The sequence below is a fragment of the Rhinolophus sinicus genome, chromosome 5 (genome assembly GCF_057876585.1).
Source record: "Rhinolophus sinicus isolate RSI-liver-muscle chromosome 5, RSI-T2T, whole genome shotgun sequence".
Taxonomy (NCBI): Eukaryota; Metazoa; Chordata; class Mammalia; order Chiroptera; family Rhinolophidae; genus Rhinolophus; species Rhinolophus sinicus.
The window spans coordinates 67,082,714-67,154,070 of NC_142505.1; the positions used below are offsets into that span (position 1 = coordinate 67,082,714).

General features: G+C 46.2%; 2 protein-coding genes, 1 long non-coding RNA gene and 1 other non-coding gene across 22 annotated transcripts; 2 read left to right on the forward strand and 2 right to left on the reverse strand.

The window, feature by feature from the left end:
- Nucleotides 1-9,117: 9,117 nt before the first annotated feature.
- TRNAE-CUC (transfer RNA glutamic acid (anticodon CUC)) lies at nucleotides 9,118-9,189 on the reverse strand. The gene has a single exon. It is a non-coding gene; the product is annotated as a tRNA-Glu (tRNA).
- A 90-nt stretch (nucleotides 9,190-9,279) lies between these two features.
- On the forward strand, nucleotides 9,280-24,936 carry LOC141567251 (uncharacterized). The gene is made up of 3 exons (XR_012489743.2): nucleotides 9,280-10,906; nucleotides 21,163-21,228; nucleotides 21,664-24,936. It is a non-coding gene; the product is annotated as an uncharacterized LOC141567251 (long non-coding RNA).
- Nucleotides 24,937-30,645: 5,709 nt separating this feature from the next.
- ZNF692 (zinc finger protein 692) lies at nucleotides 30,646-48,357 on the forward strand. 19 transcript variants are annotated; one of them, XM_019719733.2, is made up of 12 exons: nucleotides 30,646-30,748; nucleotides 31,176-31,361; nucleotides 31,628-31,656; nucleotides 31,987-32,250; nucleotides 32,644-32,782; nucleotides 32,875-32,997; nucleotides 33,263-33,481; nucleotides 33,568-33,642; nucleotides 33,737-33,815; nucleotides 34,875-34,989; nucleotides 37,253-37,352; nucleotides 37,438-37,896. In XM_019719733.2, the coding sequence occupies exons 1-12, from the start codon at nucleotides 30,696-30,698 to the stop codon at nucleotides 37,739-37,741; spliced, it is 1,686 nt and encodes a 561-aa protein (XP_019575292.2). In that variant the 5' UTR covers nucleotides 30,646-30,695; the 3' UTR covers nucleotides 37,742-37,896. The 19 variants fall into 19 exon arrangements, with proteins under 19 accessions (XP_019575292.2, XP_019575294.2, XP_074169409.1 ...); XM_019719735.2 differs by having other exon boundaries at nucleotides 32,734-32,782; XM_074313308.1 differs by having other exon boundaries at nucleotides 32,155-32,250; nucleotides 32,734-32,782.
- Nucleotides 35,716-54,075, reverse strand: ZNF672 (zinc finger protein 672). Its single transcript, XM_019719745.3, is given in 4 exon segments — nucleotides 35,716-39,576; nucleotides 39,578-40,771; nucleotides 41,943-42,018; nucleotides 53,860-54,075. Coding segments are annotated over 2 exon segments (1,263 nt in total). The 5' UTR covers nucleotides 40,535-40,771; nucleotides 41,943-42,018; nucleotides 53,860-54,075; the 3' UTR covers nucleotides 35,716-39,270.
- Nucleotides 54,076-71,357: the final 17,282 nt, after the last annotated feature.

The window sequence follows — 71,357 nt, forward strand, 5'->3', positions numbered from 1 at the left end:
GCAGAACATGAAAGAATTCATAAGCCTCTACAAGAGTAAGAAAAGATTTATTGAAAGTCAAAAAGAGAGAGTTCTGTTTGGAACTGGCAAAAAGAGTTTTGCCAGGGCAGTCTAATAGAAAGAACTGCAGCCGGTTTCTGTTTAGCTCAGGTTTTATATTTTTCTAAGCAGGATGTAGGGTGCTTGTCAGCTTGCAGGGCGCTGCTATTACACTTGCCTTTTCCTGAGAACTGTCCTATTCCCATCTATGATGGATATCAGCTTGCACAGGGTTGCGGTTGCAGTTGGGGACTGTTCTGTTTTCATCTATGATGGGTGTTTGTTAGTTTGCAGTGGGTTGCCATTGCAATTGGGAACTGTTTTGGTCAAACTTCTGATGGATGTAAGGTGCTTGTCAGCTTGCAGGTGCAGTGCTAGCCAGGGGATTCAAAGCCAAGCAATTAATGTTTAGCTCATTCCTGTTAGCCCACAAGCCTGCTCCTGTTAACTCTTTACTTGTCTCATCAACACCCATCATAGTGGGAATAGAACAGTTCCCAAAAGAAGACAATTGTAACAGCAACCTTCTGCAAGCTAGCAAGCACCTGACATCCTGCAAAGAAAAATATAAAACCCCGGCTAAACAGAAACCCATGGCAGCTGTTTTATTCTTGACTCTGCCCCTGGCAACTCCTCTGCTGGTGGGTGCTTCTCTCTTTTCTAAACAGAAACATGTGCCAGCTGTCTTCTCTAGACACTACCACATGCATCCTCCTGCCAGACTTTCAATAAACCTTTTAAGAGTCTCGTGAATTCTTTCACTATCTTCAAACAACCAGAGATATCCAAAAAAAAAAATTAAAAATACAGTTCTTAATTTCAACAAAGTACAAGATATTTCATTTCATTAACAGATCCAAATTTATCTTTTAGTTTCTCTGTAATTAGAGGCCAAAAGTATGTAAACCTACGTCTAGTAATTAATGTTTCAGTATTTTATCTTATTTGGAAATGATCTAGATATTCAATAATTTCTATCTTTTAACTTAACTTAGTAAAACTCTAAGGTTTCAAGTTACCAAAAGTTTTTGGGAATCCGATTTTAAGTACACATACTATAAAGCAGCTTTCACTGAAAAGTTTCACACACACACACACACACACCTTGTATCCTACTTATAGCTATTTAATTTATTAATCCTTAATAATTATATTTAGATTACCCATGAAAACTCTATAAGACATCAAAGTCAATTATTACCCCAAGTTATTTTCCTGATGACAAATTTTGTAACAGAGATAACATGAACTTATTTTTGTAAACCCATGTAAAATACAAATATTTTATTTAATATCAATAACTCGAAAGACATGTCTGTCCCACTTAAACCAATAAACTTAAACTAAGTTTTATATACTAAAGATTAATCTTAGATCATGTGAACTTGAAAAGCATTTGGGTTAGTTTCTGTGTTTCTGAGAATTTTAGAATACCCAGTCCTTCCTTACATGTGATTGCCTTCAAATCAATTAATTTTAATTTACTGAATTAACTTGAACAGTAACATCCAGAGGTAGAAAATTATCTCACATTTACAACATGCTATCAACTGAACAATAACATTGACTATGTAGTCTGTCACTAAAAGGATTTATTCGGGAGAAAGAAAAAGTACTGCAGCAGTAGAGAGCCATGCAGACCAGTCAAGCCACGTGCATTCTGCCGTATGCAAAGATGGTAGATATACACACACACACACACACACACACACACACACATATATACATATATATACGTGTATATATGTGTATATATGTGTATATATATATATATATATGTGTATATATATATATATATATATATATATATATATATATATTTCAGGGAGACAGGAAGTTAGACTTGCCAACGAGAAAACATTCAGCTAAAGAAAATGCTTATAAGAGTTTATTTGAGCCAAACTGATGACAATTGCCAGGAAGAAAAGTCTCAACAGATTGAGAAAATGCTCTGGAAAATGGCAGTTTTGCAACTTATTTTATATATTAGAATCAAAGGAGGAGTGTTACATGAAATCCATTGGCTGTAGATTAAGGGGGTGGGAGAAAACAAAGTGGAAAAATCCTGAGATTGGATAAAAAATAAAATGGAGAGACACACACTTCTTTTACATTGGTGGGTACAAGATAGTTAACAGCATTTTACAGCACAGAGAGATGGTATTCTGGGAGCAAGATAACAATGAAGAATTCTGTAGTTTCCTGCTCTGGTGTGGTGGGTTGTGCCCCCTGGGGGGTACAAAAAAAGGGATTACTCTGACATTCTGTTAGGTAGAAGTTAGAAAATGTAGGAGGAGGAAGGGTGGGAGGGGGTCCATAGCCTTCAGAAAAAAACTCATAATTAGCTTTGATTAACTTCCTCCAGCCATGTATCTGTTTTTAAAATAACATGAGAAGAGCTGATCTGGAGCAAGGAAAGGATCTAAGTCAACAGACCTCCACCCATCTTAGGATGTCACGCCCTCCCATGGAAGAGCACGCACCACTTTTCCCACCAAATCAATATGTAACTCCCTCACCCCACCCAGCAAACTATAAGTCCTCAGGACAAGAGCACTCTTTCTCTCTCTCTCTCTGGCCCTCGAGCTCTGGCCCTTGCTCTATCCCCCTTTCTCTCTCCCCCTTTCTCTCTCTTTTCTTCTCTCCCTCTTCCCCTCTCCTCCACCTCTCCCTCTTCCCCTCTCCACCATTCTCTTCCCTAAGAATGTATCACTAATAAACCCTGCTTGCATATTAATCTGCTTGCTGACCTTTGATTCTTCACTGTGGCAGCAAGAAGAACTGAGACTCCCGTAATATTTTGGTGCAGTGACTCAGATTTCACCCTTTGTCTCAAACCATTTGGAAGGCACTGAGTATGGATCGGCAAGCTTTTCTTGCCTTTCCCATCTTCAGAAGCGATTCTTGGCCTTTTCAGGCCTCTTTCTCCTACCTCTCAAATTTGCCTCTCCAATCCCTGAAGGCTATGCTGTTTTTGAACACTGTTGCCTAACTAGGGGTGATGCTAATACCAACAGACCAATAGGTAGAGGAATAAAGGGACAACTGCTTGCATGAGGGCTTGAGTACTTCCTTTTGGGTGAAATAATCAAAATCATACCCTGGAGTTTCCCCATTAGTCCTCTATAATTTCCCTCTCCTGACCAAGCCTTTTTTGACTCCCAGAAGAACACGGGAACTACCAGAAATCTTTCTCAACCCCCAGAAATCCTGAAAAGGGGCAGGACAGTCTCGCCACTGTCTCAAGGGGCAGTCTTGCTACTGCCCAACACCCCAGTGGACAGTCTTGCCTCAGCAAATTATATGGTGTTTTCCCTTTTCTAGATGGGAAATCAAGAGTCTATTCCCACTGGTACCCGCTTGAGATGTATCCTTCCTAATTCGTTGCAATTTGATTCTCAAAAAAAAAAAAAAAAAAAAAGCCAACTAATCTTTTTTTTGTAACACAGCTCGGCCCCAATACCAACTAGGGAAAGGGGATGTTTGGCCCCTTAATTGGACCTTAAACTATAACACAATTCTACAACTCAGCCTCTTTTGTAAACATCTTGGAAAATGGTCAGAGATTCCTTATATATAGTATGTTTCTATTTGAAGGGCCATAGAGATTTATGTAAAAAGTGTGACTTAGCCCTACTAATGATCCCTAAATGCTCACTGAACCACTCCCAGCCCCAGGGACGCCAAAGAAGGCCCTTTCACTGCCTTCTTCACTACCCCTGTACCCAGAGTCCCCAACACAACCACTCGTCCCTGCTTCTCCTGCCCCTAAAGATGTGATGACAACTATGCTCTTGCCCCTGATAGAAACAGCAGGAGAATTCGGCCCCATCTAATACAAAGACCCATCTCCCTCATTGAGCTCAGGCAAATTAAAGCTCATCTTGGGAACTATTCGGACAATCAAGACAAATATGTGGATGCTTTCCAACACCTTATTTTGGCATGTAGATTGACCTGGAAGGATGTGATGATAGTTCTGGGGACAAACTTTATCAGACATTAAACAGGAAAAGATAATTAAGAGACCAGAAAATATGCTAACAATTTACTCCTGTCTGACAACAAATACCCTATAGGAGAAACAACAGTCCCACCCATGCACCCTGAATGGGGTTACAATGGTAATTTCCAAAAGTGGGAGAGAAACCATTTCTTACTCTGTATTAAGGCAGGACTCAGGGAGGGCAGTCTGTGGGGGCAGAGTCCCAGAGAGCAGTTTCCAGGCTCTCGGCCTCACGTGGAAAGGTGCTGGCTCGGGTAGTTGATGGCCATCAGCTGTGGTTAGTTGGCTATCAGCAGTAATCAGTTAGCCAATCAGCCACTAATATAACTGCCGTGGCTGCATTGGTTGGTTGGTTGGTTGGTTGGTTGGCAGGCAGAGAACTGGGCGGCAGATTGCGGGTCATATGGATCCTACTTCGTGTTTCTCGTCTGGCTGCCAGCAAGACTGGGTTGCAGGAAGACTGTGGGGACAGAGCCCCAGAGAGTAGTTTACAGGCTCTCGGCCTCACGTGAAGGGGTGCTGGCTTGGGTGGTGAATGGCCGTCGGCTGTGGCTGATTGGCCGTCGGCTGTGGCCGGTTAGCCAATTGGCCGCTGGTATAACTGCTGCAACTATGGAGGGCCGAGGAGAGCAGAAGAGGAGGGCCGAGAGAGAGGAACAGAGTCGAGAGAGTGGAGAAGAGTCGTCGGTCGGTCGGTTGGCGGAAAAGCGGACAGCAGGTCGGCGTCCGGTGGGCCCAGCCTCCAGTGAGACCGTGGTGGTATGGCTCCCCTACCTATGGCTCCGTGGGTGTTCCTTTTCGGCCTCACCATATCCTGCGTTCTTGTGTGGGGAGCGGGAGCAGAGACCCCGCAGGCCGCCCCGCCTGAAAGATGGCGCGGCGGGAAGGCCTCCACGCACGACAAAGACCCCTTGTTGGGGTACTGGTGGATGTTTGCTCCCTGTGTCTCCAACCCAGCCACCAGCAAGAATATAGTGGTATGACTCCCCTATTTATGGTTCCATGGGTGTTCCTTTTTGGCCTCACCATATCCTGCATTCTTATGCAGGAGAGGGACCAGAGCCCTTGCATGACACCATCAAAAGGCCATTTATTATTCTAAGGTGTCTGCCATTAGCCCGAGCCCAGATGAAACTCCTATTACCTTCTTGGAAAGGCTGAGGGAAGCTCTCATTAAACATACTAATCTAGATCTAGAGTCTTATGAGAAACAAGTAATATTAAAGGACACATCAGTGGCAATGGGTGTTCAGCTCTGGAGGGTGATGGGAGGGTGGAGGGCACAGGACTGTGGTAGGTGTCTACTTGGCTTTGCAAATAATGAATACCTGTGGCACCAGGGCCAACTGGGACCCCCAGTTCGCTTCCTTCAGCGTGACATCAAGGGCATAACTACGACTGCTCCTGCAGCCCAGAGGCACTTGTACTTTCATCCTTAGCCTAGGGTCACTGTCAAGCAGGGACTCAGCTCCTACTCCCAGCACAAGAGTGCAGGATATGGTGAGGCCAAAGAGGAACAATAATGGAGCCATAGGTAGGGGAGTAGGATCGACATGATCTGCAATCCGCCGTCCACTTCTCTGCCAACCAACCAACCCCCTGGTGTAGCCATGGCAGTTATATTAGTGGCTAGTGGCTAACCGGTAACAGCTGATGGCCACCCAGCCACAGCGGATGGCCATCTGATTATAGCTGATGGTCATCTAATAACTGAGCCAGCACCTTTCCATGTGAGGCTGAGAGCCTGGAAACTGCTCTCTGGGACTCTGTCCCCCCAAGCGCCTTCTGCCATAAGGGCTTACTGCAGGTCTGGGCAGCGCACCCCTCCAGCCAAGCATTTGTGTTTCTGAGAAGGCTCAGCCCTGCATCTTCTTGTTTCTTTAAGCACTGAGTGAGAGGCTGGAACTGCTCAAGATTTCAGTTTCCCAGCAATAGAGCTCTGAGGTTAGGATACCAACATCACAAGGTGGCAAAGACTTCTGACTTCAAATGGGTCCGATTGCACTTTCCCACTTTAAGGAAGGGGAGCAGGTGCGGGGACAGAGCCAGGAGAGCAGTTTCCAGGGTCTCGGCCTCATGTGGAAAGGTGCTGGCTCGGGTGGTAGATGCCCATCAGCTGTGACTAGTTGGCCATCAGCTATTACCAGTTAACCATTAGCCACTGATATAACTGCCGTGGCTGAGCCAGCAAGTGTGGATTGCAGTTCGCAAGGGGTTCATTGGTTACCAGAAAAGTGGACAGAAATTGCAGCTAGCAAGTGGGGTCAGCTAGTATGGATGGCAGATTGTGGATCGTGTGGATCCTACTTTCTGTGTCTCCCCTTTCCACCAGTGAGACTGATGTGCAGGAAGACCCCTTGTTGGGGTACTGGCGGATGTTTGCTTTTGTGTCTTGACCAGCTGCCAGTGAGAATATAGTGGTATGACTCCCCTATCGATGGCTCTGTTGGTGTTCCTTTTTGGCCTCTCCATCTCCTGCATTTTTATGCGGGGAGCAGGAGCTGAGATCCCACATGACACCCTGCATGACAGCAGGAATAAAGCCTACTACTGGTCCTTGAAGAAAGAGGTGGGTGAATTCAGAGGGTGAAGAAAGGCTGGATTTGAAGTGTACCAGGTGTGACAATTAAGTTCGCAAAATTGTTGCTAATCTTTTTTAATATCAGAGGGATTATTCATTATGAATTTGTACCAACTTGAAGAACAGTTAACCAAAGTTACTATTTGGAAGTACTGAAAAGGCTGAGTGTAAAAGACAGAAACAACCTGAACGTTTTGCCAACAATTCATGGTTCTTGCACCAGCTCACATGGCACTGTCTGTGAGGGAGTTTTTAGCCAGTAAAGAAATAACTGTACTGGAACACCCTCCCTACTCACCTGATCTGGCCCCCAATGACTTCTTTCTTTACCCAAATGTAAAGGAAATATTGAAAGGAAGACATTTTTGTGACCTTCAGGACATCATGGTTAATACGACAACAGCTCTGATGGTCATTTCAGAAAAAGAGTTCCAAAATTGCTTTGAAGGGTGGACTAGGCACTGGCATCGGTGCATAGCTTCCCAAGGGGAGTACTTTGAAGGTGACCATAGTGATATTCAGCAATGAGGGATGTAGCGCTTTTTCTAGGATGAGTTCATGAACTTAATTGTCCGACCTCATATGTGCGTGTAGTAAAAGGACTTAGAGAGCCAGACACATGTTCTCAGAAGGAGGCTAGAGAAGCATGGGAGGACCTCAGAGAGTGGCCAGAGTCAGAGCAAAGCAGGGTGCAAGGACTGAGAGGAACTGTCCAGGCTGGGCACTGCCCTCACTCCTGGACCCTGCATGAGATGCAGACACTGAGACACCGTGGGAGACTCTGCACATCTGTTTCTGCATCTTTCCTTACCTCTTCCCATACACCTAAGTATTTATCCACCCATCTTTCCATCCATTTGTCTGTCCATCAGTCTGTTCCTCCACCAATGTGCTTGTGATGAGCTAGGCTTTGTGCAGAGGGATTGACTTCTGGTTCAAAATAAAGAAGACAGGGCATTGAGCTACTGTCTTACATATTACTGTAAGACTTAAAGGGGTCACAACAAACTATTTCTGGTGATGAGAAATGGAGAGGGAAGGTGAGGCAGGAGGCGTACAAATGATTCTTCCCTCTGTGTTTTCTTACACCATCTCAGTCATAACGAAGGGGGAAATTGGCCCAAATTAAACATAAATCCTAAGACTGGAATCAAGGGTACATTTATGTATTGCCTGTGTGGATACACATAAAAAGTGAATACACAGTTTTTAAAAGGTGTGTAGGGGTGAGGCTGACCCAAGAGCATAAGGCCACAGCCAGACCCTCTGTCCTCCACTGGGGGAAAAGTGCAGAAGACAATGCAGTGACAGACTGCATTAGTCAGCTCAGGCCACCACAACAAAATACCACAGACTGAGTGGCTTAAGTAACAGAAATTTATTTCTCACAGTATTGGAGGCAGGAAGTCCAAGATTCAGGTGTCGCCAGGCTGCTTCTTCCTGAGGCCTCCCTCTTGGGCTCGCGTGTGGCCACCTTCTTCCTGTCCTCACATGGCCTTTCCTCTGGGCCCACATCCCCTTCTGCAATCTGACATCAGTCAGATTGCACAGGACCCAGCCTAATGACCTAATTTTAGTTTTATCACCCCCTTAAAGGCCCTATCTCCAAATACAGTCACATTCTGAGGTCCTACAGGTTAGAATTTTTAACACACACATTTTGGGGAGATACAACTCAGCCCAAAACACAGACAATAACTTCAACAACAATAAGAAAATGACCCTCAAGAAGCTCACACTTTCCATAGGCTCCTACAGAGAAGGGAGCTGAGCCACAATGAATGGAACCCTGTCCTGGGCAGCTGTGGAAATGCAGGATCAGAATCTGGGGAACTCTTTAACCTCGATAAGCCTTGGCCATCTCAGAAATGACATCTCGATGTCTGTGTGAGGCTTGGGAAGCTGGTAGATTGCCATGCACATCTTGGAGACTGCTGGCATTATAAACAGTGCCCTCATCTATCTACCTATCTATGTATCTATCAATCATCTATCTACCTACCTACTTATCTGTCATCTACCTACCTATCTACCTACCAGTTGAGAAAAAGCAGGAGAGGAAATGAGGCAAAATAGTAACCAATGTTGTATCTCTAGTAGAGAAAACACCTGTGCTGCTGTATCGTTGTTTTTATTATTTTAATCTATTTTCAAAGTGAAAAGGTAGGCATAGAGGTGGAGAACTACCTAACTTCTTTCCACAGCGACAGTTGCCTGAGCCATCCTTAGGAGATAAGAGCCTCCCAGGCTGCCCTTTAGGTGACTGGTGCCATCCTAATGGTATTTTGCATGGGAAATTTCTTGACCCCAGGACTAGAAAACCAGACCCCTAACCAGATCTAGGGTTATCTTTTTGACCATTTAGTGCTGCCGTTTCATTCTTTCCTTCCTAATTAAGACTGTAGAAATAGGACAATGCCTGACACAGCTGGCGCTTGTTAAGCATTATGCTCCCCTCTAAAAGCTTTTTGCAGTGGAAAAAAACCCCAACTTCCCTGACCGGGAATCGAACCCGGGCCGCGGCGGTGAGAGCGCCGAATCCTAACCACTAGACCACCAGGGAAACAACTGGCTGTGTCTTTTGTAATGTGCTAGACTAAATTTCTGACGCTACGTAAGCTGGGCGAGTGAGTATAATTGGAGGAATTTCCAGCACTACCTCCCCCTGCTCCAGACAACCACTTAGCCGCCACATACCCAGAAGAAAGGGCCACAGATGGAGAACGGACGCCTCTGGAGAAGAAAAGAAAGCAGGGGCACGGCAGGGTAGGGTCTGTAAAAGGTTACCCTTAGGGGAAGGGAAGAAAGAGGTGTGTCAGAAGTGGGATTCACCACACGTCTCTTTGGAGAGACCAGAACGCCCACAGGCAAGGGGACACCTGGAGCATGGCGCCGTAGGCCACTGGGCCATCCTGACATCAGGAGCCCCCCTCTGATGCTAGCCTGCTGTGTGCACCTGTGCCGCCCTCCCGCCGGCAGGTTGTGGGGCCGCGGGGCAGGCGGCGCAGCGCCGTCGGGGACAGGGTCTGCAGGGCGCGGGACCGCCCGCTTGCTCTCCCGCGGAACCGAGCCGGACAGAGTTGGGGAGAGGCCTGCGCAATCGGTTAGGAAACCCGAGGGGTCAGTGTCCGCCCAAGGGCGCCCGACCCCGAAAGGCAGGGACCTGGCAGCAGAAGCCGCGGCACACGGTGATTTCCTCCATTTGTCCTCACGTTGGACCCTGACTCCAAGGCAGGTCGTGGGCACTGGGACAGCCGAGGGGGCGCAAGTCCTCTGCGGACCAGCCGGATGTCACCCGTGAGGTGCCGTGCGCCCCGCGCGCCCGCTTCTCCCTGCCCTGCTCCACCTGTGCCCGGGAGGGCTGGACCGTGCGGCGCGGCTCACAGACCCCGCGCAGAACCGCCCACTGCCACACAGACTAGACCGCGCTGCGGTGATGAGCACTGCGGACAGAAGCAGCAGGCGACGGCGTAGGGAGACGGGCGACTCGCAGCCTTTCGGGAGCGACCGGAGAAAACACCGGGGAAGAGGGCTCCGGGGACCAGGAAGAGCAGGTGCAGAGTCCAGCAGAGCACGCGGCTGGGACGGAGTGACAGGGCCCGGGTCGCCTGCAGACCGCGCGGAGCGGGGAGCGTTGTAGCTGAGTTGAGAGGCGGCCCCTTTGTGCAGAGCAGACCATGGAGAGCGGGAGGGACGCGGGAACAGGACAGCAGCTGAGAGCCTGCTGCAGGCCCTGACTTGGCGTGATGGCAGCAGACCAGGTGTTGACAGATTCTGGACAGATTTTGAAGGTGGTGCCAACAGGAACTGACCAGCGAAGGGATGGCGCGCAACTCGACCTTTTCGGCTGAGCTGTGGAGGAAGGCAGTCGCTCTTTGCTGAGACCCGTCGCTGCGGAGACGCAATTTTCCACCTTCGGGTTCAGATGCCATTATAGGAATCAAATAAGCAGAGGCACAGGAGCGTCTATTCCGGCGAGAGACGTAAACTAGAAGATTGTTGGCCAATGGCTTGTATATAAAGCCATGAAACGGGATGAGCTCACCATGAAAGTGGGTGTCGAGGACTGAGCCCTGGGACATGCCAAGAAGTCGAGGGAGAAGAGGAAGCGGTGTAGCAAGCTGGGGAAGAAGGGCTACGTGAGGATCACGGGGGAAAAAGTGCAGTTGTGGAAACCATGCGGAGAAGGATGGACAAAGCAGTGAGTCACCATCCAATGCTGCACAGAGGGGACCCAGGGGACCAGGGTTCTGGTGAGGATGGAGGACAGATTGGAGGAGGTAACCGCACATATTAATGCCCAGTGGGAGGCGTCAGGTTATAACGGGGACCAGTAAAATGGAATGTTAGTAGCTACAGGAGACCTCAGGAAGGATTCGGGTTGGTTCGAAAAAAAGTTACAGGATGTGCAGTACTGATGGGAATGATGCAATGTTGTTGGGCTTCTCAACATTCTTGGACCCCTCTGACCATGTAGTGAAAGCCACAGAAAACTTTTCATGTTTTTTTTTAAACTGAGGTGGAAATGACATAACATTAAATTAACATTCAAAGTAGCATTTAGTACATTCACAATGCTGTGGTACCACCATCTTTATTTAAATTCCAAAATATTTTCATAATCCCAAAAGGACACATTACAACTGTTAAGCTGTTATTCCCTGTCTCAGTCAGCTTGGGCTGCTGTAACAAAATACCATAGACTGGGTATCTTAACTCACAGAAATTTATTTTCTCACAGTTCTGAGGGCCCGGTCCTCATGACCTCATCAAATTATTTTCCAAAGACCTGATTTTAAAATACTGTCACACACTGGGAGTTAGGGCTTCAACGTGTATATTGGGGGCGGGGGGACGCACAATGAAGTCCATAGTACTCCCTATTCCTCCTTTCTTTTAGCCCCCAGCAATCACAGATTTCCTTCCTATATCTATGAATTTACCTATCCTGGGTATTTCATATAAACGGGGTTATGCAATATATGACCTTCTGTGTGTGGTTTCTTTCACTTGGCACACACCCTAACCCTAAGTGTGCATCCATAGTGCAACATTTATCAGTATTTCATTCCTTTTTATGGATGAATAATATTCCATTGTGTGGACAGACCACGATTTGTCCATTGAGAGACAATGTAAGTTACTGTGAATAGAGCTCCTATGAGCATGAGTGTTCATGTGCTTAAGTCCCTTGTTTTACTTCTTGGGGTCTATACCTAGGAATAGAATTGTCTCTGTCATTAGTAATTCTATGTTTAACTTTTTGATGAACCAGCAATCTACAGCAGTTTCTCAAATAACGTTGTTTCATTATAACATTGATGAGATGCCATAGTAACTTAACTCTTTATATCAATTAGCCTGTAGTAAAACTGGTTTCACTATACATCTTTTTCTGAAAGTCACAGACCTATTGCTAATATTAAGTGAGGACTTTCTGTATTTTCCTCAGTGGCTGCACCACTTTACATCCCACCAGCAATGTATGAAGGTTTCAATTTCTCATATTCTATTCTTATTATTGCCACCCTAGTGGGTGTGAAGTGCTGACTCATTGTGGTTTTGATTTGCATTTCCCTAAAAACTAATATGCTTGTTGGCCATTTGTATAACTTAAGAGAAATGTCTGTCCATTTGTCAATTTTTAAAATTGGTTTGTTTGTCTTTGTTATTGAGTTGTAAGAGTTGTTGATATATTCTGGGAACTAGACCTTCATTAGCTATATGACTTGCAAATATTTTCTCCCATTCTGTAGTTGTCTTTCACTTTTTTCATAATGTCCTTGATGTACAGAAGTTAATTTTGATTAATTAATTTATCTATTTTCCTTTTGTTGTTCATGCTTTTGGTATACCCAAGAATCCACTGCCGAATTCAAATCATGAAGATTTACCCCTACTTTTTCCTAATAGTTTTATGATTTTAGCTCTCATATTTAGGTCACTTATCCATTTTGAGTTAATTTTGTACGTGGTATGAGTTAGGGGCTCAATTTCATTCTTTGCAGGTGGATATCTAGTTGTCCTAACACCATTTGTTGAAGAGACTATTTTTCACCCATTGTTCAAAATCAATTGACCATAGATATATGGACTTATTTCTGGACTCGCAATTCCATTTCAGTGGTCTATATGTCTATCATTATGCCAGTACAACACTGTTCTGATGACTTTTGTTGTAGCTTTGTAGTAAGTTTTGAAATCAGGAAGTGTGAGTCCTCCAGCTTTGTTCTTTTTCTTCAAGATTGTATTGGCTATTTGAGGGCCTTTGCAATTACAGCTGCATTTGAGGATTAGCTCTTCCATTTCTGGAAAAAAGAAATCAATTGGAGTTTTGTTAAAGATTGCACTGACTCTGTACATCACTTTGGGCAGTATTGACTCTTAACAATATTGTGTTCCAGTCCACAAACATGGGATATCTTTCCATTTATTTAGGTCTTTAATTTATTTCAACAATGTTTTATAGTTTTCAATGTACAAGTCTTTCACCTTCTAGGTTAAATTTATGAATAGACATTTTATTCTTTTGGGGCGATTGTAAATTGAATTGTGTTCTATTGTAAATGGAATTGCTGGTGTATAGAAACTCTACTGAATTTTGTGTTTTAGTTATGCCCTGCAACTTTGTTAAACTTGCTTATTAGTTCTATTAGGTGGGTGTTTTTTTTTTTTTTGGTTTTTTTTTTGGATTCTTTGGTATTTTTTTAATATATAGGATGATCATGTCATGTGCAACTAGAGAAAGTTTTACTTCTTCCTTTCCAATTTGGATGCCTTCACTTTTTTGTCTTGCCTAATTGCTTTGGCTAGAACTTCTTAGTACAATATTGGATAACAGTGGTGAAAGTGGACATCTTTGTCTTTTTTTCTGATTTTAGATGGAAAGCTTTTAGTCTTTCCCCATTGACTATGATGTTAGATATGGGTTTTTTCATACATGCTTGTTGTCATGTTGAAGAAATTCCCTCAGTGTTTTTAAATGCATAAGACAAAATAAATAGGATTGCAAAGGAAAATAATTATGTTGAAATTCTGTTATTAAAATACTAAAATAAATGTGATATAGTAATATGTGTGCTTATTTATTAACACATTAAATAATAAGCTATAGTAGCATTTTGAATAAGTGATAAATATAAATGACATTCTGAAATGTTTACAACTCTAATGTGATATGAAAATAGCTAAGATTTTTATTCATGACAGTAGGTCCTGCTAACACTATTATGGTTTGCTGTCTCCATTGTTAATGGAAGGAAATGTTCAATTGCAGCTAGAGTTTAGTGAAGATAAAGACATAAATTTTTTCCCATCCAAATTCATGGACCCCTGAGTTCTATCCACTGGAATCCCAGGTTAAATCTTTAGAATCCCTAAAGTTGAGAGAAAATAGGTGATAGAAAAGATGGACATGGCTGAGGTGGAGGTGTGTGGAGAGGGGATGCTGCTCTGCTCAGGAAATAGTTGGTCATCTGTTGTCACACAGCAGCCTACCCATCTGTCCCCTCATACCTACCCCTAAAGAAAGAAGAGTCTGTGAGACTGATCCTTTCAGGGACTTTGCTTCACCTTTGTGCTTACACCTTATGTCTCCCTGTTTGGCCCCAAAGGATGGCTGGTTAGTCAATGACCGGTAAGATTCCTCAAGGGAGGAACAACCTAAGACAGCACAGTCGCATAGGGGCCATCTGGAGAACTCACAGGATTGATAGAGGTGGGCATAGACCCCTACCTCCCCCCGGCTAAGGAGAGCTTCTGCCTCTGTGGCTATATTCCTTCCCACAACCTGCTTGGGAAGAGATTCAATGATGTGATAACATCAGTTCTCCATCTATTCATATCAGTAAGTTTCAGCATAAAGGTTTTGTCCCTTGGGGAGGTACATACAACAATTACTAAGACATCCTGAGACTTACGGTTCTGCTGTCTGCAGGCAAGGGTGATGGGTTTGAATCAGTTTCCTAATATAATGTATGAAATTTACAGACTGTGGAGAAAACAATGTTACTTCCTTGTGTGTACATCAAAAAAAGTAATAAGGTGGCCCAATTCAGGGCTGTCAGTCCTTTGAGGCTGGGAGACCGTTGGCCCCCAGTGCATAAATCTCTTGACTTCTGTTTCTTTCTTAATCCTTCACCGCCCCTTCTCGTCCTCTCACTGTCCGTGTTGTGCTGGACACGACAGTCATCTGAGTGCTATAGGGACAGTAGCAAAGGCTTCTTGCCAAGTGATTAGGACTCAGGGAAAGGATAAGGACATAAGGGTGTGTGCCAGGGGAGTAACTACTATGGTAGAACCTAGACTGGAAGGTGGGTAAGGTGGTGAGGGAGGACAGAGGTGGAGTGGGTCAGTGATAAGGAGTCAGGCTGGAGCTCGAGTAGGGTCAAGAGTGGACCAGAAGGAGTGAACTAGAAAGACAGGTGGTATTAGAGAGGAAGATGCTTGAAATACCTAGAATACTATGTGAGACGTGACGAAATGTTTTCAGGTAGCAAGAAGACACAGCTTTTAGGGCTGCCTGGGAAGGACTGAGGAAAGCTTTAAAGATGACATTGGACTAAATTGTATTGCTGATGGAATGCTTTATTTCCTAGAGTCATTTCCTCTAGAATTTTCAGTGCTAAAAAAAAAAAAATGTTTGAATTCAGTAAAACATTTCATGCATAAACTAAAATGTGTACTTACCAAACAAGTATATTGCACTTTGCAGTTCACACTTTGTTTTGTTGTTTGGCTTCCAAGCAAGTGGCTATGTAGAATGACAGAATTGTTAAACCCAAGTTGATTTTCCATCTTCACAACCTATGGTTTATTTTGAATCCACTTAAATGCAGGTATACATGTTACCTTCAGCCATGGAGACACCATCTGTGCTCAAAGTGAGTTCAGATGGTTCCAAACCAAACTGCTACAAATTTACTTTGGAAGTGAAGATGTGTAGCTGAGTTGGTCTGTGTCCAGAGCTGACTCAATAATGGGAATTCTCCAAATTAACTTCCATGTAGAATAACTTTATTAAAGAATAAATGATGAGAATGTGCTAATTGAAGAATAAGGATCTTGAGATAGACAAACTAAACTGTTATTCTACAATTGTTTACAACTTAGACCACCAGACAATTTTATGTGGAAGAAGTGTTTTATCACAGACGTCATTTATGACTAAAGGGTATGGTGATAATAAACAGCACACTGACTTATTTGGTATTTAAATTCTTCACAGGCTCTGTCCCTGGCTCTGGTTTGAGCTCTGCTGCCTCCTTGCTGTTCACCTCCTGGGAGTAGTTGCACATTTTGAGATAAAAATGCCCTTGGACTTGTGTTAAGGGGTCTTTTTACCCTGTAGAGAGTTGGGGTGAGGGAAGAGGATGGACAGGGCAGGATGTGGGGGTGGGCTGAAGAAGTGATGCCAGGCAGGGTAGGGTAGGAGTTGTGGGGTAAAGGATGGAATAATAATGACAAGGAAGAGTTTGAACAGGGTCATCTGATTTGGATTTAGAGAGGTCCTTTCTTCCTGCTCTCAGACCTCTTTTGCCCCATGTGTTTTTGGTACCTTGGGGGTGCTTCCCTCAAGCTTCCTAGTTGTTTCTCTGCTCTCCTTTTATCTTCCTCCTTCCCAGTCCTACCCTCCCCCAAGGTAAGAATCCCACAAGATAAACTGAGCTTTGATAAGTCAGAAAGGCCCAAACACTCAGTTAGTAGCAGCCTTGGCAATACTCACACAGCATCACACCAACCATCTCCTAGGCCTCAACATATGATGTTGGCAGGGGACTCAGGAAGACTAGATGTTCAGGTTACAAAATAAGGATCTTACAGTCTGCCTTGAAAAGCCTTCCACAGAACTCTGCCTTCCTTCTTCCTCTCTCCATGCTGGACTGCAGTGGTGCATGGGGCAGGGGAGAAGGTTTCCTCCAAGCCATTCTCTGTGATCACCCCCACGTCACTGTTCTATCCTTCTCGCCATAAAGCCCTCCGAGGAAATACAGCCTTATTTTTGTCACAATGGAGATGTGAACCACCTCACTTCTCTCCAACAGTTTTTCTTTTTTGTCTGCCCCTTGAACAGCACCCACTTCTTGCCACTGAGTAACTATCAGATCCCATCTCCTCCCAGTGTCCATCCAGATCTCAGTTCATTCTAGTCTGATATTATTGCCTTCAAATATCAAGACTTCAGTTAATAAAGTTAAAATACTGGGTGTCGTAGTCATCTCAGTAGATGCAGTAGCCAGTCTTGGATTTTCCTGGCAAAGAAGGCTGAGAGGCAGGCATTTCTCTTGGGCATCATGCTGGGTGTCTTTACAGCCCAGGGAAAGGGTCGGCATAACCAGAGGCAGACCTTACAACAAAAGTTCTTCCAAACACATGTCCTCACCAAACACTTTTCCTCACCTTATTTTACTCCTGGGGCTGTTAGCATGTTACCTCCTTTCCCCTTTTCTAAATAGGGCTATGGAAGGGACATTGACGGGGACCATTTTTACACACATCTATGGCAAGCTTCCGGGATTCTTAGAGATGCTTTTGCAATCAAGTCCTGTCCATTTGGCTCTTAAGGTAGAGCATCTTTCATTAGAGTTCGGGTCTAGGAGAAAAGGGATGGTGTGGCTAGCCTCTGTATGAGTTTAGGAGAAAGCCTAAAAGGTGTCAAGGTTGATGAGGTATGAAGCCCAACACTCTGATCCAGCAGACTGCAGTCTCTGCTCAGGGCTCCAAATGGGAAGCTTAGCTACAAGTTGTAGGTGCTACTGGAGACAGTAAACTGAAGACGGACAGTGAGGAAATATCAATGTTTCCCAGAACTTACTGGTGGAAGGGGCTTCAGTTCTCACCAGCTGAATGGCAGTCTCCCAAGGGCAAGATTCACCAGCTTCTGGGAGGTACAAGCAAAAGGAGATGGTCATTTTGGGAACCACCCAGTTATGGCCTGCTGAGTGGCCTGAGCAGACCAGGAGGGGCATGCAATGAGAACAGAATCAGGAGAAAGAACTTAGACTCTTGGTAGTTCACAAGTTCTGTATTAGAAGCCTGATGTTGGAAGATGACAGTAACAGATAGGGTGAATCCATTTTGGGTCGAACTGTAAAACTTTCTAAGTACAGAGATGAAAGAATGAGGAAAAGAAAAGGGAAGACACAAGGAAGGAAAGAAAAGGGGGGCAAGAATATAAATGAGGGCCAGAAAGGAAGGAAAGGAGTAGATAGAAGTAAAAGGAAGAAATGACAGTAAATGGAGAGAACAGGAATGAGAGGACAGAGCCGAGCAGGAAAGAACAAACAGGAGCAGAGCAGAAGCGAGGAAAGCAGCAGGAATTCTATGTGGAGTCTTAGCTCACCAGGAAGTAGCAGGATAAAAGGTAGAGAGAGCAGTGGGGGGAGGGCTTCTCTTCCTCTAGGAAGCCTGGCTTAGGGGACCAGTGTTTTGTCAGCACACTGTTCTTGCCCTTCTGGCTTCTTCATCTCTCATCTCTCATGTGAATGCGCATAGGTGTGACAGTGTACAGGTCAGTGCAGGGAACAAAGATGATTAAGAGAAGAAATACTGCACTGAGAAAGGCGGTGGGCCGGAGAAGGGGGCTGGCAGAGAGAGAGCACTTCCTCTACCAAGGAACCCCATCTTTTAGCTCTACTCACCCCTCCACTCCACAAATCAGCATACGAGCCAGGTTCTACTGCGAGCCAATTAGATTTCCCTTTATCTCCGGCTTTGCCAGGGGTGAGGCATCAGGATTAGTGGGGCGCCTGGATTCTAAGCCCCCATGTCTGTTGGACCTGCGCCCATGACTTCCCTGAGTTCCAGTGCTTTTTTTCCTTCCCTGGGCACATATTTTAGAAATGCTTTCAATTCTTCTGCAACACACCGAAGGTCAGGTGTGCAGACCTCCGCTGCAGCCTCGGGTGATTTCCAAGTTACATTCCTAAGTTGCAGTCTTCTGCAGTGCCACCGGTGGTGGTGGGGTGGACCAGTGGGGACGCAAACACGCACCTCAGAGGGGGGGCCCGCCAGCATGAAGCGCAGCTGGAGGGGCAGGAGCAGCCCAGCAGGGCCGTATCCCCACAAGACCCAGGGCCCCAGAGATGGCTCTGCTGCCAGGTGCCCTCCTGCCTGAGCCAGGTCACCTCCCTGGTGATATGGTCCAAAAGATCCTGTTGGGAGGAAAGACCTATACTCAGAAAATTATAAGACACTGAAGAAGATACAAATAAATGGAAGCATATACAGAACTCATGGATGGGAAGAATTAACATCGTTGAAATGTCCACACTACCCAAAGTAATCTACAGGTTTAATACAATCTCTGTCAAAATACTGATGGCACGTTTTTAACAGAACTAGAACAAATAATCCTAAAATGTCTATGGAATCATAAAAGGCCCAGAATAGCCACAATAATCTTGAGAAAGGAGACCAAAGTTGGAGGTATCATGCTACCTAATATCAAACTATACTACAAGTCCACAGTAATCAAAACAGCATGGTACAGGCATAAAAACAGACACATAGATCAATGGAACAGAACAGAGAGCCCAGAAATAAATCCATGTCTATATGGTCATTTAATCTATGATGGAGAAGACAAGAATATACAATGGGATAAAGACAGTCCATTCAATAAATGATGCTGGGAAAACTGGACAGATACATGCAAAAAAATGAAACTGGGCCACCTTCTTAACCATATACAAGAATAAATTCTTGTATTAAATACAAGAATTAAAAAATGGATTAAAGACTTAATTTAAGACTCAAAACCATAAAACTAAAAGAAAACATAGGCAATAAACTCTCTGACATTGCTCTTAATGATATTTGTTCTGATCTATCTCCTCAGGTAAGGGAAACAAAAGAAAAAAATAAACAAATGGGACTACATCAAACTAAAAAGTTTTTGCACAGCAAAGGAAACTATCAAGAAAATGAAAAGACTGGGCCAGCCTGGTGGCTCAGGCGGTTGGGACGCCAAAGGCCGCCGGTTGGATTCCCACATGAGCCAGGGAGCTGCGCTTTCTACAGCTAAGATTGTGAACAACAGCTCTCCTTGGAGCTGGGCTGCCGTTAGCGTCCACAGGTTGGCGTGAGCTGCCATGAGTTGCCATGAGCGGCTGGCAGCCATCGTGAGCTGCTGTGAGCAGCCAACTGAGGATGCGGGCCAGGCAGCTGTGTCCTGCATAACTAGACTGAGAAACAACAGCTTGAACCAGAGTGTGTGTGTGTGGGGGGGGGAGGCAGAAGAAGGGGGAGAAATAAGTAAACACATAAAAGAGGTCCCACTTCACCACGTGCAGTATGACAATGGTGTCTCCAGCAGCCACTGCTTCAGCACCTGCAATGCTAGGTCTCCCCATAACCCCGTTGCAGACGGAGTCCCAATGTGGCAACATTTCCCCTGGGGAGTCCCAAGCCCAGCTCCCTCCTCCTTAATGTCTCCAGCCCTGTGGACTGCAGCAGGTCCGTGCTCCTCAGATCCCTGCCCTTGTGTCTTATTTATGGTCCAGTCTGGCCACCACAGAGGCCAGGCATGCTCTGGTAGGATGGACACAGGGCGAGGGCACCTCCCAGTGGTTGTCAGGAGGCGAGGGTCCTGATGCTGATTGGCTGGAGGAAACAGACACTGACACTGAGTGGAGGAGGGCCACACAAAGGGGAAGGACTCCTGTGGATACGACTTGGGACCTGAGCTCCGCTGAGGGTGTTTGGCATCTCCTGAAAGTCAGGGTACAAACTGCCTGCGAGTGCACCTTCTATGGCCAGTGAGTCTTGGCCGGGTTTCAGAGCAGTGGATGGATTACAACGCGGTGGCAGTTTGTCTCTTCCCTTCTTGGGCCTGGGGAATGAAAGGTGTTTTTTTCTGTTTGGAGAGAAGGTATTCAGAACTAGAGGATACAGCAATACTATTAGATTTGGCTTTTCCAAGGAAGGAGCTAAGAAGCTAAGAAGGAGGCCAGGGCACCACTAGAGTACAAGAAAATAAATGTTATGAAGATAAATGCAATGTCCTCAAATGGACCTCCAATACCTACTTCATATGAGGAAGCTCAGAAACTTCACATGTGAAAAAGAATTGGCAATTTTAACAGACCGTGAACTCTGTAACTCAACAGAGTTGAAGCTGCAAAAAAGCTCAAATTTAATTTTAGCCTTTGTAATGGGCTAGAGTTCCATGATAAAAATGTAACTCTAAGTCTCAGATTGGGCTGAGGTAGCACTAAAGGCAGAGAAAAAATAGAGAGATTCCTCCCGCACCTCCATGCAAAAGAAGGCAGTGCTTCTCTTCAGGGCCTTACAAGAGAGGGACTTGTGAGTATTTTGAGAGACGTGGCTTATCCCTTACTTCAATGATGTAGGGAATTGAAGAGAAGCTGAGAGGAAAAAAGAGGGTTACTTTGGAGGTTAAGGCAATTAGTTTAATTATTTTGACCAGCATCAAACAAGAGAACCAAGAGTGTTCTTTGGTTTCAAAGCAAGTAAAGGACTTATCATTATCAAGAGTAACCAAAATTATGGTACTTGCTTGTGCTTTCATCCACAGGACAGAGGAACTAGGACTTTGCAGATGTCTATGAAGGGACCAGGAGAGTTGCACCTTCATTAATGAGTTAAGTATCTGGAACAAGGTGGGTGACCTTCCTTCCTACTTTATACTTGACCATGTTGAGTCATTGGTACCACAAATTAAGATGACATATGAGCAGGGCATACTGGGCTTATCCTAAGGGTGGCTCATGATTGGACATAATGTCATTTGAGCTGTTTAGACCACAGAGGAGAAGCCAACAATCATCATACAGGCAAGTAAGTCCCGAAAATTATTTCACAGAATGATAAGTACACTGAAGGAGATAGAACAGTGCCCAGAGGGGCAAAGAATGACAAAAGGGATCTTTTTCCATGGGTGGTCTTGTGTTTTCACTCAGCAGCCTAACCATCTGTCCCCTCGTGCCTATCCCTAAAGAAAGAACAGTCTGTGAGACTGTTCCTTTCAGGGACTTTGCTTCACCTTTGTGCTTACACTTCATGTCTCTCTGTTTAGCCCCCAAAAGATGGCTGGTCAGCCAATGACGGATAAGATTCCTCACAGAAGGAACAACCCAAGCCAGGAGCAACCACGCAGGCACCACCAGAAGAATTCACGGGGTCAACAGAGGTGGGCACAGCCCCCCACATTCCCCCAGCTAAGGAGAGCTTCTGCCTATGTAGCTATATTCCTTCCCACAACCTGCTTGGGAAGTGAGTCAATGATGTGATAACATCAGTTCTCCTTCCATTCTTATTAATAAGTTTCAGCATAAAGGATTTGTCCCTGGGGAGGCACATATCATAATTGTTAAGACATCATGGGGCGAGGTTCGGGAAAAATGGCGGCGTGAGGTGAGCCTCTGTAAAGCTCCCCTGGAATTTACAAAGAATCGAACAACAAAAACTCCACAAAGGATTCCCTGCACAGCAGACAGGCAACACGAAGAGGCCCACTACCTACTGAAATCACCTACAGGTGGGAGATTCGCGCGAGTGGAGGGAGGAGGAAAGGGAGAAGTGCGTGGAGACGGAGCCGCGCGGGCACAGGACGCAGACCTAGCTCAGTGCTCCGAGCTCGCTGCTTCCCGAAACTACCGCAGCTGCTAGTGAGGGAAGAACCCGGACTGCTAGGGCTCCGCCTGGGCTCCACAGGGCTGAGGGGACAGCATATACCACGGCTGAACCCAACGCTCATGGTAGAGACCTCAGAGAAAAGACTGAGGGAAAAAGGCTGAAAACGGTGGTTTAAGCCCTCACTGCCGAGCAGAGAACGGAGCCTTAGGCACTGAGACTAGCCGCCCCCTCCCACCCCTCCCAGAGTTCGCCCCGCCCCCACCTGCCCGGTGCTAGAAGCGAAACAGTAGCAGTGTCAGATCAAAACAACAGAAAATTTGCTGTTTTGAGAACTGTGGAACACAGACACAAATTCACAGCACAACTAGTTCCGGCAAAGGGGAGAAAGCTGTGGAAGCAGGACCGGCTGTGATGGTGGTCGCTGCCATTGCTCTGGGCCACCTCTCACAACTCACCCCGCCCCTGACCCCACCTATCTGGGCGGATCCCTGCAGGAGTAAACAGAACTGCTGAAACATACGGGCTCTGAATCAGGAGCTGGAAGAGCTTTGGAATATCAAAAGCTCTCCGCATACCCACCAGGACACTGCGCCCTGTGACCTAGACGAACTATTAACAGAGGAGAAGCCCGTCTCCCAGGGAATCCCCCCATTGTGTGAGAAGCAGGAATAGTGCAGAGAAAACAGCACTACCGTGTGGGAGAAGAAAAATAAATTGCAGTTGGAGAAATAATAAAACATTCTACCAACAAGTACTGGAAAACAAAAGAAAGACCTCTTCCTATCAACCTGTTGCAGAAGTTACTCCTGTAGATGTCTAGGAAGAGAAATAGTAAACCAGTAATCGCCATGAATAACCAAGGCAACAAGATAGTTCAGAAAGAAAGTGAAAAATCTCCAGAGAAGGCACTTAAAGATACAGAAATATGTGAGTTAAATGACAGAGAATTCAAGATTGCAGTTCTGAAAAAACTCAACGAGATACAAGAAAACACAGATAGGCAGTTAAATGAACTCAGAAACTCAATCAAAGAACAGCATGAGCATTTTACGAAAGAGATTGAAATTTTAAAAAAGAACCAAATAGAATTTCTGGAGATTAAGAATTCAATAGAAGAAATTAAGAATGAAATAATCAGCTTAGGTAGTAGAGTTGACCAGATGGAGGAAAGAATCAGTGACATCGAAGATAGAAACCTGGAAATGACACAGATAGAAGAAGAAAGAGACTTGAGACTTAAAAGAAATGAAAGAACTCTACTAGAACTTTCTGACTCCATCAGAAAGAGCAATATAAGAATAATGGGCATACCAGAAGGAGAAGAAAGAGAAGGGAATAGAGAATATATTCAAACAAATTGTCGATGAGAACTTCCCAAATTTATGGACAGAACTGGACCCTCGAATCTAAGAAGCAAATAGAACACCTAGTTACCTCAATCCCAACAGGCCTTCTCCAAGGCACATTGTATTGAAGTTGTCTAAAATCAACGATAAAGAAAGAATCCTGAAGGCAGCCAGGGAAAAGAAGACAGTAACTTACAAAGGAAAGCCCATTAGATTATCATCAGATTTTTCAGCAGAAACTCTACAAGCCAGGAGGGAGTGGAACCAAATATTCAAACTATTGAAAGAGAGAAATCATGAGCCAAGAATAATACATCCAGCAAAGATATCCTTTAGATACGAAGGAGGAATAAAGACCTTTCCAGACATACAGAAGCTGAGGGAATTTTCTAATACACGACCTGCACTACAAGAAATACTAAAGGAGGCTATTCGACTACCATCAACAGGGACAATTTGTGGCAACCAAAACTCAAAAAGGGGGAGAGTAAAGGCCTGAACCGGAATATGGGAATGGAGAAAGTAAGCGTGCTGAAGAAAACGGAATACTCTAAATATCAAACTTTCTTTTACATAAACTTAAGGGTAACCACTCAAAATAAATCCAGAACTGAAATAAAAGAAGAAACAGAGGGAAACATCATAGAATACCACCACACAGAAATAATAAACAACAAAAAGGCAAAGAAACAATGGAGACACAGCCTTACCAGAAAACTAAAGATAGAATGACAGGAAATCCTCACATATCAATAATCACCCTAAATGTAAATGGACTGAACTCACCAATGAAAAGGCACGGAGTAGCAGATTTGATCAAAAAACTAAACCCAACAATATGCTGTCTCCAAGAGACACATCTCAGCTACAACGACAAGCATAGACTCAAAGTGAAAGGGTGAAAATTGACACTCCAAGCAAATGGCACCCAGAGAAAATCAGGTGTAGCCATAATGATATCAGATGAAACGGACTTCAAGGTGAAAACGATAACAAGAGACAAAGATGGACATTTCATAATGGTGAAGGGGACTACAACAAGAAGACATAACAGTCATCAATATTTATGCCCCCAATCAGGGAGGACCGAAATACACCAAGCAACTACTAACAGAACTAAAGGGAGAAATTGACCAAAACACAATTATACTAGGGGACTTAAATACACCATTGACAGCTATGGATAGATCATCCAAACAGAAAATAAATAACGAAATAGTAGCCCTAAATGACACATTAGATGAAATGGACATAATTGACATTTATAGAGCACTTCATCCTAAAACATCAGACTATACATTCTTTTCTAGTGTACACGGAACATTCTCAAGGATAGACCACATATTGGGACATAAAATCAGTCTCAACAAATTTAAGAAGATTGAAATCATACCATGCATATTCTCTGATCACAAGGCTTTGAAATTGGATATCAACTGTAAAAAGAAAGCGGGAAAAACCACAAATACATGGAGATTAAACAAAATAATTTTAAAGAAGAACTGGGTCAAAGAAGAAATTAGAGGAGAGATCAAAAGATACATAGAAACAAATGACAATGAAAATACATCCTACCAAAATTTTTGGGATGCACCGAAAGCAGTTTTAAGAGGGAAATTTATCTCATTACAGGCCTATCTCAAGAAACAAGAAAACTCCCAAATAAATAACCTCATGTTACACCTTAAAGAACTAGAAAAAGAAGAACAAGTAAAACCCAAGGTCAGCAGAAGAAAGGAAATAACAAAAATTAAAGCAGAACTAAATGAAATAGAGAACAAAAAGACAATAGAAAAAAATTAATGTGACAAAGAGCTGGTTCTTTGAAAAGATTAACAAAATTGACAAACCCTTGGCTAGACTTACTAAGATAAAAAGAGAGAAGACACTGATTAACAAAATCAGAAACGTAAAAGAGGAAGTTATCACGGACACCACAGAAATACAAAGGATCATCCAAGAATACTATGAAGGACTATATGCCACCAAATTCAACAACCTAGAAGAAATGGACAAGTTCTTAGAAACATATAGCCTTCCAAGGCTGAACCATGAAGAACTGGAAAATCTAAAGAGACCGATCACCAGTAATGAAATTGAATCAGTCATCCAAAACCTTCCCAAAAGCAAAAGTCCGGGACCAGATGGCTTCACTAGTGAATTCTACCAAACCTTCAAAGAGGATCTAATACCAATTCTGCACAAACTCTTCCAAAAAATTGAAAAAGAGACAGTACTCCCTAACTCATTTTATGAGGCCAACATTACCCTGATACCAAAACCTGGTAAGGACAGCACAAAAAAAGAAAACTACAGACCAATATCTCTAATGAATACCGATGCAAAAATCCTAAATAAAATTCTAGCAAATCGAATACAACAATGCATTAAAAAGATTATTCATCATGACCAAGTGGGGTTCATCCCTGGGGCACAAGGATGGTTCAACATACGCAAATCCCTCAATGTGATATGTCACATAAACAAAATAAAGGACAAAAATCATATGATTATATGAATTGATGCAGAAAAAGCATTTGACAAGATACAACATCCATTTATGATTAAAACACTTAATAAAATAGGTATAGAAGGAAAATACCTTATCATAATAAAGGCCATATATGACAAGCCCTCTGCAAATCTCATAATTAATGGAGAAAAACTGAAGCCCTTTGCTCTACATTCAGGAACACGACAGGGATGTCCCCTATCACCTCTGCTTTTCAACATAGTGTTGGAAGTCCTTGCCAGAGCAATCAGGCAAGAGAAAGAAATAAAAGGCATCCATTTTGGGAATGAAGAAGTTAAATTATCACTCTTTGCAGATGACATGATGCTATATATAGAAAACCCTAAAGACTCCACCAAAAAGCTAGTAGAAACAATCAATGAATATAGTACAGTTGCCGGCTACAAAATCAACGCACAAAAGTCAATTGCCTTCCTATATACTAACAATGAAATCTCAGAAAAAGAAATACAAAAAACAATTCCTTTTGCAATTGCAGCAAAAAGAATAAAATACCTAGGAATAAACTTAACCAAGGATGTGAAAGACCTATATGCTGAAAACTATAAGACATTTTTGAAAGAAATGGAAGAAGACACAAAGGAATGGAAAGACATTCCGTGCTCATGGATTGGAAGAATCAACATAGTTAAAATGGCCATATTACCCAAAGCAATATACAGATTCAATGCAATCCCCATCGAAATCCCAATGGCATATTTTAAAGAAATAGAACAAAAAATCATCAGATTTGTTTGGAACCACAAAAGACCCCGAATAGCCAAAGCAATCTTAAGAAAAAAGAACAATAACGGAGGCATCACACTTCCTGACTTTGGCTTGTACTACAGGGCTACAATAATCAAAACAGCATGGTATTGGCAGAAAAACAGACACATAGACCAATGGAATAGAATTGAGAACCCAGAAATAAAACCACATAAATGTGGACAGATAATTTTTGACAAAGAAGCTAAAAACATACAATGGAGGAAAGACAGCCTCTTCAATAAATGGTGCTGGGAGAATTGTTTAGCCACGTGCAAAAGAATGAAACTGGACTGCTATTTGTCACCATGTACCAAAATTAATTCAAAATGGATCAAAGACTTAAGCATAAGACCTGACACAATAAACTGCATAGAAGAAAACATAGGTACTAAACTTATGGACCTTGGGTTCAAAGAGCATTTTATGAACTTGACTCCAAAGGCAATGGAAGTAAAAGCTAAAATAAACGAATGGCACTATATGAAACTTAAAAGCTTCTGCACAGCAAAAGAAACCATTGACAAAATAAAGAGGCCACCAACTGAATGGGAGAAGATTTTTGCCAACAGTGCCTCCGATAAGGGGCTAGTATCCAGAATATACAAGGAACTCATGCAACTCAACAACAAAATAACAAACAACCCAATTGAAAAATGGGCAGAGGACTTGAAGAGACATTTCTCCAAAGAGGACATACAAATGGCAAATAGACATATGAAAAAATGCTCAACATCACTAATCATCAGAGAAATGCAAATCAAAACCACAATGAGATATCACCTCACCCCAGTCAGAATGGCTATCATCAACAAGACAAATAATAACAAATGTTGGAGAAGCTGTGGAGGAAAAGGAACCCTCATACACTGTTGGTGGGAATGCAGACTGGTGCAGCCGTTATGGAAGGCAGTGTGGAGGTTCCTCAAAGAATTACGAATAGAATTGCCGTATGACCCAGCAATCCCTCTCCTGGGTATCTACCCAAAAAATCTGAAAACAATTAGAGATAAAGACTCGTGTGCTCCAATGTTCATTGCAGCTTTGTTTACAGTGGCCAAGACATGGAAACAACCAAAATGTCCTTCGATAGATGAATGGATAAAGAAGTTGTGGTATATATACACAATGGAATACTATTCGGCGGTAAGAAAAGATTATATAGGAACATTTGTGACAACATGGATGGATCTTGAGAGAGTAATGCTGAGCGAGATAAGTCAGACAGAAAAAGCAGAGAACCATGTGATTTCACTGATATGTGTTATATAAACCAAAAACAACAAAAGAACAAGACAAACAAATAAGAAACAGAAACTCATAGACACAGATAATAGTTTAGTGGTTGCCAGAGGGTAAGGGGGGTGGGGGGGGTGGGGTGTGAGATGAGGGTAAGGGGGATCGAATATATGGTGATGGAAGGAGAACTGACTCTGGGTGATGAACACACAATGGGATTTATAGATGATGTAATACAGAATTGTACACCTGAAATCTATGTAATTTTACTAACAATTGTCACCCCAATAAATTTAATAAAATAAAATTAAAAAAAAAAAAAGACATCATGGGACTTTTGATTCCGGCTATTTGCAGGCAAGGGTGATTGGTTTGAATCAGTTTTCCGGTATGATGTATCAGACTCACAGATGGTAGAGAAAACAATACTACTTCCTTGTGTGTATATCAAAAAAGCCAGAAGGCGGCCCAATTCAGTGCTCTGAGTCATCTGAGGCTGGGAGACCCTTAGCCCCATTTCATAACTTTCTTGATTTCTGTTTCTTCCTTAACCTTTCACTGCCCCTTCTCGTTCTCTCACTTCCTGTGTTGCGCTGGACGTGACAGTTTTGGAGCTGAGATTTACATTCATAAGAAGGAAACAGCCACATGAAGAGCTGGGGTGTGAGCACTCCAGAGAGAAGGAATTCCCTCCACCATACTTGGCATACTTGAGAAATAGCAAGAAGGTTGGGGTCACTAGGACAGAGTGGACAAAGTGAAGAAAGGCAGGGGAGGAGGTCAGAAAAGCAGCCAAGGGCCACATCACACAGGGCCTGGAGACCATGGTAAGGGCTTTGGATTGCAGTAGAAACCACTGAAAGGTTTTAAGCAGGAAATTTGCTCTTTGAGGTCACTCTTTGTATTTTGTGAGGGTAAGAATGGAAGTAGTAGGCTGATCAATTAGGAGGAGCTGGCAATAAACCAGAAGAAAGATGATGGTAGTCTGGTAGACTTAAAAAATGGTCCCAAAAAAGATATCCACATCATAATCCTTGGAGCCTGTGAATATTACCTTATCTGGCAAGTACTATGCAGATGTCACTATTTTAGTATATCAAGATGGGGAGATTATTTGGATTATCCAGGTGGGTCCTAAATGCTATCATTAGAAAGAAGCAGAGGTAGATTTGATACAGACAAGAGAAAAGGAGGCAATATGACCAGGGACATAATTATTGGAGTGATGTGGCCCCATGTCAGGGAATGCCAGCCACCACTAGAAGGTACAGGAACGGAAGTATTGTCCCCTAGATTCCTTATAGGGAGCATAGCCCTGCCAACCTCTTGATACTAAGATATATGGCTCCAGAACTGTGAAATAATGAATTTCTGTTTTCAGCCACCAAGTCTGTGGTGATTTGTTATAGCAACCACGGAAAATACATATAGGTGGCTTGGAGTAGGGTTTTAGCAGTGGACAGGGCCAGAAGTGATTGGATTCAAGATCTATTTTTGGAAATAGTATCAACAGGACTAGCTGATGTATATGGTGTTGGTTACAGAAGAAGAGTCTAGGACAATTCCCAGGTTTTCGTCCTGAACAAGTAGGTGGCTGATGGCAACATGAACTGAAACAGGAGAGAGGGGCAGAGATTATTGAGTGTTTTGTGTTGGCCATAGTCATGTTTGAGAAAATATCGAGTAAACATGTATCACTGCTATGTGCCAGGCACTCTTCTAAGTTCATAACCCGGTTATCCCAGGAGAATCCAGCAGGCAGTTAGATATGAGTGTGGAGCTGAAAGAAGGCTAGGTTGGCTAAATAAATCTGGGCGTCATGACATCTATTTAAAGCCATGGGACCAATTCTATCACCCAAAACGAGAGAAGAAATGATCTAAGGCCTGAGCCACGGGTCTAGTGTATGTTTTGGTAAGACAGTGGAGGAGGGTCCAACAAAAGAAAGGAGGTGCCAATGGGGAGGGAGAAAAACAGCAGTGTGTGAAATCCCAGAAGCGAGGGGGTGGTGTTGGGGAGGGAAAGGTCTGCATGGTCAGCTGTTGCTCTTATGGTGGACAGGCAGAGAACTGCTATTTGGGAACGTGGGTGCCACAGGTGGCCTTAAGAAGCACCAGTCCCTCGACTTGGTGGCGAGGAAAGCTCCATTAGAGTGCACTGAGAAGAAAATGGGAAGTGAGGAAGGGTCCACAGCTAATCTATGCAAATTTTCTGAGGACCTATGCGAACAGGAGCCTTGGGGTGCAGACAGCGATCTAATTGGTTTGTAAGGCGGCCAATTCTGCAGCACGTGTTTGCTCATTGGTGGCAATGGGCGGGGTCGGGGGGGTAGGTGATTAAAGGTGAAGAACAAAGTAGGAATAGTTGCAAAGGCGACATCCCTGAGCAGGCTGGGGCGTGGGTCGGCGCACGGGAGGAATGCCTAGGCCCGTTTGCTCCATTTCTCCAAGCCTTTGGACCTCCAAAGTAGGCGTGCGCCGGGGGCGCAACCAGCACTGGAACCACTGCTCCCGGCAGGCGTTGCGCGGGGCGGCAGTGCGCAGGCTCGCGTCGCCGGCCTCGCCAGTCTCCGCCCGGTCCTGGCCCAGTTCCGGGCGGGAGCCACCGATGCGCAGGGGGCGGGTTGGTCTTAAAAGAGAAACGGCGGCGGCGCGCGCGAGGTGGGCCCCGGTGTTCCCACCGCTGTCCAGGCCCGCGTGAGGCGGGGCGCAGGCGCAGTGGGTGTGGGCCGTGGGGCGCAGGTAAGGCCGTGCGAGAAGGGCGGGCGGCCTTTGCAACCAGCCGTGCCACGCTCTGTGCGCGGTAAGTGGGGCGGCCCAGACCCCAGTCCGGCCCCGTCCTGGCATTTGGAGCGGTTCCCACCGTGCTCCCGCCCCGGGATGAGTCCCCCTGGAGGTCTCACACCCCTGCGCGGCCGCTCCTGTTCCTTCGCCTCGGTGGGCCAGCCGGCCGTATGCTGACTGGCCGTGTCCCCCACCTCCCATCATGGCGCCCAGTGGCAGCGAATGCTGTGATAACGGTTTGGTTCTGCCCCCGCTCCGCGGTGAGACGGCTCTGGCCGGCCCACTCCCGTCCTCCGCCCCGCAGGCCCCGGGCCATGGCTGCCTCCCCCGCGGACGCGTCCCGCAGGCGGCGGGAGAACCGGCGGCAGCTGGATGCGCGTCGCAGCAAGTGTCGCATCCGCCTGGGCGGCCACATGGAGCAATGGTGCCTCCTCAAGGAGCAGCTGGGCTTCTCCCTGCACTCACAACTCGCCAAGTTCCTGCTGGACCGGTTAGGACCGGGCAGGGATCTGGGGGAGGGCACCCAGCGCAGCCCCCAGCCCCCAAGTGTTGGCCCGCTGCTTCTTCCTACCAGCCCATTTCCCACTTGGGCAGTAGGCCTGTGTGATATGTGGCCTCCCAGGGTCCTGCCCCACTCCTATTGGTCTCCAGCGAATAGGGCACTTAGGGCTGGCCCCTTAGGTGTGTGAGGGCCCAGAACTGAGGGCAGTTGTTTTGACTGGGGCCTGACCTGACCTGCCTCTTTGCCCCTGGCAGGTACACTTCAGGCTGCGTGCTCTGTGCAGGTAGGTTGGTAATCTGGCAGACTGGGCTCAGGAGCCAGGGAGAGAGGATGGACAACAGGGAGTGGTGTGACCCAGAAACACCCTCCTGAGGGGATTAGATCCAAGTGAGTTTGGTAAGAGTGGAGCACACGGCAGTTTGATGGGGTCAGCCTGTGGGGAAGGGTGCCTCATCTCAGGACATTGGGGGTTCTGGGCTCTGAAGAATGGTAAACTGGACTAGGGACCAGGGTTGTCCATGCGGGGTTAGGGGCAGCCCTGTCTGGGCGTGGCTGTCCATGGTGAGAGTAGGAGGCATCCTAGCTCCTCTGACTGTCACCTTCACCCCTCCAGGTCCCAAGCCTTTGGCCCCCAAGGGTCTGCAGTATCTGGTGCTCCTGTCTCATGCCCACAGCCGAGAGTGCAGCCTGGTGCCTGGGCTGCGGGGGCCTGGGGGCCGAGATGGGGGGCTTGTGTGGGAGTGCTCAGCGGGCCACACCTTCTCCTGGGGCCCTTCTTCAGGTCCCACACCTCCAGAGGAGGCCAAAGCGGCCCCCATTCCAAGTACTGCTGGGACAAACTGGTGCCTGCAGGCCAGGGGCAGGCAGGAGCCTGCAGGTAGGCCTGGGGAAAGGGTAGTTGTGGAGAAAGGGAGGGAAAAGGGTCCCTCTTGTGGAGCTCAGAGCCTATTTTCTAAAAATGTGCCTTTCTCAATGGAAAAACTATGCTGGCACGGAAATATATCCTCAAATATGTTTTTAGATATAAAAAGCAAAATACAGAATAGGATTATGGTGTGTTAACCACTCGTGGGAAAATAAGGAGAGAAAGTCTGTGTGAGTGATGAAATATCTCTGGGAGGATGAGTAGATAGATGCCTGTGGGACCAGCTAGCCACTGGGGACAGTATTGCCAAGGGAATTTCAGAGTTTACTTTCCTGTACTTGTATTTTTGAAGCATCTCTAAAATAAAATACCCTCTCCCTCTGCCCCTTCCTTCTCCTTCCTAAGAATCCTCCCAGAATTCAGACCTTAGTCTCCATCTGTCCTCATCCCTCCAGCCCAGAGTTTCTGCCCCTTTGACCCCACCTGTGCCAACAGGTTTGGAATCTGAGCATGAGGAGAAGACTCAGGAGACCGGGTTGCCCAGGTGAGGTTGCGGTTGAGAGGGACAGGATAGACCGGGGTGGACAGTGCGGGTTGGGGAGCAGGACTAAAGGCTTGTCTTCCTTGGACCTGCAGGAAGTTGGGACACCCACCAGAGTCCTTCCTGCCCCCAGAAGAAAAGGTGGAGGAGGAAGATGAGGGTGAAGAGGAGATGCTCAGTGATGCCAGCCCATGGACCTACAGCTCCTCCCCAGACGAGCAAGTTGGGGCTGAGGGAGGAGTAGGAGAGGGAGGGCACAGCTGGAAAGGACTTGGTGGGGAGGGGAGAAAGAACTGGAGGCTGGGAATTGGGTGGAAAAGTGAAGTTAGATTCCAGGGCAGAATGAAGGCTGAACTCAAGGTGAGTGGAGGCCTGGGGCAGGGTTGTTTGAAGTTGCGGATCTTTTCAATTTAGGGGTGGAGTGGGCCTGGGTCTGGCTGAGGGCCCAGGGAGACAATGCTCTCCTCTTCATTCTGCTTTCAGCAGTGAGCCAGATGCCCCAAGACCACCCCCTTCCCCTGTCACCCATGCACTTAAGGAGGGAGAGACACCCCCAGCTCCTGCAGCTGCCCCCAGCCCTGCTGGGCCACCCCCGCCGGCATCCTCACTGTGTTCTGGGGCTCCTCCACCTGTGGGAGGCAGGGCACAGCCGGCGCTCAGCGGGACCCCTCAAGCAGCCCAGCAAACTGAGGTCCTGGCCAGGTAACCTGATGGCTGAAGGTGTGGGGAGGGGGGTGTACCCTGGGCCGTGCACTGCATTGAGGCTCTTCCCACTCTGCTGCTCGTAGCCCTGGGAGTCCGTCCCTGTCTGCTCTGGCTCTGGCTTGGGAGGAGGACGCACAGATCGGCCCTCGGAGAGTTAGGTAGAACTGCGGGGGCCCTGGGGCGGGCTGAGAGGAGGGAGGGCAGCTAAGAGAACCTGAGTGGTCCTCATGCCTCTCCCTATCCTGCCCCCAGGAAAGCAGCCAGAAGAGAGCTGCTGCCCTGTGACTTCCCAGGCTGCGGAAGGATCTTCTCCAACCGGCAGTACCTGAATGTGAGGGTGTGAGCGGCCCAGCTTGGGTTCTGTGGAGGAGCTAAGGCTATGGAGCCTAGGGCGGGGGGTGGGAGCCAGGGAGAGAGGGCTGCCTGCAGTTAACAGTCACAGGCCAACCTCAGACACACAGCTGCTGCCACAGTACCTGAGGACCACAGAGGTGACAGCAGTATCTTCCTCAGGTTCTCTGGGTGATAGCAACTTTTCTGCACACTTAACTATTGGTCTTGGCAGTGACCCAAAGGAATAGGTACTGCTACTGTCCGTTTTTGTAGATAGGGAAGCTGAGGCACAAGCTTGAGCATTGCCCAGGGGGCCTCAGCTAGTATGTAATAGTGTGGAGTCCTGAGTCCACACTCAGCCATGTCACCTGCAGGCTGGGAGCCGGTGCTGCCCCCAGCCTCACTGCAGGACAGGTTGGAGGCACAGGGCAGGTCCCGAGGTGGGCCCACACTGAGGGCTGCTGCTTGCGGGGAGGTAGGCAGTCCCCAGGTGGCAGAGAAACTCGTGACTGTATGGGAACCTGTTCACAAAGGAAGCAGCTCCCAGCTGCAGTTAACTTGGGGAAGGTAGACTGGAGTGGGACCCCACACAATTTGGTGAGGGAGATGTGAAAGTAGATTGGAAAGAAGAGAGATCCTAGCAGTAGTTGGGCCTTCTAGGCTGAAGAACACACTGCCCAGAAAGGTGCTCCAGCTTGACAGTGGGCACTTCAGAGCAGGTACAGGAGAAAAGTGCATGATGTATTCCTCCGTGAGCTAGTATGAAAAGTAGGCCCACAGTGATACTGTTGTACTTGGATGATCATGCTGCCATGACGTGTGCCTGTCCCCGCACGCAGCACATCCATGCTTAGGGAACTGGAAGTGCACTTTGTTCAGGTTACTAGGCACGGGAAGGGACGTTGTGGCAAAGTGGTGAGATCATGGAAGTCGAGGGCAAGGTTCGCAGTCGGGGTGGAATCAGGATGCTTGTGTGTAGGTGACAGAGAACTGCTGGGGTCAGTATGGGACACAGGAGACCACCTGTGGGGTCAGCTCAGGCAGTGTCCTTTCCTAGCACCACAAGAAGTACCAGCACATCCATCAGAAGTCCTTCTCCTGCCCAGAACCAGCCTGTGGGAAGTCCTTCAACTTTAAGAAGCACCTGAAGGAACATGTGAAACTGCACAGCGGTCAGTGGGGAAAATGCCTCCTTACCTCCCCCTGTGGGCCCATCACCTCCCCTGTGGGGTCTGTCACCTCCTCCTATGGGGTTCATCACCTCCCCCTGTGGGCCCCATCACTTCTATGCAGGTCCCCTCACACCCTCTGTGGGTGACTCTCACGCAGACACTGCTCCTGTGTTCCCTGTGTTGAGCACTGAGACTGTTGTGGGTTCTAGGAGCTCTCAGGGAATGAGCAGGCAGCCCTCACCTCGTGAGATGTGCCCTCTGGAGATAAGAACAGCCACAGATATGAATGCAGGGCTAGTGAGGAGGGTGGGGGAGAAGTTGCTCTGTGGAAGGGAAGGTGCTCTGAACAAAGGCCTCAGTGAAGGGGTGAGGGAGACTTGTCTACCAGTGTGGGCATGGGAAGAAAGGTACTGTGGGCCCTGACTACCATGAGGATGGCTTGGCTCCTGGCTGCATGAGATAAGCCATCTCAGTCTTGAGCAGTGGAGCAGCTGACTTTAAAAGGAGTGCTGTGGCTGTCATGTGGAAAGTAGGCACTGCAGCAGTGTTTAGTGGGCAGTGACGGTGTCCTGGAGTGTGATGGTGGAGCCAGGAGGGCTGCTGTGGGAAGGACATATTGGCCACAGGTGGGACTGGCAAGGAGGACTCGGGGGTGACTTGGAGGGTTCCAGTCTGAGCAACTGGGCAGAAGGTGATGTGAGTTCCTGAAATGAGGGACACGTGGGCTTTAGGAAAGTGACATTTTATTAGGGCCGTGCTAAGCAGGCATCTCAAAAGATGTGACTTGAGTTCGGGGAGGTGTTGGGCTAAGAAAAGTTTGTTCGTTATGAGCACACGGGTGGTGTTGGAGTTGTGGGTAGCATGTTGCACATGGAGGGGTGAGCCCAGGTAGAGGAGAGGTCTAAGTAGGCGGGGGCTGTCAGGCAGGGGTAGAGACTGGGATCTGAGGAGCCAAGTGAACAGAGTACTGGTGGGCAGTGGGCTTTGCCTGTGCCACAGGGCTGAGCAAGATGATGAGGACAGGCCACCAAATGTGGTGGTGGGAAGCCAACCTTGACCAGATGGTATGTGACAAGGGAGACGACAGCCAGAAGGGAGTGGATTCAAGGCAGGAAGGATCTAAGGAAGTGGAGACAGTGAGTCTGGACAACTCTAGAGTTTCAAGCAAAGAATTGGGGTCTTATCTGGAGGGCTGTGAGCTTGGGGCACAGAAATGGGACTGGTCGCCCAGAGAGGAAAGGTGTGTTGACCTGGGTGGGATGGGACACCACGAGTCTGTGAGAAGGAGTGTGTCTCAGGCACAGTGGGAGGGCGGCCACAGGGGAGCAGCAAGTAGTCACATGTTGGCTGGTGGATTAGGTGGCGGTGAGGGTGGGCATTTTCCCTTGGTCTCTCTTGGTACTGCTGAAATGGGGCTCGTGGAGAGAAGGTGGCATGAGCATGGCCTTGTGGACTCCAGGGAGGGAAATAGTTGACCAGGGAAGTACAGATGCATGAAAGCACTTGAGACTTGTAGCTGTGCATTAAAGGAAAGGCTAGGAGGTATGCCTTCTCAGCACACATGCCAGGCCTGAAGCAGGCCCAGAGTTGTATTTATCCTGAGTTGGTTTTAACCTAGTGGGGGCAGCTGAGGGAGAGAGGGACAGGTGAATCACTGGTGTCAGTGAAGGAAGGCTACACACGCCCTGGAAACAGAGCTGGGTGTTGGGTGCGGAGGAGCAGGGGCATTGTGGGAACGTGTTGGGCGCTGGACTGGCAGCCTGTATCTTGGGATTGTCATACTGGGACGAGGTAAATTATTGTAGTGTTTTCTGGTTGGAACTAGGATACTTAAATTGCGATTTCAAGCTGGTGTGGTGATGGGAGTGGTGGTTGAGAGGGGTGGGGGACCAGGTCAGTGGAGGTTGGGAACAGAAGTGAGTGCTGGTCATGTAGGAAACAACCGACAGCATGAGTGGCTGGGGAGGCCCAGAGTGCAGGGGCGTGATGCGGATGACAGCTGTGTGTGCATGTGCACATGTGTGTGTGGTCTGATGGCAGGGTATATGGAGCTGTGGTGGGACAGGTCTGAAGAACGCCTTGAGAAGCTTGGAGGTAGCAGGGGCCTGGTTCAGGGAAAAAGGAGATGGGTTGCTGCTAACAGCCACAGGGCATTGCTGGGCAGGGATGGTGGTATATGCAGGCTGAATGGCGGCAGGTGAGTTCGGGGGGCCAGGAGTGGCCACACTGGAGATGGATGCTAGGGTGTCCCCATGCCTCACAGACACCCGGGACTACATCTGTGAGTTCTGCGCCCGATCTTTCCGCACTGGCAGCAACCTGCTCATCCACCGACGCATTCACACTGGAGAGAAGCCCCTGCAGTGAGTGTGTAGAGGTGTGGGAGGGGTGATGGGACAACTGGGCAGCAGCCGAGACTCCTTCCTGCCCCCACTGTCTCTGGCTCAGGTGCGAGATCTGCGGGTTCACCTGCCGCCAGAAGGCCTCCCTGAACTGGCACCGGCGCAAGCACGTGGAGACCGCGGCCACGCTGCGCTTCCCCTGTGAGGTCTGCGGCAAGCGCTTTGAGAAGCCAGACAGTGTTGCAGCTCACTGCAGCAAAAGCCACCCGGCCTTGCTCCTGGCCCCACCGGAGTCTCCGCGCCCACTAGAGCCCTGTCCCAGCATCTGTGCCCCTGCGCCCCTGGGGTCAGGTTATGGGTGCAGGCCCTCTGGGGTTCCTCAGGCTCTGACCCTGCTGCCTCAGCAGTGACCCCCAGGCACTGAAAAGGAGCAAAGAGAGGCCGAATGCCTGGTCTTTGGGAACTAGGGTGCAAGAGAATAGGCTGAGGGCAGGACTGGACTCTGGGGGAGCCAGGTTGCTTTAGTCTTCCTAAAGGACAGAATAAACCCAGGATTTTACATGGACATGTGTGGACAGAGCAAGTGTTTTTGACCCTGGGGCACAGGAATCCTGATTGCTTTGGAGGCAGAATCTGCTAAGTGCGCAGCACAGGGCAGGCCCTTTTTCTGTCTGCAGGTCCCCACCTGCCCCCACCTGAAGGACCCAGCTTGCTTTCCCATTTTGGGCCCTTGGGTCCTTTACTGTGGATTGTGATACTCATTCTTGCACGGTGACAGAAGGGAGAGCACTAAGTCATTCTGAAGGGATAGATGAACAGGACTAGAGGTATGTGACCCTGGGCCATGTTTGTTCTCTCTGCTGACCAAGAGAAGCAAATGTACAGTGCCCTGAGGAGCCATGCAAAATCCAGGAGGCTGTCCTAGCAGTGTTGCTGAGCTGCTTTGGGCACTTTGAAAGGGCCTGGCTCTTGGATCATTCCTGAAATCTGCAGAGACGCAGCCTCAGGCTGGAGAAAGGAGCCTCTTGGCATCTGGAACCCAAACACAAAACTCTATTTCACCTGCCATAAGCAACAAATTGCTGGCAGGTCCAGGGAATTTTCCACCCTTCCCTGTTGCCTCCATGGAGACGTCCCCTGTGACTCAGAGCTTGACTTAAAGATGACAGACGCTCCACTGGGCAGTGCCTGGCTTTGTGGACCCAGGTGGTCTTGGCCCAGGTCCCAGGGCTAATGTCTCCTACCTGGTTGGAGAACACTCCTGAGAGGCGCCTTGATCTGGACACCATCAGGTCTGGCCTGGGGGACAGGAGGCTGGCCATGCTAACGGTTCCCAGCCACCTTCCCATGGGTGAGTCATCTCTCCAAGGCAGCAGGCTGGACACTTCTGGCATTCAGACATCCTCCAGTGATGCGAGCTCCGCCACCATCTCTGCAAACTCCCCATCTCTCAGAAGCCCGGAAGGAAGCAGCAGAGAGGCTAACAGGTGGAACCAAGAGGCGAGAAGGGCAGGTGGGATGTGCCAGTGGTCACGTCTGTGATCATTACCTGAAGAGGCAAGCCAGTAAACTACCAGGAAAGGAGTAGAGCACATTTAGGCTAGAAAAGGAGGAACAGAGAAGTCAGAACCTACGTGGGGGACACAGGAAAGAAGCACTTGAGAGTACTGCTGCGATGGGGGTGGGGATATCCCCCCAGGCTCTCCCGCAGGGTATGGGAGCTCATCCTGATTCCACCACCTACCCCACAGAGAGACAGAAGGGCTGGGGACAGGAAAAGGGCTGACGAGGGAAGTAGGTGTAGGGATGCGGCAGGAGGCCAGGAGAAGGGCTACCACCTGAGATGGGGAAAGGCAACAGTCCAGGCATCTTTCCAGACCTCCCATGTGTGAATTGGCCCCATGTCCTGTGCTTGCCCAGCCCACTCCAGGGAAGCTTCTCAGCAAAGCTCCGTCAACTGGGACACAAGAAGTCCCTGATTTTCGTGTCCTGCCAGCTCAGTAAAGATGAGGGCAATGGCTGCAGTGGCCTGGGTGGCGGCGGCGGTGCGAGCACACGCGTGGGCCCGCTGGTGCTGAGACAGCGAGCGGCTGTAGCTGAAGCACTAGCCGCACTCGGCACATTGCGCCTGCCGCTCGCTCAAGAGCGTCTTGCGGTGCAGCGCCAGCTTGGAGCCCACACTGAAGGCCTTGCCGCACGTGGGACACTTGTGGGGTTTGTGGGAAGCATGGTTGGGCCGGTGCACCGTTGAGGTTGAACACGCACGTGAAGCGCTTGCTGCACATTTCGCAGCAATAAGGCTTCTCATCTGTGTGCATGCGTCAGTGCTTGGTGAGGTCCCAGCGGTCACTGAAGCAGCGGCCGCACTCGGGGCATGAGAAAGGCCTCCCGCCCTGGTGGCTGCGACGGTGGCACAGCAACGTGGAGCTCTTGCTGAAGCGGCGCCCACAGTCGCCACACGCGTAGGGCTTCTCACCTGTGTACGTGCGCTGGTGGCACACCAGTGTGGCACTCTCCAAGAATCCCTTGCCGCACTCCGGGCATTTAAAGGGCTTCTTGCCCCAGTGCGTCTGCAGATGTCGCGTTAGCGTGGAGCTCTTGCCAAAGTTCGTGCCGCACACACCACATGAGTGCGCCTCTGGAGCGCGTGGCTGCCATGGGGCAGAGTTGCCCGGGGCTGTGGGCCAAGTGTTGCGCACATGGTTCCACAGCCCCACCCTACTACAGAAGGCCCGAGGGCAGTGTGTGCAGCAAAGCGAGCTGGTGGTAGTGCCCCTCAGGTGCGCCCGCGCTGGTGGAAGCGCAGTGCACTCTAGTGGAATGTACGAAAGACAGCGGCGGGGCCGCTCTGGCAAGTGCGAGCGGCGCCAGTGTACCAGCAGAGCCCGGCGGTGTAGGAAGCGGCGGCGGCAGGAGCGGAGGAGCCACTGGTGCACGTTCTGGTGCAGGTCAAGGTGGCTGCTGTGGCGAAAGCTCTGGCCGCATTCGCTGCAGATATAGAGCGTCTGGCCGGCGTGGGTGCGTCGGTGCATGCACAGCTCGGCAGCTCCGGCACAGCGCTCGCCGCAGTCCTGGCAGCGGCAGCGGCGGTCGCTGCTGTGGGCCCGCTCGTGCCACAGCAGCACCGAACTGTAGCCGAAGTTCTTGCCATACTCACTGCACGCATAAGGCCTGTCTGCAGCCGCTTCTGATGCAGCAAACATGGTGAGACACAGGTGTGCGCTCTCGGGCTACAGGCTGGGGGCCCTGCTGTCTGGGAAGAGTGCCGCTCACGCTCTGGTGTCCATCTCCAGCTGCGGGTTAGTTTCAGTTTTCTTAAGACCTGGAAAGGGGTTGATAGCAGAGGGAAAACGGGGAGACCTGGAAAGTCGGTCTGTGGATTTCAGGGTTCCTTTTCTCCTGGGCAGGAGCTGTGGCTGGCCTGCCATGCACCATGAGCCCTGCAGAGAGAAGGTCACTGTGAGCCCCACCGACAGCCGCACCTGCTACAGTTTGGTGTACAGAGGTGCGATCACAGACTACCGATTCCATTCTCCAAGAGGAGACAAAGCAATGGGAGTCCTAGAAATGTGGCGTGGGGGTCTTTGTGCCACCGTGAAGGGCAGGAGGGACTTGCCTTTAGGACACTGCTCAGTTGAGGAGGAAAGCCCAGCCTTCTCTGGCCTTAGACTGGGCTCTTGGCGTGGAGACGCACTCGGAGATGACCAGGGCAATGAGAAGGCCCCTGGGCCTGGACCACAGTAACACCTGCCTCTGAGACCGTTTCCCGAGGCCTGGGTTGGAAAGCATGAACACATCCAGCAGCGGCAGCAGACGGGGCTAAGGCTCAGAAGAGGATGGAGCCTGGGCAAGGGAATACTTCCCTTCTGAAACCCCAAAAAGCATTGCTCCCTGGCTTTGGACAATGTCTGACAAAGTCACTCCACACCAGTGTGCAATTGGGATGTTCCCTAGCGTAGCGGTGAGAAAGCAACTCATGACCCAGGAAAGGGTGGAAAGGGAGTGTGGAAAATTCTCAAAGTATTATTAAAAGTTGCTGGCTTATCCAAGAAGTGCCTTTCACACTTTCAGGGGAGGCTGAGAAGGGAGGGGCATCCTTTCTAATTCTCAGGGCTTCCAAGTTGCTTACAAACATTCTAGACTCACTGCTCAGGTCCAGGGATCCGAGAACCTGGAGTAGCACAGAAGCCCCTTCCCAGGGACAGAATCTGCTCTGCTATCCTTTATTTCAAATCATGTCCCCAAGTCCTTCTGACCAGTTGGTCCAGGCAGCTGCCTGGGTGCAGGGTCTCCTGTGCCTATGAGTTAGAGCACAGACGGGCTGTCCTCCACATCTGGTCAGCTTCACCACTGACTGCTTCCCTCAAGGCCAGTGGATCTGTCCCCAGCTCACTTCAGTGGGACACTGGAGATTAGGTATAGTCGCTATTAGTTATAGGCTATGTCACCCAACAGATCAGGGAGAGGAAGCAAAATGGTCAGCAGTCATTTTCTTATTAGCACATGTAAACTTCTAAATACCTAGAGCTCTGGTTAAAACACCCCATAGATGGAGTTCTCATCTTTTGGATGTAAGTGGGGCCAATTGAAAAACGATTGGAAGCCACAAACCTGCAGGCTTGGCTCTGGAGCTTCTGTTCTCCGCTGCCCTGGGCAGGGGTGTCTGGGGAGCAGGAGGTGCTGTGCCCTGCCAGGGTGAAGTAAGAGGGTCAGCATGCATTTAAACTGAGAATAGGGGAAAGAAACAGGGAAAGAAAGAAGTGGCAAATGTTTCAAGGAGGAGGGTATTTTTCAATGGACGTTTTCAAATATGAGAAACTAACAACAGTATCACCTTCACTCACCCACCTTCAGCATCTATCTACCTTACGCTCTTCTGTTTCATCTATGACACTCCCTCTACCCCTCAGACTCCACCCCCATCTGGAATATTTTAAATCCCATACATCTTATTCAAAGAGGATGACTCCCAGAGCAGACTTCAGAGGGAGTCTCTTCTTCTTCCAGAGGGAACTTTCTGCCCAGACACTTGGGCTGCTGACTCTAGCTGGTGGTCAACTTAAAGGAATGTCAGCTTTCATGTGAATAAAACCCTCAAGACTCAGTGGTTGACCCCAAATGCCACAGAGAGCAATGCTCATTTCCCACCTCACCTGGGGACATCCAAGGACCACAGATCTCTCAGGCCAAGTTTCTGGGAACCTACCCTCTGCATATGCCCAAGGAAGGTAAGAAAAGCACACAAACACAGATGTGCACACAAATGGCACCTAACCAAGATATCATTCCCCATGACCGAGGTGGAGTGAGAGACGCTGGTCTCAGAAACAGGTCTGGTGCTTGAGTGCAGGCCACACCCCTCAGGTCCCCCTTCTGTCCCTCACCCCATGCTACAGTTTATCCTGGAAGCAAAGGTGCCTGTGCCTGTGAGGAAATCTGAAAGAAAAAGTAACATAAGACAGTGCCAAAAAAAAGAAAAATTTCGCGACTGTCCCAACCACCACTTTCCTGACTGAGACTTTTAGAGTTGTACCACCAAAGTTAAATTAACCAAAGTTAAGTTTCTTTTACTTTGGAAAAACATAAGTACAAGGTTAGAAAAAAATAAACTTGGAAAGAGGTAAGGGGATAAATAGGTGTGAATTGGTGACAAGTCCTAATTGTTCAATGCTTTAAAGTATTTTACTAACTTCCAAGCATTTAATACTTACAAATATTTACAAACACTATAATTATTAAAATACCAATACTGGAGTGATGTCATAGGAATGGTGGCAGCGGGGCACACTTTTTGAATTCTCCTCCGGATCTTATCAGAAACGGGACATTTATAACCCATCAAAGGACTCTCTGCTCATCACGCAGAACAGCTAAGAGACTCGTGCAAGGATTACTTGCAGGTGGGAAAATAGGGCGAGTGGGGGAAGAGGGAAGGGAGCGGAGTGGAGATGAGGTCCGCATCTGCAGTGGTGGAAACGCGGCCGACATCCACACCTGCAGAGATGCAGGGGATCCCGGGACGGAACAGACAACACAAAAGCCAGGAGGTGGGCTCTTTCCCTGTGTCCCACAGCTGATCTCTCCTGCCGAGGGGGCAGCATATCCAGCATTTGAGGCAATAACCTCAGCTGATACCTCCAGTTAAGCACTAGGCCGGACAAAGGACAAAACTCCATAACTGGGCCCCTCTCTCGCTCTTCCAATCCTACCCCCACCCTTCCAGAGACTTGAACTGGCCCCTGAACTGAGGAGTGGTGTCAGACTGCAGAGGAGCCTTGGTGCTTGGGCTCTGGGAAGCTCTGGCCCAGGGAGGAGGACGGGAGGAGTGTGGTTTTTGCTGGGCGAGGAGAGAGGGGACTCCTCCGCCCCCAGCCACCACCTTCTCTGGCCTGCAGGAAGAGTGTGACTCAGCTGGGCTGGGAGAGAGAAGAGCCCTCCATTCCCAGACGCCACCCTTTCTGGCATGCCTAGGGCGGGGCAATTACATCTGTGGAGGCACTCCCATGGATCAGCAGTAAGTGGCAGACGCAGCTCTGGGCTTTCAGCAGCTCAGAAATCTCCTGCCCGCCACACACACACACACACACATACACACACACACACACACACACACACACACACACACGAAAGGAGTGCCCTAAGACCCAGTAGAACTGGACACAGGGCTGGTGGTGCTACTCTCATTGTGCATATATGCAGGCAAGAGCAGAAACTGCACTGGCTTTGTAAAAACTACCATCCAGACCCCTCAGCATCACGCATCTAAATCTGCAGTCCCAACGTCACTCTGGGCACCAGGAGACCGGCTCTGCCTGCACAACACGCAGGGGACTCTTTGGTACAGCAGAGGACAACCTGGAGATTACTTGGTGGGCTTAAGCCAAGACTGGCGCTGCTTTTTGTTTTGTTTTGTTTTGTCTTTATATCTTTGATATCTTTGCCTGTGTTGAGTGAGGATTGTCGGTTGTTTTTACATGTGAATGTATTTGATTTTTTCTTTGTTGTTGTCATTGTTGTTGTGCTTGGTGATTTGCTTTGTTCTGAAATTTCCCTACCAGGGCCCAGCTTAAGCGGCAAAAGATTCAACATACCCAGAGGCCAACTCCAGTCCAAACCAGAGTAATACCAGGTTTGACCTACAAGTGACACACCCAGAGGGAATTCTCTACAGGCACAAGAGCCCATAGAGGCCAAACCATATTTAAGCAGTCAACCCTCACGCAGCAGAACACCCTGCAGTCGGCAGAGCCAAGTCTCACAACTAGTCAGCCTAGGAGTTAACCCCACCTACTCATAAGCAAAAAGCAATTAAAGATCTTCTTTAACAGGACAATATACACAACACAAGAGTCACCTTTGGAGCACACGCAGAGGAGAAGAACGAAGTAGTGCAAGTCAAATATAAAGGACACATACTACATAAGATAACCCAGCAAGAACTAAGAACTCTAGGGGATCTACCTAATACATCGAAGCAAACACAGAGAGTCAGCCAGAATGGGAAAACAAAGAAACATGTCCCAAATAAAAGAACAGAAGAAACCTCCAGAAATGGAACCAAATGAAATAGAGGTAACCAACCTATCAGAGACAGAGTTCAGAACACTGATGATAAGAATGTTTAAGGAGCTTAGAGACGACATAAAGAAGGATGTAGAAATCATAACGAACAACCAGTTAGCACTAAAGAACACAATTACCGAAATAAAGAACTCACTTGAAGGAATTAACAGCAGGTTAGATGAAGCAGAGGATCGAATCAGCAACTTAGAAGACAAGTTAGCAGAGATCACCCAAACAGAACAACAGAAAGAAAAAAGAATAAAAAACAATGAAGATGGTTTAAGAGACCTATGGGATAACATCAAGCGCAACAACATGCGCATCATAGGAATACCAGAAAGTGAAGAGAAGAAGCAAGGGATTGAGAACATATTTGAAGTAATGTCCGAAAACTTCCCTAACCTGATGAAGGAAACCAACATAAGCCCAGGAAGTGCAGAGAGTTCCAACCAGGATAAACCCAAACAGGTCCACACCAAGCCACATTATAGTTAAAATGGCAAAGGTTAAAGACAAAGAATCTAAAAGCAGCAAGAGAAAGACAGAGGGTTACATACAAGGGAACTCCCATAAGACTATCAAATGACTTTTCTGCAGAAACATTGAAGGCCAGGAGGGAGTGGCAGGAGATACTCAAAGTGATGGAAAACAAAGGCCTACAACCTAGATTGCTTTATCCAGCAAGGCTATTATTTAAAGTTGATGGAGAGGTAAAGAGCTTCCCAGAAAAGAATAAGCTAAAGGAATTTATTACCACCAAGCCAGCATTGCAAGAAATACTAAAAGTACTTCTGTAAATAGAAGAAAGATGAAAATAATCTAACTACAAATTTTAAAATGGCAATAACTATGTACCTATCAATAATCACTTTAAATGTAAACGGATTAAATGCTCCAATCAAGAGACAGAGGGTGGCTGAGTGGATAAGAAAGCAAGACCCTTGTATATGCTGTATACAAGAGACTCACCTCAGATCAAAAGACACACTCAGGCTGGAAGTGAAGGGTTGGAGTAAGATATTTCATGCAAATGGAAATGAGAAAAAAGCTGGAGTTACAATATTTATTTCAAACAAAATAGACTTTAAAATGAAGAAAATATTAAAAGGCAAAGATGGGCACTATATAATAATAAAGGGATCGATCCGACAAAAGGACATAACCCTAGTAAACATCTATGCATCCAACGTAGGAGCACCTACATATATAAAACAGATATTGACTGACATAAAGACAGAGATCAACAGTAACACTATCATAGTAGGGAACTTCAACACACCTCTGACAACAAGGGACAGGTCTTCCAGACAGAAAATCAATATGGAAACAACAGCCTTAAATGATACATTGGACCAATTGGATTTAATCGATATTTTCAGAGCATTTCACCCCAATGCTGCAGAATACACATTCTTCTCAAGCGTACATGGAACATTTTCCAAGATAGACCATATGTTAGGCCACAAAACAAGTCTTGATAAATTTAAGAAAATTGAAATCATACCAATTGTCTTCTCTGACCACAGTGCTATGAAATTAGAAATGAACTACAGGAAAAAAACTGGAAGACACACAAAGTCATGGAGGCTGGATAACATGTTACTAAATAATGAATGGGTCAAGCAGGAGATCAAAGAAGAAATCAAAAGATATCTCGAGACAAACGAAATTGAAAACACGATGACCCAAAATCTATGGGATGCCGCGAAAGCAGTCCTAAGAGGGAAATTCATAGCATTGCAGACCTACCAAAAGAAACAAGAAACATCACTAATCAACAGTTTATCTTCACACTTAAGGAATCTGGAAAAAGAACAGCAAAATAAGCCCAAAGGGAGTACAAGGAAGGAGATAATAAAGATCAGAGCCGAAATAAATGAAATAGAAACCAGAAAAACAATACAAAAGATCAATGAATCCAAGAGTTGGTAATTAGAGAAGATAAACAAAATTGACAAACCTTTAGCCAGACTCATTAAAAAAAAAGAGAGAGGACCCAAATTTATACAATCAGAGAAGTGACAACAGACACCGCAGAAATACAAAAATTTTTAAGAAATTACTATGAGCAACTATATGCCAACAAATTTGACAATCTGGAAGAAATGGACAATTTTCTAGAGGCGTACAACCTTCCAAGGCTAACTTAAGAAGAAACAGAAAACCTGAATAGACTGATTACCACCAGAGAAATTGAATCAGTAATCAACAATCTCCCAACAAACAAAAGCCCTGGACCAGATGGCTTTACAGGTGAATTTTACAAAACATTTAAAAAAGAATTATCACCTATTCTCCTCAAGTTCTTCCAAAAAATCCAGAAGGAGGGAAGACTCCCAAATACTTTTTACGAAGCCACTATCACCCTGATCCCAAATCGGACAAAGACATCACAAAAAAAGAAAACTACAGGCCGATAGTGCTAATGAACATAGATGCAAAAATCCTCAACAAAATATTAGCGAACAGAATTCAGCAATACATTAAAAAGATCATACACCATGATCAAGTGGGATTCATCCCTGGTATGCAAGGGTGGTTCAACATCCACAAATCAATTAATGTGATACACCACATTGATAAAATTAAAAATAAAAATCACATGATCATGTCAATAGATGTAGAAAAAGCATTTCATAAAATCCACCAGCCATTTATGATAAAAACCCTTAAGAAAATGGGAATAGAGGGATCATATCTCAACATAATAAAGGCCATATATGATAAACCCATAGCTAACATCATACTCAATGGGGAAATGCTAAAACCATTCCCCTTAAGATCAGGAATAAGGCAAGGTTGCCCACTTTCTCCACTTCTATTCAACATAGTGCTGGAAGTTCTAGCCACAGCAGTCAGACAAGAAAAAGAAAGAAAAGGCATCCAAATCAGTAAGGAGGAAGTAATATTGTCATTATGTGCAGATGATATGATACTATATATAGAGAACCCTAAAGGCTCCACCAAGAAACTATTAGAGCTGATAGATGAATTTAGTAAAATAACAGGATACAAAATTAATATTCAGAAATCAGTTGCATTTGTATATACCAATAATAAAACATCAGAAGGAGAAATTAAAAAAGCAATCCCATTTACAATTGCTCCAAAGACTATAAAATACCTGGGTATAAATTTAACCAAAGTAGTAAAAGATCAGTACTCAGAAAATTATAAGACACTGAAGAAAGAAATTAAAGAAGATATAAACAGATGGAAACACATACCATGTTCATGGATAGGAAGAATTAATATCGTTAAAATGTCAATACTGCCTAAGGCAATATACATATTCAACGCAATTCCTATCAAACTACCAACGATGTTTTTCACAGAAATAGAACATATAATCCTAAAATTTATATTGGACCATAAAAGACCCTGATAGCCTTGGCAATCTTGAGAAATAAGAACAAAGTGGGAGGTACAACAATATCTGATATCAAATTATACTACAAGGCTACAGTAATCAAAACAGCTTGGTACTGGCATAAAAACAGACACATAGATCAATGGAACAGAATAGAGAGTCCAGAAATAAATCCATGCCTATAGCCATTTAATCTACAAGAATGGAAGCAAGAATGTAAAGTGGGGTAAAGACAGTCTGTTCAATAAATGGTGCTGGGAAACCTGGACAGACACATGCAAAAAAATGAAGCTGGACCACCTCCTTACACCATGTACAAAAATAAATTCAAAATGGTTTAAAGACTTAAATGTAAGATCTAAAACCATAAAATTCCTAGAAGAAAATATAGGAAGAAACTTCACAGACATTACCCGGAGTAAGATTTTTACTGATATATCCCCTCGTGTGAGGAAAGTAAGAGAAAAAGTAAACATGTGGGATTACATCAAACTAAAAAGTTTTTTCACAGCAAAGGAAACCATCAATAAAACAAAAAGGGATCCTACTGAATGGGAAAAGATATTTGCCAATGACATATGTGATAAGGGGTTAATATCACAGATTTATAAAAAACTCACTCAACTCCAAAAACACAAACAACCCAATTAAAAAATGGGCAGAGGACATCAAGAGACATTTTTTCTAAAAAGGACATACAGATGGCAAACAGACATATGAAGAAATGCTCAACCTCACTAACCATCAGAGAAATGCAAATAAAAACCACAATGAGATACCACCTCACTCCAGTCAAAATGGTTATCATCAATAAAACAACAAACAACAAGTGCTGGTGTGGATGTGGAGAAAAGGGAACGCTTGTGCACTGTTGGTGGGAATGCAGATTGGTGCAGCCACTATGGAAAACAGTATGGCGGTATCTCAAAAATCTGAAAATGGAACTACCTTATGATCCAGCTATCCCACTCCTAGGTATCTACCCGGAGAAATCCAAAACTCCAATTCAAAAATCTTTATGCACTCCTATGTTTATTGCAGCACTATACACAATAGCCAAGACATGGAAACAACCGAAATGCCCATCGGTAGATGACTGGATTAAGAAACTGTGGTACATTTATACAATGGAATATTATGCAGCCATAAAGAAAGAAATCTTACCATTTGCAACAACATGGATGGACCTAGAGAACATTATGTTAAGTGAAATAAGTCAGACAGGGAAAGACAAATACCATATGATCTCATTTATATGTGGAATCTAAAGAAAAGAATAAGTGGATGAACTAATCAGAAACAGTTTTGGAGACATACAGGAAAAACTGAGGGTTGCTAGATGGGAGGGGGGGTGGGGATAAGGGGAAGCTGAGGGGATTAGAAAATAGTCGGTAACCACAAGATGGCCACGGGGTTTTGAAAATTAATTTGGGGAACGTAATCAATAATGTAAAGATTTTTGTAGGGTATCCGATGGACACGTGTCCCATTTGGGAGACCACCTCAGGGATGATGCAGATGCCTGATCTTTGCACTGTACACCTGAAGCTGAACAATAATGAATGCCAACTATAATTATATATATGTATGTATATGGTTACAGGAAACAGAGTACAGCATTAGGAAGAGACAGTGGAAATGTAATGGCTCTGTGCGATGTCAGAGGGATAGTGGATGGGGGGAGGGGGGTTCACACAGTGTGAGGGATATAAATGATAAACATCTAAGTATTGCTTTGTCTTGTGCACCGGAAACTAATAAAATAAAAAAAAATTATTTAAAAATAAAAAATAAAATAAAAATAAAAATAAAAAAATAAAATACCGATACCAAGGGGTAAGATAAACCGGTGGAGAAAGTTAACATTCACAGTAGGTTAAAGATAAACTAGTTTTATACATAACTTTATTTTTGTTTCTTAACACATGTGCAGGTATGTCACATCTAACTGACCACATCTTACAGGTCGAGTGTAGGAATCAGTCAGGATTGAGCACATTTACTAACACTGTGTTATGAACAGCTCTGCCATGCTTCTCCTCAGTCAGCATGAACATTCTCTTCCCCCTTAAGTGCTCCATTGAGCCTACATTTCCGGGATGGGATGAAGACCAGTGCACCTTGCAATTTCTCCGTCCGGAAGCCAGACTTGGGGCAAATGGTCTGGGCTGCAGGGGTGGGTCTGAGGACTGTCCCAGCTGTGCTGTCCATTAGCCAGAGCCATGAACCACATGTAGGACTGAGCACTTGAAAGGTCCAAATGGAAATGTGCTGTAAGGGTCAAGTACACTCCTGATTTCGAACACTTAGTATGGAAAAAGAATGCAAAATATCCCATTAATAATGTTTAATGTTGATTATGTTGAAATTTGGAGATATATTGGGTTAAATGAAATATAGCATTGCAATTAATTTCACCTGTTTTTAAGAAAAGTGACGATTACAAATGCAGCTCACATTTTCTTCTATCAGATAGTGCTTGCCCAAATGGCTTTTCCGAATTCTGGGACAATTTACAAAGGGAGGGGGCTCCGGCTCACAGCCTCTGGGGGTTTGCCTGGGAGGTCACTGACTGCCATGATGCTTAGAGCCTCAGTAACCAAAGAGGGTCATTCCTGTCATTTCACAAGACTCTGCGCCCTGGCTACCCCTCCCGAGGGGTCCATCTGCTCTCCTGGAAAGCGGATGCATGCACTGTTCCCCAGGTGTTACCAGCATCAACATATGATGACTCTCACAAGGAGAAAATTCTGGCATGTTCGGAATTAAATTACAGCAGCTGGGCAATGACAGAGACAGGACTGCAAGTCTGTTAATGGCTGCTGACGAGCTAGAAAAAGATATCACATTCCTGTGTTGCCTGCTGGAACTTTGGATTAATTTCCATAGATTTTCTCAGCCGGGCACCATCTAACCCCAGGAACCCCTCTTGTTTTCATGAGGGCTTTCCAGATTGCTGCCCAGCTCATCCACGGCATGGACATTTCTTGCCATAGTCTCTGCTAACTCAGAACTGGTCCCACATCACTTTCCTCCACCCCTTTGCCTAAAGGTCATGAAAATTCTTTCAGACTATCTCCTTCTTCCCCTTTGCCCCTAATAGAAATGCTTGCAAAACTCTGGGATGACAGACAAGCTTTCTTTTCTACCTACCCATGCTGCTGGTGCTTTAGACACCATGCCCCAAGAGCCGTCTTTTATCTGGCATTTTGGCTTCATAAAACATTGAGTAACAAAAAGACTTCAGTCGTACAAGTTACAAATTTTTGATTTAACAACTCTCATGTGTTTTCCCCTTTTTATACTCCCAGTAGTCCTTTGAGGTGGGTACTACTGGTTACCCCCATGTGACCTGAGGTCCTGTGCCAGCTTGTCCAGTCACCAAGCACAAGCACAGCAGATGGGTACTGGGACAGGAAAGGGATGACAGACCCCATGTGTGGCCTATGTCTAGCTAGAGTGGCCTATGTCTAGCTCTGCCAACAGTACCAACCCTTCTTGGCTCCAGCTGCTTGGCAGCAGTTCCACAGAAAGGCCTAGGCAGCCCCAGGGACCACACCTCAGGGACAGAGCTGGGTCTTTGTGCACAGCGTTGATCCCTTGTGGCCCGGGGGAAAGGAAACTGTGGGCATTGGCAGAAGTGGCTTAGGGTGCGGTACCTGCATTTGGGAGGTTATTCTTCTGCTCATCTGTCTCTGGATACTTAATCCTCACCCCTACCCCAGCCCCAATGACACTGTTGTGTCCAGGATTCTGAGACAACTCTAGAGGATGCTGAAATCTACATCCACAGAGAAGCAAATTATCCACTTTTCACTCTCAGATGGGGGAGGAATAAGGTGGTGGAAAAGTTTACTTGGCCCTCTGAAGCCTGCTTTGGGGCCTTTCTACTTATTGTGCCTTCTACCTAGAAAGCCCTTTCCCCTCACATTCAGGGCTCTGGTCCAATAACCTCTGCAGAAAAGCCCCATTGAGCATCCCACCCCATACCCCACCCTGTACTTGGCTTTATTCTGAGTTATCAGTGAAAGCAACAGGAAACAGTGATTCCCATCCACTCAGGAAAGGCTTCAGCATCTTTTCTAGGTAAGGATGAGATGTGAAATCCAGAGCTGGCTTTCTTCTCCACTAACAGAATCAAGGTCCAGCACTTCAGAAGGTGACCTTCCGGCTTCAGAAACAATCTCACATGTTTAAGGAGCTGGTGGAAAAAAGAATGACAGCTCCCTCCTACCCCCAGTATTCTGATCCAAATACATTCTTTTGGACATTTTCCCTTCACCAAGATTTTCTATGAAATCTGCCAAGTGTGAAGAAGGTACATATGCTAGGTGGGAGAGAACATACAAAGTTTACTCTCTATGTCCCTTTGACACTTGGTCAAAACTGCAGCCCAGAGGAGCCAGAGCACTCAGAACACCCTCCCTGGGCTTGGCAAGAAGTTAGGCCCACGTAAGTCCTTCAGTGCTTTTTAAAAATGCTGTATTAATCTGGAATAGGGGCATGGGTTCCTGAAGGGGGCCTGTCTCCAGTCATCCTATCCATAGCCACATCCGCTGTATATACTGCAAATACTCTGGTTTATTGGGTGGGCACTGCATGCAACCTGTGTAGGGGAACCAGAAAGGCAAGCGTCCAATTCTGGTTCTTCCATTACCAGCTGTGCGACCTTGGACAGGGGAAGTCGGGTGTTTGACACGTCTGCCTGGGAAGACTCAGTGAAGGACTACTGCAATGTTTCATGTGAAAATAAGGAGGTCAAAATATGTGTAAATCTGAGAACTGCGGTTGCCGAAGTTTTAGGATGTACTCTCCTCAGGACATTACTCAGAGGAGGGCACCTGAATAAGGGGTCTGACTCCCACTCCTACCTCCTAAGCATCCGGCACGTTCTGCAAGACCTTTGAAGTCCTCCCCCCGACCGCAGTGAGCACTTCTTCACACGGTTAGAGCAGCGTGGGCCCTCGGTAGCCCCACACCACACCCCGGGAGCTTCCAGAGTAGATGACTCCTTTTAAGACGGCGCCACTCTACGGAAGGTGAGCACAACTTTTCGCGGAATGAGGAATGCCGTGCTTCAGCTGGTAGCCTTCCCTGGCCCTCCCGCAGCACAGCCAATCCCGGGTGCCGCAGTCCGCTTTCGTCAGGAGTTGCTGGGCAGATTCTCTTTTGGCGAAACTCTTCCCACCCCCGGCCCACCGCAGCTCCCAGCCCTCGGTGCCAGCCCAACCAGAAGGCAAGACCAGGGATCAAAAACGTGGGGGTGATTGAACGCCGCGGAGCCAGGTGGCTGCCGCTACCCTTTTAATACGGCTCGATCTAGTGATGTCTGCGTCGTGGGGCCGTCGGCCCCGAAGGTCACAAGGCAAGGACGCGAGAGGACGCGCGGAGGGTCAGGTCGGGGAGGAGCGGGCCGCTCTGCGGCCGCGGGCATGCGCCGGCCAATCTCTTGCCCCGCCGCCCTCTGGCGTCAATCGTTGCCGGGGCGGCGCTCGCTACCGCGGCAGAAGGGAGCCGCCCGGAGCAAAGAAGCAGAACAGTTAGGGACAGCTGCCCACCGCCAACCCTTCCCTCCCGGTCCCTCGGTCCCCTCACCGGTTGCCAACTGGCTCTTCGGACACCGAGCAGCTCCCACTCAGCGGGCTCGCCGACTCCTGCCTACCAGTCTGCCGGACTGTGGCGGGGAAGGGATGGAAGGGGCTGGCCGAGCGCGCGGCCGCCGAGGAGAGGGAACAGGGAGATGCCTCGGGATAGTCGGTCACGCTTCAGCCCCGCTCTCCGGGGTTGGCCAGTGGCGGCCTCACGCTGGCCGCGTCACTGGTTGCCGGGAGGACTGAGAACGCTCCACTCACTGCTCAGCCCTGCAGGCCTGGCCCAAATCCCGACGAGGGGGCGGGGCTAAGAGGGAAAGAAGGGAGCCTGCGGTCCGGCCTTCCTCCCACGTTTCACCAATCCCTGCTCCTTTGTCCACTTCCGCGCCCCAGGGCCTCGTCCGCCCAATCAGAGGACCGGGCGCTGAGCCAAGTGCACCGCGTCAGCCCCTGTAGCTGAGTCTGGGGTGCCGGCCGTGGTGTTCCCTTGACTCGCGTGAGCCCACGGAACTACGGACAGTTGTCCTATCGGTGATGCCACCCATCTAAACCGTCCCGGTAGTAAGTTAGTGACTTACTACAATGAGACCAGGCTGTTATCCTACAGCTCTGCCCAGGCGGCTCCTACAAGTTCATGGCTAAATACAATGTTTTCATTCTTCAAGCTTTCCTTTCAGCCTCATATACAATGAAAAATGGTATCTTCTGGTGCTTCCTCAAATAACTCCACAGATACCAACTGGCACAGTTTCCCAATAGTGGAAAGAACCAAGTACAGAGAAGTGAAGTCTAACGATCTGGAGTAATGAGAACAGGAAAGAATGCTTAAAGTTAATGAAATCCTGTATTGTAGATCTTTTTTTTTTAAATGAGGATTTTTATTAATTTCAAGTTGCAAACATAAAGTTGTAAAGCCAGATTAAAAAGGATTTCAGGAAATGAAAGAGGAAAACAAGGGCAAACTTACAAATTGCATCAATAACACATTTTAATGACGTGACATGGATTAAATGTCTTTTAAAATAATTTAAAAAGAACTCAGTAGAAAATGATTGGAGGTTGTGCTGCTTACATTGTGCTGCCAGCTTCAAGGTCTCAGACGCTGATTACATCAGAGACTGCTACTTATTTTTATATTTATGCAGGTAAACTAATTGTGAAGAGCTATAGTAAACTTGATACACTTGGTACAGCACAAAAATAGAATATTTGTTGAGAGTGTTGCAGGAAAAAAGAGGGTTCTTGGCTTCACATGGGAAAGATTTCAAATGTAAGCCAATATAGACTTTAGAGTAAAAGTAAGTTTATTTAGCAGAGAGTAAGTAAGAAAACAAAGGCCACCCCATAGAGTGATGGTCTCTAATCACTAGTGGAAGAGTGAGACTCCCTCCATCAGCTGGGCTGGGGTTAATATGTGCTTTCTGTTTCCATGGAAAATTTGTTGGTATGGGGGGAAGGAGGAAAGAACAACAGTAAGTTTATTTTTAACTTCTGGAAGATACAAGAAGAATAAAGGCAGGTTTGTTTTTAACTCTTATAAAGCACAACCTCTGTTTTATTTGCTGTGTGCTTAACTACAGGGACAGTCCTAATGGAATCTCTACATATAATTTTTCTGTGTGATTGATTAACCTCTGCCTGAGTTCTGTGTCTCTCAGGGAAACCAGAAGGCAACCGAGTCCCGGGCTTGTGCTGCCTGTGCCACTCAGCGATTAGACTGACAAAGAACTTGGGCTACAGAATAAACGTTTATTGGTGATCTGAGAAGACAGCAGGTTAACACCTTCAAAAACTGACTTAACATTCTCAGACCAGTTTAGGGTATTTAAGGGGAAATCTGGGCGTTCCTCCAGAGGTTATGTGAGGGTTCCAGGGTTTCTGCATTGAGTCTTCCCTTTGGCAATATTTGCCCAAGGTGGTCAGCAACCCAAGAACAATGACGGGAGTAGCCTGGAAAGAGTGCTAGACCATAGAGATTGTGATCAATAAGCCTAAGGGTATTAATAAGTCTAAGAGTATTAATCATAATGATACCAGTCAAGCGAGTAGCCGCCCCACACTGAAAAGCTTTTAAGTTTTATTTCGTATAGGAATTTTAAGTTTCCCTTTCCTTAAATTCCCTTACCCCCAGTTTCTTAGCTCCCTAGTTCCTGATCTTAATCACCTTTCAAATCAGCTTTTTCCTAGCCTGAATCATAGGAAGTCCCCTGGCCCCTGCTTAAGGCCATTCCAGGCCCAGTTCCTGGGTGAACACCGGATTAACGAGAGGAGAACACCACAGCCTCCATGAAGCTAAACAGAATTTCTATCACACAACCCTTGCGTCAATGGCTTTGGGTCCTGCTTCTTGCGCCAACTATTTAACTCTGTTTAACCAAAATCTATTTTTCCTTATTTAGGGGCCTTGGGGATACAAGTGATACCCCAGCAAGATTACTACTCCTAACCAAAGAAGCCAACATGGCCTTCCAAGCAATTCTTGGTCTTCCAGGTGGATCTCAAGACTCATTCCTCTCATCTAAGATTGGATAGGGCGAGATTCTGTGAATCCCCCAATATGTAGGGACAGCTCTATGCCCCTGCCCAGCAGGAAGCAGATACAGAAGAAAAGACCTCGTTCCTTCAACTTCCCATAGAGATTTCATGGGGATCACATCTCTCAAGGGGAAAACAAGGCAGTTAGAGATAGGCATCGGGTCTCTGCATTCCTACACAACCCACAAGATGCAACTGCCCAAAGACCTCCCCTCTCTGCCCAAAACTTCCCCTTTTCACTATAATTATCTACCCCTATGTGAAAACAAATAGGTACAAAATACCCAAGTAGATTAAACCGGCCACTCACACCTGCGCAGTAAAGGCCACAACGACCTTCATTTCACCTGAGCCTCATTATACCATCATTATAATATAATGCTGTCATACAGGGTGTCATGAGGGGGTCTCAGCTCCCACTCCCCACATAAAAGCGCAGAATGTGGTAAGGCCAAAAAGGAACACCCACGGAGCCATAGTTAGGGGAGTCATACCACTATATTCTCGCTGGTGGCTGGGTTGGAGACACAGGAAGCAGGAGCCACAGGGTCTGCAATCTGCCGTCCGCGTCCCTGCCAACTGATCCACTTACTAACTGCAATCTGCCCTGCTAACTGCAATCCCTGCTTGCTAGCTTAGCCACGGCAATTATATCAGTGGCTAATGGCTAACCAGTGTGGGCACAGAGCCAGGAGTGCAGTTTCCAAGCTCTCGGCCTCACGTGGAAAGGTGCTGGCTCAGGTAGTAATTGGCCATCAACTGTGATTGGATGGCCATCAGCTGTGGCTAGTTGGCCATCAGCTGTGGCTAGTTGGCCATCAGCTGTAACCAGTGAGCCATTGGCCACTAATATAACTGCTGTGGCTATGCTAGCAGCAAATGGGGACTAGCAAGAAAATGGGGCTGAGCTTGCAAGTGCGGATTGCAGCTAGCAAGTGAGGTTGGTTGGCAGAGAAGTGGACAGCAGGTTGTGGATAGTGTGGCTCCTGCTTCCTGTGTCTCCAAGCCAGCCGCCATCAAGAATATAGTGGTATGAGTCCCCTATCTAGGCAACGTGGGTGTTCCTTTTTGGCCTCACCATATCCTGTATTCTTATGTGATGAGTGGGACGAGAGACCCTGCATGCCACCCCTCATGACACATAGCGCAGCGAGCAGAGTACGGTGCCGGCCAAAGCTCTCCAAAGGGCAGAGGAGCAGTTTGTGCATGTGGGGACAGAGTCCCAGAGAGCAGTTTCCAGGCTCCCGGCCTCACATGGAGGGGTGCTGACTCGTATTAGATGGCTGTCAGCCGTGACTAATTGAACTTCAGCTATAACCAGTTAGCCAATTAGCCACTGATATAACTGCCACAGCTGCGTTGGTTGGTCGGTCGATTGGTTGGCAGGCCAAGAAGCGGACAGCAGGTTGCAGGTTGTGTGGATCCAGCCTCCAGTGAGACTATAGTTAGTGCCTTCAGCGAGACTATAGTGGTATGACTCCCCTATCTATGGCTCCATGGGTGTTCCTTTTTGGACTAGCCATATCCTGCATTCTTATGTGGGGAGCGGGACCACAGACCCCACAGGCTGCACTGCATGACAAATGGAGCGAGCAGGGTCTCCCACATGACAAATGGAGCAGTGAGCCGGGTATGGCGCCGGCCAACGCTCTCTGAGGGATGGTAGAGCAGTTTGTGCGTGTGAAAACGCAGTCTCGGGAAGGCCATGAGGAGCAGTGCCAGAGACTGGGAGCACAGTCTGCCTGGGAGAGACGCGACCCCTTGGTGAATTGGTGGTCCTCTCGAGCCACTGGATGGCATGCTGCCCTGTTGGACATAGCAGGCATTACCAGCTTTTTAGTGGGCTGCTGCTGTAGGCTTCGAGGGTTGCAAACATCTTACACCGAGGCCTCCACCCAATCGGACGCCTGGCAAGCCGAGCAAGATTCCTGCCAGGTAGGAATGGCGTCTGACTCTGGGCAGGAGGACAGGTGGCCCCCACACAGTGTGTTGTGCCTGGTGGCCACTGTTCTCAGGATTTGGATCTCCAAGGCGGTGTGGGAGGACCTGGATGGCTCTCCAGCCAGCGTAGAGAGTGCCCTGCAGGTTTTAGCTGACTGGTTGCCAGAGGATGGCTACAGCCAGCCATGTGGGCTGAATGTTCCTCATGGCCTGAGTCTCAACACAGAAAATGCGCTTGAAATAGCCCAGGTACTGGACCAGGTGTTATGGTTGGAGGCGCTGGAAGCTCGGGTCTGCCTGTTAGAGGAGGGGCCCCACAGTGGAGACTCTGAGGCAGAGGCGGAGGAAGCGAGTGGAGACAATGTAGCTCCCAACTCCCAAGTCCAGCCAATCTTGAAGCAAAGGGTAAAACGTAAGCAAACTTTGGGCCCCGTGGACATTGCTACAGGCAACCCAGCTGTGACTAAGTTCACAACCTACACCCCTTATACTCCCACTGAGTTGCAGGAGCTGGGGAGGCGGTACCAACAGCACCCTGGAGAGCCAGTCTCGGCTTGGCTACTGCGTTTATGGGATGAGGGAGCAGACAACATTCTCTGCTCCCCAGGCGAGATGGAAAGCTAACCTTTGTGACAGTGCATCGTCCCTGTGACAAAGTTTACAGAACTGCCATAGGTTGGCCACGACCAGGGCAACCATTCTCTAATGGAGTGGCTCACTGCTGCGGTATGTAGGAGCCTGACTCAGAGAAACTATGCTATCCGGCAGCACATGACCTAATTCCTGGAACAGTAAGTTTGCCCTTAAAAGGTCACGTCTCTGATAAGTAAAGCCCCTTCCTCATTCCGCTCTCTCCTTCCTCATTCACTCCCCGCCCAGTTTACCCTAACCCATATAATCTTGTAGCTGCAATAAAAAATTTGAGGCTTGATCAGAACTTTGTCTTGCCTTCATTTCTTCGCGCCTCCTATTTTCTTTTTTCAGGGTGTCTCCCTTCGGTCCCTGTTGAATGCCCCGCTGGTCGGGGCAGCGGTACGCACCGTATGGGGACAGGCTGGCAAGCTGCCAGACACTGTGAGTCAATGGCAGTCATATACGGAATTTACGCAAATCATCCGTGAAATGGGTATGAGAATTGCTATTTTCAACCCTGATATGCGGGGGCCAGATGACGAGCTTTTTACAGCTAGCATGAGCAATCTGGTTTTGGATACTGCACCTGCAAGTGCTTTTGGATCCTTGGTTGCCATTCTTATGCCCTGTGTAGGGCAGCGGATCCATGAAGTTACAATTGCCATGGCCACCCTAGGGGATGTTGAAAGCTGGAGGCAAAGGGAGTTAAGACAGAAGGTCCAAGCAATTGAGACCTGGAAGCCCAAATTGAAAGTAAAGTGGCGAGGTTGCGGGCCTCAGAGAGTAACACGTGCACAGATGTGGCATGATCTCGTGGCAGCAGGGGTCGATCGTGGCAGCAGGGGTCACTGACAACCCAATGCACTCTTGTTGGAACTTTGGAAACAGTTGCGTCCAGAACAGCAATTCCAGAGAAGCCTAAAGAAGTCTGGGAAAGCGCGACCCCTGTCCCCCCAGGACTTCATGGGACCGCTTGAGGCTCACTCCTTTCAGCTTGATTAGGGGTGGGGCCAATGTACCCGATCAGAGTGGATGAGCAGGGACCAGAGGCCCCACGTGGAACTGTGCATACATTGGTCCCCTTCTAATGTGCAGAGGGTTTTGGCCCTCATTGACACTGACATACACTGCAATCTTGTTTATGGGAACCCAGAACTGTTCCCTGGACAAGCAATCTGCATTGATAGCTATGGGGGAAAGACTGTGACTGTAAAAGCTGTTTCCTTACCACTGGGTATAGGAAGGCTTCCCCCTCGTTCTGGAGTATATTCTAGGGGTGGAAACGCTACATGGCCTCAGCTTACAGACGTCGGTAGGAGAGTTTTGTCTCCGGATCCGGGTGGTGAAAGTGATGACACATGGGCATACTCACCACCCTCCTCAAATGTTGCCACAGCCCCGACACATGGTTACAGTGTAACAACACCACCTGCCAGGAGGGCAAGAGGAGATTGGTGGTACCCTAAGAAGCCCAGGAAGTCTGGCTGTGCCCAGAAGAACTGGTGGTGCCCTGAGAAACCCTGGCTGTGTCCAGGATATTGCATTCACCTCTAGGCTCCTCGCACAGGGCCCCTCACGGAAGACGCTTGTCACATAGATTGTGAGGCAAGACCCGGTAGGGGTGGAGTGTGGGGAGAGAGCCCCAGAGAACAGTTTCCACACTCTCGGCCTCACATGGAAAGGTGCTGGCTCTGGTAGTAGACGGCTGTCAGCTGTGTCTAATTGACCATCAGCTGTAACCAGTTAGCCAATTAGCCACTGATATAACCACTGCGTTGGTTGGTCAGTCAGTTGGGTGGCAGGCAGAGAAGCCGACAGCAGGATGCAGGTCGTGTGGATCCTGCCTCCAGTGAGACTATAGTGCCGCCAGTGAGACTGTAGTAGTATGACTCCCCTATCTATGGCTCCGTGGGTGTTCCTTTTTGTCCTAGCTATATCCTGCATTCTTAGGTGGGGAGCGGGAGCAGAGACCCCTCCTGATGCCTCGCACGACAAATGGCGCAGCGAGCAGGGTCCCCCACATGACAAAGTCCTCACCCATCAGCTCCTCTTGAGCCTTGCCTTTGTTGGGGCCCCATTCCACACCCTTTGGAGTGCACTTTTTCTTCTAATAATGGCCCTTGAGCCACTGTTTTCTGCTCGGACCCACTTTTGTTTCTTTGAAGTGTACTTTTTCTTCTAATAAACTGCTGTTTCACTACTTTACCTCAAACAAGAGCCTGGACACCATGCCAAGGAGGGCCCCACTCTCCAGTGACAGTAAGTTTCAGGGTAATTTTCTAAAATAGGGAACTGGGACAGGGGACATTTATAGCTCAAGCCCCAGGAGAATGATCTATTGTTAAGCTACAGGTAGGTCAAGGAAAGGTGAGGCCAGGGATGCAGTGAGGCCTCTACTGTGGGGGTGCCAGCGGCGCCCTTCTTCAATTTGCCCCTGCCTTTTATTCATTTTATTTCTATAAAATTAGTACGGTTGCGGGTGTAATGACGAGTGGGGAAAAGAAGGAGGAGGAACGTACGCTACAATGGGGCTAATGAATTTATTTAGTAATATTCTAATCAATTTATTTAGCAATATGTAATAGTAAAAGACAAAGGCAATTAATAGAATGTGCTAATGACAGAAAGTAAAGGTGGTTAAGACTAAACTATATATACACTGATAACAATGCCATGTCAAAGGAGTACACATACTTATAAGTTTAAGAGATCCCAACATATGTTTACTATTCATCAAAAATCACTTGGCTAAATACACAACTAACATCAGTAAGGAGTATCCAAAAGCAGTAATAAGCTCTATAGGATAGTAACTATTATAGTAGATGTCAAAAGCTCACCATACTGGGGGAGAACAACACTGGAAAAGTCATAAATCAAAACCTTGCCAGGTCTGTAGCTGAGAGAAACTCAGGTGTCTCCCACACCGCTGCGTGCTAGTTCCCAAGAATACTGTTGTTGTTGTCTTTGTTGTTGTTAGAAGTCCAGGCGTCTTCTGATACTATAAGTTGTAAGCTGTATGTAACTTTTCAAGGTGTTAACAATCTGAAGAATGTTGCCATTGTCGTCTCTGTTGCTGTTGTTAGAAGTTAGGACATCTTCTGATACTCTAAGCTGCAAGTTACATACAACTTCCCAAAGATGCTAGAATGATGACAACTCACCAACAAAAAAAAGTCTCTACTGTCCATTGAGGCAAGTTCCAATCTCTTACTCTGAAACAATCCAATCCTGAAAAGCAGTCCTGAAACAACAAATCTTCTGAATAGCAATTTCTTGAAACAGCAATCAATCAATTAATCCACCTGAGGTCTGTTTTATATATCTCTTTAGATGCACCCCAGAGCTAAGTTTTATGTTCCTGCCTCCCCCTCCGGGAATGGCCAGTTCTGGGAGGGTCCAGCAGTTACTGATACAGCAGTTACTGATATGAATGCTTACCATTCAGCCGAAGGGCCAATTCATCCGGATAAGCAACCAAGGTCTTCCAAAGCCTGGCAACGTACCTCGTCCTGATATAACTTAGCTACTTCTTCTCTGCATCTGTTGATGTGGGCGGGACAGAACAAAGAAGGAATTCTCTCAATCCCTGATCAAGAATTTCTTTAACCGCAAGCTAACCATCACCTCACAACACGGACAGGACAACAAATATCATCTCATATCTCCCCTACTGGAGAGAATGAGACCAAACAGAAAACTTCATCTCATGTCTCCCCTGCTCGGGAGAAGGAGACCCAGAAAGCAACATCATCGCATATGTCCCCGGCTCAGAAGAATGAGACCAAAGGTATCGCCACTCAACAGCTTAACTGTTTGTTTTCTTGTACCAGCCCCCAAAGAAAGGAGAGTCTGTAAGACGGATCCTTTCAGGGACTTTGCTAAGCCTTTGTGTTTGCACCCTGTGCCTCCCTGTTTGGTCCCAGAAAGATGACTGGACAGTAAGATTCCTCACAGAAGGAACAACTCAAGCCAGGTGCAGTCGCGTGGGGACAAACAGGAGAACCCACAGGGTTCACAGAGGTGAGCACAGCCCCCCATCTTCGTTAGGCTAAGGAAAGCCTCAGCCTCTGTGGCTGCATTCCTTCCCAAAACCTGCACGGGAAGTGATTCAATGATGTGTTCTCCATCTATTCATATGCATATAGGTTTTTGTCCCTTGGGGAAGTTGAGGTTTAAGGTCCAGCTGTCTGCAGGCACAGGTGATTGGCTTAAATCGGTTTCCTATTATGATGTATAGGACTCACAGATCTTGAGATTAACAAGCCTTATCTTCTTTGCTTCCCCACCGAACTAATACAAGCTATTGTGCAGGCCTGATTAGGCGCCACAGCCCAGACCTTGAGGCTGCTGGTCCCTTGCCCTCCGCACTTAAACTCTATTCATGACTACTGTCTTTTCTTAACCCTGCGCAGCCCTCCTGGCTCCCCACAACTTTCGTTGCATGGGACGTGACACAAAGGGGGAATTTACTCAACCCCTGATCACAGCACAGAAATCTCCTTACATACAGGAACAGATAAAAGCTAATAGACAAAAGCTCATATCAACCAATGAAGGCAAATTTTCCTTTAACATCTACCCTACACAGGGCAGGGGACAATGACCAATCTTGGCTGCTCCTGCTGAGACTGGGCATCATATCCCTGCCTATGGCACTAGAGTTTCTTGCTAATCTATCAGAGTGGGGAGGGGGCTGTTTATGGCATATCCAGCAGTCAGAGAGGCCATTGCCCCCAGCTCTTATATTAGATCCTAGGTGGAGCACAAGTAAAGAAGAAAACTAGACTCCAAATAAGCCCCAACAGAAAGGCAATAACGAGCAGCTCCAGAAGTCATCAGTAAGAGGAGCTTAAGGTCTTCAATTGGTTCACAGGAACAGGAGTGACAGTCTTCCTCCTGGGGGAGTCCTGTGGAGACTTAAATGAAACAGATTTGATTCGAGGCAAGTGGACCCAGCTGCTGACTCTGAAGATTGACAACAGTTGGGGTGCTTGGAAAAACTGCAAAGGGTCCTTCTGGTTAGGCGCTAACTGGTCTGTCAAGGACCCCTCCCCATCTAGGCTTCTAAAAATATGTGGTCCCCTGGCTTCCCAGGGCTACAATGTGTAGAGGGGTTAACCTGGGGGAGATGCTGGTCCCCCATATTTTCTCAGTGCCTGCTGAACCTCTCCCAAGTTAACAACATACGAAATAATAGAATTGAGGTCGTAATCCAAATCAATAGGCAGCAATTAGAGCCAAGGCTTAGAGCTCTCCTGACAAAACTTTTCCAGAGTCCTTTTTTAAAAGTCTGACTTGCTCATTTTACTTTTCCTCTAAGGCACAAGCCAATGGTAAGGAACAGGCTTGAGTATGAGCCCAAATTTAGGGGGTTTATTTATCCCTACAACCAAGCTGGTTTCGGAGGAAATAGGTCTATAGTGAGTGGTCACGACAGAATAAATGAACAGGCTTAACTGCCATGTCAGTGGTCATGCACAGTTCCTCCCCTGTGATGAGAACAGCCTCTTTCTTCTGGGAAGCCACTGGGAACTTCAGGCCTGTCAGTCGATGACAGCTATATGTGGAGAGGGAGTTGGTCCCTGCTCTCTTCAGAGCAGAGGACAATCGCTCTTCCAGTGCCCTTTTAGTTTGCACAGGGGGAACGGCTACTTTGGAGGACTAGGACATGCCTTACTCCAGTGGTCTGGGCTTGTATATCCAAAGCAGACTCCTTTACCTGGTATGTATCTTCTGGGGTTTCTGGGGTGACCCTGAGAAGGCTTCAGCCTTGCTCTGTCAGCTGCAGTCAAATGTCTGACTTGTCTCTGGCGTTGTCTCTGGTCTCACTGTTCCTTTCTTTACTCATTTTCCCTGTCTTGGTTGTTAAAGACATTTAAATAAATTCCATGGCCTTCTCTAGGATCTGAGCCTTTTCATCAAGATGTAACAATAAGTCAGAATTACTATAACCCTATATCAGGTTAGGGAAAAATAGCAGGTCAAGCTTCCTTACACTGGTCCATATCTGACACAGAGGAGGGCACATGAACTCTAGCAGTCCCAAAATACAAAAGTTTACATAAGTATTAGCAAAACTTAGTTCCTAGATTTAGTTTTCTTGAGTAACTAAAGACCTAATTAAGACAATATAAAACATAGAAATTATTCTGATGACACATATAATCTTTGCTTTTCAGGTTGTCGTGCGGGAGACCCTGCTCGCTGCGCCATTTGTCGTGCGCGGAGGCCTTCTCACCGCACCATCTTTCAGGCGGGGCGGCCTGCGGGGTCTCTGCTCCCGCTCCCCACACAAGAACGCAGGATATGGTGAGACCGAAAAGGAACACCCACGGAGCCATAGGTAGGGGAGTCATACCACTATGGTCTCACTGGAGGCTGGGCCCACCGGACGCCGACCTGTCGTCCGCCTATCTGCCAACTGACCGACCGACGACTCTTCTCCACTCTCTCCTCTGTTCCTCTCTCTCGGCTCTCCTCTTCCGCTCTCCTCGGCCCTCCTCTTCCGCTCTCTTCGGCTCTGCTCGGCTCTGCTCGGCTCTGCTCGGCTCTGCTCGGCTCCTCGGCAGTCCTTCATAGCCGCAGCAGTTATACCAGCGGCCAATCGGCTAACCAGCCACAGCCGACGGCCAATCAGCCACAGCCGAGGCCATTCACCACCTGAGCCAGCACCCTTCCACGTGAGGCCGAGAGCCTGTAAACTACTTTCTGGGGCTCTGTCCCCACACAGGCAGAAAACTTTTTCATAATCAGTGGCTGACCAATAGTCTAACAAACTTTGTCCTACTTAGCAGAGAGAGAAAACTTAATTAATTTTGCACCAGCTTACTTTTGATATTTGAATTTACTTAATTAATCATATTTAGATTAACCATACATAAAAATCTTCTCAAGATTTTTCTTCACAAACCTTCTACAACTTCCCCATTCCTTCTTAGTTTGTCTCTTCTCACTCATTCAGAAATAACCAACTTTAGGACAAACTACTTTCTTTCAATTCCTTAAAAAATGTATTTCCATACCTTATACCTTCCTTGAAAACGTACATCATTTCTTTTCATATTAATTAGAATCCATAACCTTCAGAACCTTAATTTTTACTGACAACTAAAAGCAAGCAATTAGCGCCTCCATTGGCAAATCCAGAAACATATTTTGTGAACTTCAAATGCATGGGCTTTTGTAATAAAATACAAGATATATTTATTAACAGATGTTAATTTATCTTTTAACATTCTGTTATGAAAGTCTGGCTTCTTCTTGCCAATGCAGTGAAGAATCAAAGGTCAGCAAGCTAATTAATATGCAAGCAAGCAGGGTTTATTAGTGACACATCCTCAGGAAGAGAACTGGCCTAGCTGAGGTGAAGGGTGAGGGGAGAGAGCTCGAGGGCCAGAGAGAAAGAGCACCCTTGTCCTGAGGACTTATAGTTTGCTGGGTGGGGTGAGGGAGTTACATATTGATTTGGTGGGAAAAGTGGTGCATGCTCTTCCATAGGAGGGCGTGACCTCCTAAGATGGGTGGAGGTCTGTTGACTCAGATTCTTACCTTGCTCCAGACCACCTCTTGTCATCTGTTATTTTAAAAACAGATACGTGGCTGGAGGAAGTTAATCAGAGTTATTTATGAACTTTTTCTGTAGGAACTATGGACCCTCTCACACCCCTCTTCCTTCTACATTTTCTAACTTCTACCTAACAATTTTTGTGACAAGAAGCCAGAAATACATGAACTCAGACCTATCTAATAATTAATATTTCAGCATTTCATTATTTTTAATACCTAAATATTCAATAATTGTTATCATTTAATATAACTTAGCAAAACTAAAATCTTATGTTACCAACAGATCGTGGGAAACCATGTCCAAGCATCTACATTATATAATTATTACTGAAAAACTTTACTAACAACCTTTTATTTTAGTTCTTTGAGACTTCAAATTTAATTACCCAACCTATTTTTTGATAAATTTTGTAACAGACATAGCATGAGTTTATTTTTATAAACCCAGGTAAAACAAAAGATAATATTTAATGTTAATAACCTTAAAAGACATATCAATTTAACCAAAAATTAAACCAGTCTTAGTATCAAATATTTTCTTAGATCATGTTGATGGAGAAACTGACCTAAAATGGTTCCCTGCCACGTGGAACTGACCTAAAATGGTGGCCCGAGCGGAGACAAAAGTCCCCAGCCTAAGCCCCAGCCCACTTCCACATAACCCCCTCCAAGCCACACCCCGAGCCAATCACCAGATGACACCTACCCCTTCCCCAACTCAAGGAAGTCCCCAACCCATAAAAACCTGCTCAAAACCTTGCTAAGGGCTCAGTCTTTGGGAAGGATCCCGCTGAGCCCGCCGACGTAGTAAAGCTGACTCTCCTAACTCTCTGAGTGCTGCTTGGGTTCTTTCTGGTCCTGGTATCTGTAACAACGTGATCCTAAAAAGTACTTGGGAATTTTTTATTATTTAAATTTATATAAGCGCTTAATGTTTTAAATTTAAGCCAATCAAATATTATAATCTGGTAATGCCATCTGGAGACAAAGACATTATACTACATATAAAACATAAACAAGCAGATATCAGAGATTATATATATATAATTGCAGAGGACAGTTCCAAGGAGGCTGAAAAAAAGGTGGTGGTCTGACTTGTGAGATGAGCTGCTTGTTTGTTTTTTTGTTTGTTTGTTTTTAATTAATTAATTTTTTTATTAATTTAGGGTGCACAAAACAATGTAATAGTTAGACATTTATCATTTATATCCCTCACACTGTGTCAACCCCCCTCCCCCCATCCACTACCCCTCTGACATCACACACAACCATTACATTTCCACTGTCTCTATTCCTAATGCTGTACTCCGCTTCTTGTAAATGTATAGATAGATAGAGATAGATAGATAGATAGATAGATAGATAGATAGATAGATAGATAGATAGATAGATAGATAGATGATAGATAGATAGAATTGTAGTTGACATTCATTATTGTTCAGCTTCAGCTTCAGGTGTACAGTACAGTGATCAGGCATCTACATCATCCCTGAGCTGGTCTCCCTAACGAGACAAGTGTCCATCGGATACCCTACAAAATCTTTACAACATTATTGATTACATTCCCCAAATTAACTTTTGTAACCCCATGGCAATCTTGTGGTTACTGACTGCTTTCTAATCCCCTCATCTTCCCCCTTATCCCCACACCCCCTCCCATCTAGCAACCCTCAGTATTTCCTCTATGTCTCCAAAACTGTTTCTGATTAGTTCATTCACTTATTCTTTTCTTTAGATTCCCCATATAAGTGAGGTCATATGGTATTTGTCTTTCTCTGTCTGACTTATTTCACTTAGCATAATGTTCTCTAGGTCCATCCATATCATTGCAAATGGTAAAACTTCATTCTTCTTTATGGCTGAGTAATACTCCATTGTATAAAAGTACCAGTTTCTTAATCCAGTCATCTACTGATGGGCATTTCGGTTGTTTCCATGTCTTGGCTATTGTGTATAGTGCTGCAATAAACATAGAGGTGCATAAATTTTTTTGAATTAGAGTTTTGGATTTCTCCCAATAGACACCTAGGAGTGGACTTGCTGGATCGTAAGGTAGTTCCATTTTCAGATTTTTGAGATACTTCCATACTGTTTTCCATAGTGGCTGCACCAATCTGCAATCCCACCAACAGTGCACAAGGGTTCCCTTTTCTCCACATCCGCGCCAGCACTTGTTTGTTGATTTACTGATGATAGCCATTTTGACTGGGGTGAGGTGGTATCTCATTGTGGTTTTTATTTGCATTTCTCTGATGGTTAGTGAGGTTGAGCATTTTTTCATATGTCTGTTTGTCATCTTTATGTCCTTTTTAGAAAAATGTCTCTTCATGTCCTGTGCCCATTTTTAGTTGGGTTGTTTGTTTTTTTTTGGAGTTGAGTTGAGTGAGTTTTTTGTAAATTTGGGATGTTAACCCTTTATCAGATATATCATAGGCAAATATCTTCCCATTCGGTAGGATTCCTTTTTGTTTTATTGATAGTCTCCTTTGCTGTGAAAAATGTTTTAGTTTGATGTAATCCCACATGTTTATTTTTTCTCTTACTTCCCTTGCCCGAGTGGATATATCAGTAAACAATCTTACTCCGGGTAATGTCTGTAAAGTTTCTTCCTATATTTTCTTCTAGGAATTTTATGGTTTCAGATCTTACATTTAAGTCTTTAAGCCATTTTGGATTTATTTTTGTATATGGTGTAAGGAGGGGGTCCAGCTTCATTTTTTTGCATGTATCTGTCCAGGTTTCCCAGCACCATTTTTTGAACAGACTGTCTTTACCCCACCGTAATTTCTTGCTTCCACTGTCGTAGATTAAATGACCATATAGGCATGGATTTATTTCTGGGCTCTCTCTTCTGTTCCATTGATCTATGTGTCTGTTTTTATGCCAGTACCATGCTGTTTTGATTACTGTAGCCTTGTTGTATAATTTGATATCAGGTATTGTTATACCTCCCACTTTGTTCTTATTTCTCAAGATTCCCGAGGCTATCCGGGGTCTTTTATGGTTCCATATAAATTTTAGGATTATATTTTCTATTTCTGTGAGAAACTTCCTTGGTAGTTTGATAGGAATTACGTTGAATATGTCTATTGCTTTAAGCAGTATGGACAGTTTAACGATATTAATTCTTCCTATCCATGAACATGGTATGTGTTTCCATCTATTTGTATCTTCTTTAATTTCTTTCTTCAGTGTCTTATAATTTTCTGAGTACAAATCTTTTACTTCTTTGGTTAAATTTATTCCCAGGTATTTTATAGTCTTTGAATCAATTGTAAATGGGATTGTTTTCTTAATTTCTCCTTCTGATGTTTTATTATTGGTATATACAAATGCAACTGATTTCTGAATATTAATTTTGTATCCTGCTACTTTACTAAATTCATTTATCAGCTCTAATAGTTTCTTGGTGGCGTCTTTAGGGTTCTCTCTATATAGTACCATGTCATCAGCATATAATGACAATTTTACTTCCTCCTTACCAATTTGGATGCCTTTTATTTCTTTTTCTTGTCTGATTGCTGTGGCTAGAACTTCCAGCACTATGTTGAATGGAAGTGGAGAAAGTGGGCAATCTCGCCTTATTCCTGATCTTAAGGGGAATGGTTTTAGCTTTTCTCCATTGAGTATGATGTTAGCTGTGGGTTTATCATATATGGCCTTTCTTATGTTGAGATATGATCCCTCTATTCCCACTTTCTTAAGGGTTTTTATTATAAATGGCTACCAGATTTTGTCAGATGCTTTTTCTGCATCTATTGATATGATCATATGATTATTTTTATTTTTGTTAGTGTGATGTATCACATTAATTGATTTGTGGATGGTAAACCACCTTTGCATATCAGGAATGAATCCCACTTGGTCATGGTGTATGATCTTTTTAATGTATTGCTGAATTCTGTTCGCTAATATTTTGTTGAGGATTTTTGCATCTATGTTCATTAGAGATATCGGTCTGTAGTTTTCTTTTTTTGTAGTGTCTTTGTCTGATTTTGGGATCAGGGTGATAGTGGCCTTGTAAAATGTTTTTGGGAGACTTCCCTCCTTCTGGATTTTTTGGAAGAACTTGAGGAGAGTAGGTGATAATTCTTTTTTAAATGTTTTGTAAAATTCACCTGTAAAGCCATCTGGTCCAGGGCTTTTGTTTGTTGGGAGTTGTTGATTACTGATTCAATTTCCTGGTGGTAATCAGTCTATTCAAGTTTTCTGTTTCTTCTTGAGTTAGCCTCGGAAGGTTTTATGCTTCTAGAAAATTGTCCATTTCTTCCAGATTGTCAAATTTGTTGGCATATAGTTGCTCATAGTAATTTCTTAAAATTTTTTTGTATTTCTGTGGTGTCTGTTGTCACTTCTCTTTCATTTCTGATTTTATTAATTTGGGTCCTCTGTCTCTTTTTTTGATGAGTCTGTCAAGGTTTGTCGATTTTGTTTATCTTCTCTAAAAACAACTCTTGGATTCATTGATCTTTTGTATTGTTTTTCTGGTTTCTATTTCATTTATTTCTACTCTGATCTTTATTATCTCCTTCCTTGTACTCCCTTTGGGCTTATTTTGCTGTTCTTTTTCCAGATTCCTTAAGTGTGAAGATAAACTGTTGATTAGTAATTTTTCTTGTTTCTTTAGGTAGGCCTGCAATGCTATGAATTTCCCTCTTTGGACTGCTTTCACTGCATCCCGTAGATTTTGGGTCATCGTGTTTTCATTTTTGTTTGTCTTGAGATATCTTTTGATTTCTTCCTTGATCTCATGGTTGACCCATTCATTATTTAGTAACATGTTATTCAGCCTCTGTGAATTGGTGTGTCTTTCAGTTTTTTCCT

What these genes read in the sequence shown, in the direction of transcription:
- ZNF692 (XM_019719736.2), top strand. Translation starts at nt 31,042, where the DNA reads ATGCTGACTGGCCGTGTCCCCCACCTCCCATCATGGCGCCCAGTGGCA. An exon ending in CAAACTGAGGTCCTGGCCAG is followed by an intron (nt 33,482 to 33,567) that starts GTAACCTGATGG and finishes TGCTGCTCGTAG; the next exon opens with CCCTGGGAGTCCGTCCCTGT. An exon ending in ACTGGAGAGAAGCCCCTGCA is followed by an intron (nt 37,353 to 37,437) that starts GTGAGTGTGTAG and finishes TCTCTGGCTCAG; the next exon opens with GTGCGAGATCTGCGGGTTCA.